General features: G+C 43.2%; 1 protein-coding gene across 1 annotated transcript; it reads right to left on the bottom strand.

Moving 5' to 3' along the window:
• Positions 1 to 56403: 56403 nt before the first annotated feature.
• Positions 56404 to 63714, bottom strand: KCNJ2 (potassium inwardly rectifying channel subfamily J member 2). Its single transcript, XM_009897859.2, has 2 exons — positions 63635 to 63714; positions 56404 to 58668 (listed from the first exon to the last, which is right to left on the bottom strand). The coding sequence occupies exon 2, from the start codon at positions 58450 to 58452 to the stop codon at positions 57169 to 57171; it is 1284 nt and encodes a 427-aa protein (XP_009896161.1). The 5' UTR covers positions 58453 to 58668; positions 63635 to 63714; the 3' UTR covers positions 56404 to 57168.
• Positions 63715 to 72089: the final 8375 nt, after the last annotated feature.

Genomic DNA, 72089 nt, shown 5'->3' with positions numbered 1-72089 from the left:
AGCAGGCCTCTAACATTGACCTCATACCCTATGAACAAATCAATTTCTATTGGTAAAGTACTTTGCAATGTTCTATTGATGGGCACTGAAGGAATGATGATATTGCTGTTATGGCTTCTCTAAAGTGCCACCTTTTTTTTTTTTTTTCCAATAAAGCCTAACACAGCCCAAGAAATAGAGTCGGGAAGCAATACTTACTCAGACACAGAGAGTCACGATTACTGATAGACTGGGTCCAGAGAAGGGCAATGAAGATAACAAGGAGTCTGCAAAAAGAACTTCTATAAGGAACAACTGAAACTGGGGTTGTTTAGTCTGGAGAAGAGGCTAAGGGGAAAGACCTCCTTGCTGCCTGAAAGGAGGTTGTAATGAGCTGGGTGCTCACCTCCTGGTCTCTTCTCCCTAGTAACAAGTGATAGAATCAGAGGAAATGGCTTCAACTTGCACTGGAGGATGTGTTCAATATTAAGAAAAATTTCTTTACTAAAGGGGTGGTCAGGCATTGGAGCAGGCTGCCCAGGGAGGTGGTGCAGTCACCATCCCTGAAGGTGTTCAAAAAACATGTAGCCATGGCACTTCAGGACATAGTTTAATGGCCATGGTGATGTTAGTTCAATGGCTGGGCCTAATGATCTTTTCCAACAGAAGTGATTCTATGATTCTATGATTCCATGATTCTATGATATTGTTGCTATGACTCTTCCTGTGTGCCTAATGGAGCCCAAGAGCCAGAGCTGGAGAGCAACATGAACCCAGATGCAGGGACTCATGATTATTGGCAGCTATGAGCTTGGAGACTATCTCAAAATTTTACTGATGTAAATTAGTATTTCAATTTCTTGGGGATTCATTCAGATCACCACAGACTAAAGAATTGAATCAGTATTTTGTACATAACCACTCAGCCAGCCATAGCTTTCCGCTCCTCCAGGTCTCTTTCTAGCAGTAGGAGGAGATGAGATTGTTGGGCAGCATCTCTCCCACCCTGAGTGCTCTCATCAGCTTCCATGTCTGAAAGACCAGGCTCCTCCTTTGCCCGTGCCACTGGAGTGCCTTGGCAATACTAAGCTTTCACACAGTCTTCTTCATTTTTAAATCTCTTTGATCTGACACCACCCTTGTAAGATCGCTTGGAGGCAGATGATTAGCTTGGTGCCAACCATGCATTTGGCACTGAGCAGTATGCAAAATACCACCTCTGCCCTTTTAGATTCCAATTACAGCTCCAGCCCTCCAGGACACTGAGTGCCCTGGGAGATTTTTGTTTTCTTTGTATTCCTTCAGCTAAAATGTTGGAAAAAAATATAGCATTTCTTATGCTGATGCCCCAAAAAAACTTTACCTAAAAGTGTATTTTAAAATACCCCAAATTCACAACAATAATTTTATTAAGGATGAAGGTTACCAATGATGAAACCATGAGAAAATGCAACAAGCTTGTCTTATACTTCCCAGATAAATTGAGATCAGAGTTGTTGGAAAGTTTTAGAGTATTCCCCAGGTCTTATGTGGTTCAGCATTCTGAATGGAATCTCCAACAACTATGTAATTCTGCCTACAGATATGACTTTAACTTTGGTAAAAGAAAACAAAAATCCTAGCCTAGGCTAGGGTGGGTATCAGGAGGATTGAGCCTGTTGTTTTTCAGGACAAGAGGTAATGGGCACACACTTGAACATAGGAAGTTCCATCTAAACATGGGTGGTAGAGAACTGGAAAAGGTTATCGCAAGAGGTAATGGAATCTCCATCTCTGGAGTCATTCAAAACCTGCATTGACATCACTCTGTGCAACATGCTGTAGGTGAACCTGCTCTGGAAAGGATTTTGGACTAGGTGATCTCCAGAGGTCCCTTCCAACCTCTACTATTATGTGATCCTGTGAAGATGCAAAGCACAAAAGTAGTGAGCATTATATGATTCTCTCTGGCTTTTTGTACTGTGTAATTTTTTCTGCTTTCTGTGGGGGAATCCATTCCAACAACTTAAGTCTGACCAGCATCAGTTGTAACCCCTTCTACATTCATGATGAATTTCCACTTGGAAATGTTACTGCTTTCAGGAAATGAAAATCCATGACTTGTGTAGAGGATGTGCCACTGGTCAGCTTCTGGATGTACAGCTCTCAGCATCTACTCTGTCTGGGCACAAGGACCAGACCTCTGTTTGGTTTTATCTTTTTGATTCTTACCCAGCTGTTGGAGAGAAACTCACCCTCAGTGTGACTCAGGAAATACATTGCAAATCTGTTCCATTCTGGCCATGCTCCAAAGTGAAACAGAGCTGCACTGACCAGCAGCAATGGGTAGAAATCCACACAGGGACATTCTTTGCATTCTGGGGCACGTGCTGCTTGCTGAAAAAATCCCAAAACCTTTCCACTGCAAACAGGCAGTGAAAGACTTTCCCTCTCTGACTGCCCCAATGGCACCAACCTAGCAGAAGAGCAAGCCCACATATAGAAGGGAGAAGATGGTATTCTTTCACCTAGCTTGAATATGTTGTCAGAGAACTTTTCATATACTTATTTTAAGTTCATGCTCCTAAACACTCCCCTGTGAGGTCAAACCAATAATGGGTGTCAGCACCAGTGTGGGACAAGTCAACACACTCATTGTCATCCTTTCTCTGCACACACTCCAGCCCCCAGCAATAGAATAGAATAGAATAGAATAGAATAGAATAGAATAGAATAGAATAGAATAGAATAGAATAGAATAGAATAGAACAGAACAGGCTGGAAGAGACCTTCAAGATCATGGCATCCAACCTATCATCCAACACCACCTAATCAACTAAACCATGGCACCAAGCACCCTATCAAGTCTCCTCCTGAACACCTCTAATGATGGTGACTCCACTACCTCCCCTGGCATCCCATTCCAATGAGCAATCACTGTCTCTGTATAGAACTTCTTCCTAACTTCCAGCTTAAATCTCCCCTGGCACAGCTTGTGACTGTGTCTTCTTGTTCTGGTGCTGGTTGCCTGGGAGAAGAGACCAGCTCCTGCCTGTTTACAACCAGCCCTGAGTCTCCTCCTCTCCAGGCTAAGCAACCCCAGCTCCCTCAGTCTCTCCTCATAGGGCTTGTGTTCCAAACCCTTCACCAACTTTGTTGCCCTTCTCTGGACACGTTCCAGCAAGTCAACATCATTCTTAAACTGAGGGGCCCAGAGCCGCTGGTAATAGCACTTTATTTTAAAATATTAATAAGTGCAGAGCTGCTTATCCACAGCTAGTGAAGAGGAGTGTGTAAGCAGCACAGGGGGACTGTAATTTGTGATGTGATAGAAGAGGAATATATGGCTGAAAGGCTGCTCAGGAAGAGCTTAGTGTTTTAATTGTTGAAGACAGCTTTAATTGCCATCTTCAACTGCTCAACAGGGGATGCAGAGAAGGCAGAGACAGACCCTCCACAGAGGTGCACAGTGAAGGACAAGCAGCAGCAGCAAGGGGAATTCTAGTTAGACATCAGGGAAATCATTTGCCCCTGAGAGTGGGCGGGTGCCCAGAGAGACGTGAAATGCCCACATGTAAAGATATTCAAAACTCCATTGGAGGAGACCCTGAGCTACATGGTCTAACTTTGATGTTCACTCTGCTTTAAGCAGAAAATTCCTTCCAAGCAGAATTATTCTTTGACTTTATGAATCTATACCCATGGATCTTTACAAAGCTGTATTAAAAACTATTTTCCTTGCCTCTGGAGATACCCTTCCTACATGCTGTCTGCATCCTCAGAAAGACCATTTTCTGAGCATCAGTCTGTAGCCCCCGAATGAATGCACTGCCCACCTTATTCCCATATATCTTATTTTAATCCCTGCTACCCTCCTTTTAATTCAGTCATATTTTTGTGGTTAGTTAGCTGTCACCAGAACATGCCACTGATGCTACTCTAGCATTTGTATAAATCATAGTTGCATAGTCCCACCACAGTACCTTCCTCCCCTCCCTGCTGACTACATCATGTATCACATGCCATGTTTCTTTCATCCACCATGTGTACCTGCAGATGCAGGAAGCATTGCCAAAACACTTCTTTTTTTTTTTTCAATTGTTATTTTAACCATTATTAAAGGAAAACAGAAGCAAGGTCAAATTCCCTCACGTGAGCACAAATTCATTCACTGCTTTTTTTTAGGGGACGGAAAGCAAAAGTCAAAGTAAAAACAGGTTTTGGTAATCTGTTCTAAAAAAGTTCCATATAATAATCTTTTCTGTTCTCTCTTGTCCTAAATGACTAAACAAACACTTCTATGTCTGAGTTTCATCAGCTTATCCAAGTCCCCTCTGTCACACTACAACCACTTGATGCCAGACAGCAAATGTGTACTGAAGAACTGTTGATGTCACAACTGAAAGTTTTGGTGCTCTGGTCACATATGGAAGTAAGCAAGTGATCAGGACAAGGCTTTAACAGTGCCTGTTGGTTTGACAGCCAGAAGTGGTGGCAGGCACAGCAGCCACGCTGGCAAATAGCACACAAAACACTGCTGAGATAAAAATCGAATTTGCCCACCCCCTCGCAGGTCCTGGAGTCTCAGGAGGCTGCTTCTGAGCTCCTGACATCACCCATGACTGCCCTTTGGTACAAACCAGGGGCAGAATGAGTCAAGTTTTTAAATGACTTGAAAATTGGGCTGCTGGAGGGATAACACACATGACTGCCAAAAACTCATACCCCCAGCACATTGAGTTCAAACTCAGACAATGTGCTCATGCCAGAAAGATTGTCCCTCTACCACCTCCCCTCCAGGGGCTGCTTGCAGCAGTAGGCTTACCAGTTGGGAAAGAAGCAACAACATTTCTCATATTTTCACCCACTGCTGGTCTAAAAGCCAAAGCAAAATCATTTTAACCTCTTCCCAACATTAATCATAGAATCAAACAGATTGGAAAAGATCATCAAGTCCAACCTGTGTTGGACTTAAGCCCCATTCTCAGCTTTGCTAGCACTTCCAGAATGCCTGCATGCTAGAGCAGTGGAACAGATTCTGCTTCACAGATGAAGAAGAGAGACACAAAGGGACAGATTTGCAGAAAATCTCAGCATGCACTAAGGGACCAAAAGAGGACAACTCTTAGCCAGCCAGCTTTCTTCATGTTGTTTTTGCCTTCTTTTCAATGCTCTGCACTCAGCAGTTCTCGGCAGCCACATCTTTTAAATGCTTAACTGGGCCTTGGACTTTTATTTTAAGGAAGAAAGCTGGCTGTTAAATGACTTGCCCGAGCTCACACAGGGCGACTGTGGCAGAGCCAGCAGTCAAACACAGATCTCCTAAATCTCAGGCCAGCCTTAACCACAAGACCATTCTTCTTCTCACAAAGATGATCCCCATCCCATAGGAAAAATATTCTAACAGGAGTAAAAAAAAAAACAAAACACAAACCAAAACCCTATAAAAATACTTAAACCTGAACAACTATGTAATAGTTGCTATTCAGGATCCATGCAGGGTGTAATTAAATCCATGTTCCATAACCTTAATTTAAAACAATCCCAATATTATTTTTAGGCTTTGGATGTGGATTTATTGCTTCTATCAGCAGCATGTTTGGCATCCAATGCCATACAAGACTCTGTGTCTTTCATCAAAGAGTTGGCAAGAACCTTTATTTTCTGGACAGCTGCTGTAGGTTTTGCAGCAAAGGAGAACTAGCAGCTTCATTTCCCTTACATGGTGGCTCAGATTAACAAAACATCATTATTGCTTGTGTTTATGTTCCTGTACCACTAGAAAACAGGGTGGTTGTGTTACTGATAATGTGAGCAAGTCCTTTCTGATTTGTGCTCCAAGCCTCAGTTTGGGATTAAGCTTTAATTCCGGAGATGCAAGTTATATAATAAAGCAGAATATGACTCCCCACCCCAATGCACTTGCTGACCTTCCAGCTAGTGAGCAGAGGGCCGTGGTGCTGAGCTCAGAAATCCAACCTGAGCCAATTCTGTCGTGTCCTTAGAAATCACTTAATTTTCCTTTGTGCTTTCTAATGTGAGATCTGTGCAATGTGCAAGACTTTGCAGAGGCCCCAGGAGCTGAGTCAAGGTGTAGGTGTTGTTTTCACATGCGAGAGAGACAGTAAGTGATGTTCTCTTCATAGCCATTGAAAATAAAAGCACATGGTGACATGTATCTTCTAGGGTTTGGGTTTGAGTTTTGGGTTGCTTTTTGTTGTTGGTTTTTTTTCCCCCTTTTATTCATTTTTTTATGCTTCTGTAATTCCAGGACTGGTTAGAGGAAGTAACCACAATAATACCATTTTTTGCTTAGTTTTGGTCAGGGACAAGAAACTGAAATATTTCTGCTAAACTAGAACAATGCAGCTTCTGTGAACTGAACTCAAAGGCTGTGCCCTGAAGAGTAGCAAAGCATCTGTTTGTCCTTGTTTCTTCAAACTTTTTCATCTTTGCTAATAGAAAAGGGTTAAAAACAACAGCAGAAAAAAAAACCACACAAAACCAACCCAAAAATAAGAAAAGTGAAGACTCAAAATAACTCAGGTAAACCTCATACATAGGACATTTCTCACCTTAAACTCTTCGTACCTGCTACAGCAGTGTCTCCTTTTTCATTAGCCCACAAATAACAAGCCCTCCACTTCAGCCCTCAATCACTGCTTTGGCCCTGAGCCTCCAGAGCAGATGTGGCAGGCCACAGTATAAAAATAGTAAGTAAACAGCAATGGCAAAGGCTAGGCTGGACAGGAGAAGAGCAGGACCCTGAGCTGGTCGTGCAACTGTCAGATGACCCTGACAACACTGATTCCTCTTTTGGGTTCTCTCTGTGTCCTTCAGACGACAGGCCTGTGCGTGCAAATTGTCTGAAGTCCCTGTATTGTTGCCAAATAACAGCACTCAGTGCTTAATTTGTCATACCTCCATTTGTACAACCTCAGAGTGCCTGAGCACTGCACTTTCTATACCTCACAGACTCAAGAATCCAGGCTGGGACAGAAAATCCTTTCGCTGCTGGGCTATTGCATGGTACAAATGTCTTATCCTGCCCCTTGTGGAGCTTTTCCCTGCCAGGTCAGTGGTGTGCTGTGACCTTGAAGAGACAATGTGCCTGAGAGAGTTTCAATGGGAAATAATCTCTGATTTATGAATGTTTGTGCTCAGGTTGGTGGGAGCCCACAAGCTGCCACTGAGGAAGGTATTTAGACCCTGACTGCAATCTGATACTAAGACAGATGACGATAGTTGAAGATGTTCTTTCAGGGTGCTCCAAAGTGGAGTTGACACAAGAATGTCTTCCAGAAATTGGGCACTAAGTGAGGTTTGTGTTTGCCACTAAGATGTAGTCATCTGGAGGAGGGAAAAAAAGTGCTGAGATCAGAAGCCACTGTCTGTCATTACCTCTTTATCTTGCTATGATATATACGGTCAGCCTTGCTTCACTTTGCAAACCACTGTAGCTGGAAGCATCCATCATCCTATCAGTTCAGTTGGATTAACTATGCTCAATCAAAATGTTTCAGAAGAGGACAGAAATGTCTGCAGCAGTTAATCCTGTCCATTCAGGTTGTCAGGACATTGGCATTTTACACTTCAGCACAATTACAAGACAAATCTGCTAATGGGACATAATCTTTCAGAGTAAACAAGGAAGCAAAGCACTAATATTCTGCCAATTGATTTATGCAGGGTAAATGGTGCAGAGTAAAAGCTCCAGGAAGCCACATCAAAACAGCCAGAAGCTTGTCTGATGATGCCTTCCCTCCCCTCTCCCACTGAAGTGAAAAAAAAAATCATTATGTGAAGTCTGTTTTGAGTTGATTTGCATCCAGGAGTTGACTCCTGGTCAAAAGGTCACAGTATGGAGTGGGGTCCTCTTCTCTACCTTCTCTCTCCACCCACCTCTTTTGCTTCTGTGGAAGGCAGCAGTGAAGTCACCAAAAGCATCCCTCTGCAGAGGGATGAGTTGTGAGCTCTGAGCATTTCCTTCTTTGACTTTAAAGGTTTAATTAAGAGTGATTTCAAGTGATGCAATTGCCTGCCCACGCAAACTAAAATTTCCCAGGGGAGCTGATGGAAGCAGTGCCGTGCAATGCCATGCACACACATGTTATCCATACACAATCACATGCCCTGCTAGCCCTGCCACAGTTTCAGGACAGATTGCAAGAGAAATAAATGAGAATCCTCTGTAGCTTCTGCCCATTGCAGGGTTACTTACAGCACGGCATCTTTGTAACTCTGCCTAGTCACTAATACCCTCCAACAGCCATTTGGACATCATGTTTTCATTAAGCATTTATAGCAAACCAACTGCAATTAAAGATTTATACATCCTATTGCATTGCAGCAGAACCCAGTGCAGGAACTGACCCTGAGGTCAGCTTTCCTTTCATTTTTTTCTCTAAGGACGATAACATATTGGGATCAAGTTATCAGTTGTCAGCACATGGGATGCTGCTTCATGGGTTTGCCTGAGTGATTTTGGTTTTGATGGAAAGATTTTGTTTGGAGCATAATATTTGTCAGAGGAGGAAGGGCCTGAAAATTAGAATCATAGAATACATTGGGTTGGAAGGGATCTTTAATGGTCATCTAGTCCAATACTCCTGTAGGAGGCAAGGACATCTTCAAATACATCAGGTTAGAAAACACCAGAAACTATAAGCCAGGTTGGAGCGACCTCCCAGACCCCCTTTCCCACCTGACTCAGATCTTTCAGCACAAGCAGGGATCCAGCACACTATTTTCCACCTGATAGATATAAACATTCTTCAGGCAATTCACCTGAGCTCTCAGAGAAAGGTTGGTGCAACAAATTGAACCCCGGTTTCCCAAGATCTGACCTCCTCCCAAAAATACTGAACCCATCCATGCATGGCACAGCCAAGTGCCAGAGAAACATGCTGCTGGATTATCTTCAACACTAATCTGAAGAGATTAAAGTGGAGGAACCTTATACTTCAGGCCAGCAGGGGTTGTTGAACTTGTTCATCCACCTCCATCTCTGATTAGCAAATTTCATTGGAAAGGATTCTGAAAGCAACAGAAATGATATTGGGAAACGATAACATTGTTGGGATGAAAAAGGACACTGATATAATTGGGTACATCCAGACTTAGAGAGTGCATTTGGAACTGTAGTCATGTATAAATACTCTTTCTCAGGGTACCCATGGGATTGTATTTTTTTCCCAAGAACTTCCAGACTTTACGAACTACTTTAGGGAAAACAGAGTTTGCCTCTTAGCAGTTGGACCACTCCATCCGGATTCAGTCCAGCCTGAGCTCTGCTCTTTCAGAATGAGGAGGAAGGGGTTTATCAATTTGTTTGCTAAGACTTTACCAACTGTCACACTTAAACTCACACCTCAAATTGCCTGCTTTGTGATCAAGGAAGTGAACAGACTTCAGAATACTTCAGGACTTTGCCACCCTCCATAAGGTCAATGTTTCAGCGTAACTCTGTTTTGGCTTGGAAAGAAGTCACTGTCAATTGGCAGACAGATTTTTTCCATATTTTTTAGGGAGTATTTTTGCACCTTCCTAGAAGAAATGTGCATGCCCAAGCTGTGCAGCACACCCACAAATCCTCTTGATTTTGAGGGTGGTTTAATTATTTCCGGAATGGTGACAGAAATATGTGGGTCGCAGCCTGATGTTTTCCACCCATTTGTCCACGTAGCAGATGAACTACTGCACAGTTGGCACAAAGCTCCAGCTCTCCCTCCAATGGGCTCAAGGGGGTTGTGGAGGGTGGGCTTTGCCAGGGCAGAGCTACCAGCAGGAGGGGCAGTGGGAGCTGGCGCAACAGGGCTGAAGAGGGACATGGCTCTTTGCTTCGTGAGAAAGCACTCCCGTGGAGTTTGTGCAGAGCAGCTGCCCTCTAGCCATCAATATTAAGTTCTCTGTCCGTGAATAAAACTCCTCCTTTTGCTCCAAATTTGGATTTTCAAGGGGTTTGTATCCTAGCCTAAGACTGGAAGGAGTGTGTGACTGTTTCAACCCACCACAGAGTGAAATGCTCAGACCCAGCTTAATAACACACTTTCCAGAGGGCAAAATCCACACTTTGTCTGTCAAAACTCAGCACCGAGTATTTCCCTTCTGTTTGTACCTCGTCTAAGTCTCCCCAGGGATCAGTGATAACATTTTGACTTGTGACAGATGCTTCCTTCATAAGGATATTTCCCAGGCTGATATTTCCCCAACCACCTCATAAAAATAGTCTCTTTTTATTTGTAATGAGTTATTCTAGCTGTCGGGGAAGGTGTGTGTGGGGGGGTGTGGGTGTGTGTGTGTGTGTTGGGGGTGGGGGATGGGAGGGGGGGCAGCATCCTTCAAAGTTTGTCTTTTGATTAAAAATGAAAAATATCATTCTAAAGTAATTAACATGTGTGTTATTGGATGTAGGCTGATGATTACATTATAGGACTGGTTATCAAAGGATTACAGCTAAGAGGTTTAATATTCTCCAGCTGATCCTGTAGCAAATTAATCTGGTCTGACCTTTACTGTTCTTTGTTATGTCACCATAGTATCATTTCAGCTGTATCATCCCTTACCCCCTTCAGTAAAGCTGAAAAAGAAAATAAGTAGGGAAAGTCAGAACATATCTTTTAGGGAAAAGGACTAACAGAGAAAATCTTACATTCTTCATCCCAATTGATCCCTTGAGAAAAGGAGTTCTGAATTACAAACTGTTGCATCTCTGCTAACTTCATGGTCTTGTTAGAACAGCGGCAAAGTGTGAAGAAATCTCTATACGGGTTAAGTTCAGTACTAGATAAAATGAGAGCTCGTGCTGTCATGTCTGGATTGTATGGTCTCATCCCCAGAAACAAAGCAAAATATGAGGCCAATAGCCTGCATCTAGCTGTCTCACCTCCAAATCCATCGTGTTTAATCCCCCCGGTGCCCACACGAAGCCTGTACAATGAAGTGTTTAAGTATGACAGCACAATCTCACAGCCGTGAGGTCACAGCATGCAGCGTGGATTAAAAACATGCTACCTCAGTAGAAGAGTTTCAGACTTCAGAGATAAGAAAAGCTGCATAATGACAGATTCTGAGCTTTCTGTCTGACTCAGCAGAGAACAAAAAGACTAAGCCAATTAAATAGCTGACATCTGCTTTTATATACTTTTGCTCCTCTCCATGTAAAGCAATTTGAAGAGGCATTTTTTTTTACTGCTATCAGAAGACAACATTTGTCACTGATCAGGTCTGCACAGATGAATTTTCCTGTTGGAAGTGTTTCACAGCAGTGCTAGCAGTCAAACACATGATCAAACACATGATTACAAGAACACATCCTCCAGGGCTCTGTAAAACCAGAAGAACATCCAGAGATCTCTCCTGGAACCAGAGCCTGAGCCAGTTCTGCACAGCACAAAAGCCTTGCTGAGAAGCCACACGTGCACAGAACCTAAGTGACTTAAAGGAGATGCAGAAAGAGTGAATTTTCTGCCCCTGCTCTATTTCGTCCATGGGATATTTTATTTCTCTCTATTCTTTTGGGGGCAATTAATCTCCTCCTTAGGAGTTTGGGTGATTTTTGCATTAACATTTTTTACACCTATAGTCGCTTCATGCCAGGTCAGTGCTATCCTTCTCCTTCCCTGGAGGAAGAGTCTTTCTTCACCCAACACCATTATTCACATTCCCATCCAGATGTTCTACCAGATAAGCTCCTACACTTCTCTGTGCAGAATGCTATTGCTTTTCTGCTTCAGTTTTCCATCTTGGTCTGAATTTGGTTTGCCCGTTTGATAGAAAGGACACAATTCTGCTATCTCAGAACAAATTCCTAGCCTAAATTTCTTGTTCCTAGGAAAGAAAATATTCACATTTCCTAGGAAACTTAAAGCATTGTTCAGTATAAACACTACCTTGGCATGTTTGAGGAATTAAGTCTCCTCTTCCATCACATTAAAAACAACTAGTGAGTAGTGGCATCTTCCTGGAAAGGGAATTAGACTTTCATCATTCCCTCCAATCTGCTAAGCTCCTGATTTGAAATTATTGTAGGGTTACCTGGATCAAAAAGCACTTTCCATATGACCCTGAGGAGCTGCAGCACCACCCAAGCCTCATGATGAATGATTGGTAAGAGGAAGGTACACAAAATTATGGTGTGAACAAGTAGCCTGATGAATAGTAATCTTATGAAAACATCATACTCTGATCTACCTTTCACCAAGCTTGGTGGAGTGCTCTAGAATACAGGCCAACGTTCTTCACCCTTTACTTTACAATCTAGAAGTTGGGTATCAGGTCTAAGCTCAGCCTCTTTGGTCATTTGAGAATTAAAAGGCATCTTCAGAGAGTGATTTGTACCACCAACATGAATCCTTTTCTCTCCTAGCTCATTCAGACACAGTGTCTGACACCTCAGACACAGTGTCCAACCCTCAGATGTTTAATATTATGTCACACAGATCACAGAATCATAGAATCATTTAGGTTGGAAAAGATCTTTAAGACCATCGAGTCCAACCATTCTCTAACTCTAGCAAGTCTAGTGCTAGATGATGTCCCTCAGCACATATCTGCCTCTTTTAAACACCTCCAGGGATGGGCATTCAACCACCTCCTGGGGGACCCTGTTCCAGTGTTTGAGAACTTTTTCAGTGAAGAAGTTTCTACATAGATGTCCTTGACAGGAAGCCACACTCAGGCCCTCAACTCTTACAGACTCATTTTTATAGTCCAGAAATCACATTAATTTACCTTTTTTTCCTTTGCTTTCCTTTCTCCTACCTCTGTTCTGTTCACATGGGAGTTGTCACCAGCCATTGACTTGAAGTATTTGCTTTGCAAGTGTTGAATTCCCAGCATCCAGCTCAACATGGTATGAAAACATGAAACCCGAAGGGTATGGCTGCGTGATATGTGAATCACAAGAGCTGGAAGGACACACCCAATGTAAGATCCTCCAGTTATGCAACAGCCTTGAAGAAACCAGGCCTTTCTTCAGCTTCTACTCTTCATTTGCCAGAAGGAGCTGATTGCCCAAGTCCACTAGTTGCCAGGAAATGTAGGATGTTCAGCTTTGCTTTCATATGGCAACCTGAAAACACTCATAAATAGGACTGAGTCTGCCTGGTGCCATTTCAAGAAGTATTTCTACACAACTGCAGGCATCTATAAATTGTGCACCTGCAAACTATTCACCAATTTCCCAGTCTGTCTCACAGCATTCCATTGGGTTGATAGTAAGGATAATAAATTCACCTTATAAATGCCCCGATAGTGCTATTGTTAGCATTGTCCTCATTTCCCTTGTAGGAATTCCTGGTCTGGCATACACAGAACACTGACCAAAAAAAAAATATTGAATTTTTGAACTGAGGTTGTATGTGGCAAGAGCAGAGGTTTCTCAAAATTTAACTTTTTGGGGTTTTTCCTCTTCAAGCTAAAACAGAATCACAGAATCACCAAGGTTGGAAGAGACCTCAAAGATCATCAAATCATTCAGCTGTTTAAGGGGAGGGGAAGGGGAAGAGGAAGGGGAAGGGGATCAATTTTAATATTGTGAGGCTTTAGAACAGAGGGTTGAGATCTGTGCTTTGTAGCATTTGTGTGGCAGCATGTTTTCACATGCACATGATGCACACATACATGCATACATATAAAATAGTATTGTCTTTCCTCTTTCTTGATGGAAATGTCATGGAATATTTTCTCCTACCCCTTTTTCTGCATCTTCCCTAAAGTGGGAGTCTGTGGGGTTGGATTTTGCAGAGCATGCTACACTGCTGAACACAGAGTGAACATTTTTAGGTTGCTGTTAGTTTACTTCTAATAGCTGAAAACAAGACCAGGCTGTCAACCATCCTCAGGAGTACTGCTTCTTGCCTTTACCAGGGCTGTGTTCATTCACACCAGCTGATGATTTAGTCTTTGGTCATTTGAGTGCTACCTACACTCAGAAAAGTTAATTAAGAATAACAGTGTCTCTCCTGCAAACAATGGTCCTTCTGTTTCTTCAGTTCTTTTAGTAAATACTTCATTTCTGAAAACAGAGCTCCTAAACTGATTTGTGTTACAAGAGCAACTTTCCCTTATAATTAATTGATTGATTACTTAGTTAATTACTTAGTGATGTGATCGCTCAGGTGTATTATGGCATCTGGTAGGGTTGATAATGATCTCTGGCTAAGTGTCTGGTTTGTATCTGTTGGAATCTCTGCTCTAAACATGGGGGTGTGCCTTTGTTTGGATTTAAAGGGAACCAGGGGCAGAGAGAGGAATTTTCTCCCCCTTAGCCTGATCATTCTCCTGGTAAATTCTGCATTTTGAAATATTTTTGCTAAGTTTTACTTACTATTAAAAAAAGAAGAAAAGAGTGTAAAGTAGAAAAGGTATAATATACACCTTGCTGGGGCTCTTGGTACAGGTTTTGCAGTGTTTTCCTTCCCTCTGACTCCATCAGGACTGCAGCTTGTTACAGGAAAGAACAGATACAGTCTCAGTGTTGTCCATGAGACACCAAGAAAGATCCTCAGAAAGTAATCATGAGTGACCCACACAGTTTGTGCACCTTCTCCTTCTCCCCATGCTCTACTTTCAGGTTTACTATGTTTCTGCAGCTAAAATTCCCACTAGCAGGACATATGCTTTCAGGATCTGATCTCATGTGCTGCTGACACTGCTGCAGGTGCTGCTCCACCACCAGGATTCAGGTTCTTTTGCTTTTTTACAATGTAGGACCAGCCTCAGTGTCATGCAGAAAGCTACTCATAACCCTCAGAGACCACACAATCCAATAGCTTCAAATGAGAAAGAAAGGGGGTGGGGGTGGGGAGGAAGAAGAAAAAAGAATAAAAAATAAGAAGAAAAAGGAAAACAAACAAACAAATAAAACAATCAGTTGTCTGTGGATGGTATTTTATCAGTAGTCTACAAATTCTGTAAGTGTATGGATTAATGCTTGAAACATCATTGGAGGTGTTTAGGAGGAGACTTAATGGGGTGCTTGGTGCCATGGTTTATTTGATCAGATGGTGTTGGATGATGGGTTGGACACGATAATCTTGAAGGTCTCTTCCAACCTGGTTTATTCTATACTGTATATTCCATGAACAGCTGTGTTCCAGTTAGGAGATATTTGTTTATACCACCTAGATAAAAAAAATCAGCCAGTGCAATGGTTTTTTGAGAAATTATAGGTGTTGTTATAGGTATTGTTCTCCTAAAGCAATTAGGGTTTATTTTGCTTTGAGCTAACATCTCCATAAGAAAACATAATTATCGCCAACACTTAGTTCATTAAAGTTTCAGTATGGATGTTTGAATAGGATTCATTCTCTCTGGCCAGCTCAGTTCTCGATGATTCATTTCAGATTATCATCAGGCCATGCCCAGCTTCAAGCAAGAATTTGCAAAAATAGTGTTTTGAGTTGAGCATTTAATCTTCTTACCCAAATAAAAGTTGTTGTTTTGTGTTTTGGTTTTGTTTTCCTGCAGTGAAGATCAACTACAGCATTTCTAAAATTCCATTAATATACCCAAATTGAAATACTTCAGGGGGAAAAAAAGAAATATATATATATATATATAATTTCCATTACAATCTGGACTGCACTCAGCTCCATTTCATTTCATAAAAGCCACCCTAATGGATTTAATTTTTTTTTTGTCCAAAAGTCTATATTTTGCTCTGTGCAATGAGTTTCAATTAAGCTTTGTCTTTGGTTTTTTCCCATGTCTGCCTCATGATTTTAAATAAAGAAAGAAATTCCTACTAGAACATAGCCCTGTTTCCAAAGACTTACTTTCCTGATTTTTCATGAATTATAGCACATCCTGGAAGCCTCAGGAATCTGAAGTCAATGTTGAGTTTTGCAGGGCAGGCTTTCCTCTAGTTTTTAATAGAAAGTTTTCCATTCACCTTTAACTAATCTCAACCCAGGATTATAAAACAGAACCACATGGGAAAAAAAGGAAAATATCTGGTGAAAAAGTACCAAGCAGGTTTGTTTCATGGTTGAGCAGCTCTCATTTTCATATCTAAAATGTAACACAAACTACTTGTATCTCCTTTCTTTCTAGCTGTAACTGACCTGCATTAACCTGGCTACTCAATACCTTTGGTTTTATCTTTCCAACACAATAGAAACAGAAGTCCTTTTTTTTTTCTTTCTCTCTCCCTTTTCTCTTTCTTCTCCTCCTATTCAACTTCAGCAGCATTTGGGAGAATGGAAAAATTAATTGATTTTCCCTAATGGTGTCTCAGTGAGCAGATCAGGTTAACTGTGGACAGCAGCTGCAGTTTAATTTGTGAGTGTGCAATTGAAAATTATACACTCATTGGATTACTGCACCTGACCGTGAGGCTGGCATGCTGCCTGCTGGGGCTGGACAAAGTGCGACTCACCAAAACATCCAGAAAAATTCTAGTGTCTGTGCAGAAGCACAGGAGGAAAAGAGAATGGAGAAGCATCCTTATTTGTTTGGGGGGGAAAAAAAAAAAATATATATATATATATATAAATGGAAATTAGTCATTTTCTTAAAGAAGTCAAGAAAAGCTGCAGTTGGGAGGTGCTTTCAATGCCATTATTGCATTTTGTGGTGTTAACCCAACCTTACTCTTCTGGAATCATCTCCAGAGCCAGAAAGTGAAACAGAAACATTGAAGGAAAAGCACAAATTGTAATCTGCTGCATACTGGTTAACAGCCAAAAAATGTCAGGAAAGTATCAAAGTGTTCTGATTCTGAGCCCTTTGAAACAGATTCTTAACTCAAACAAGATTTCAATCTGATGAGAACCTTAGAGTCTTTTTTTTTTTTTTTTTGCCTTAAAACTGACAGTGTGTTTGAATACAATTAAGGTTTGGTTTGTGTTTTGTTTGTTCTTCCTAATACTTGACATGTTGTAACTTGGGTCATTTCCCTTCCAGAACATGGTTAGTTTCTCTTAGAAAACAACAACAATCCCCCAAAAAAATGTAATTTAGGTGTCCCTAAAATAGAAAAGAGAAGTCAGTGTTTGGCCCATTAGATTTTTCCATTTGAAATCATTAAGATTTTGCAATCTGGATGTAACTCTGGATATTTGTAGTCTGAAATGTCAGCCAGCATCTTACAATTTCACATATTTGTCATCATTTTACAGACTTCAGGTTCAGATTACTAACTGGCAGGAATAATTTTCAGGTCATCTAAGTATGTTCTTTTTCCCTCTCCTTCACCCAAACTCCTCCATTTCAAAGAAAATCAAGAGGTAAGTCATAGTTCCATGTAAATATATCAGCTGAATGTTGGAAGGGCAGCTGCCCTGCAAACCCTAGGGCAGGCTGGGCTCTTGCACATCAGGTGCAGCTATGGGACACTGAGGGCAGTGGTAAAACTGGAGTTACAATTAAAAGGCAACTACAAACCAGCTAATTGAAAGGATTTAGGAGGTGGGTAGTGGTCTAACATACAGACTAGAAAATAAGCTAGTTCTGAAAAGGCTGGAGAAAACCCTGTATGCAGCTATCATAAGATAATCTACCCAAAGAAAAAAATTCCATCTCATCTCCCAGAACTGTACCTTGTAAATCCTTTGCGTTCATGAAAATGCATTTTCTTGCATGTCAGAGGGAATTCCTGGGCTACGTCACACCAGCTTCTAACCACACCAGCAGCTCACAGCAAGAGGCAAGCTCATACTTGAGCTCCCCTGACAAATGTGTGGAGCACAAATGGAAGAAGCCCAGCTGTGCTCCTACCCACTAAATGTTTCTAAAGGGTTTCTCTTCTAGAGAACGTGGCCATTTGTCAGATTCCTGCACTGCAAGTGCTTTAAATTGGACACTGCTACGAACTACAGCCCTGCAAACCACTAGTCCCACGTGCTCTTCTCTTCCTGCAGTCCATCTGGGAGGGTTGGAGGGAGAAAACTCACCACCTTCTACAGGAGGGAAGGCTGATGCAGTTCACATCTTCTGCTCTGCTGGCAGAGTAAGATTGATATGCTTTGCATATATATTGCCCAAGGCAATATAAAGGCTTTCTCTGACCAAACACCAATTCTTTTGCTGCTTTGATTTCTGAAACGGAGAGGATTTATCACTTGCAATTTTGCATTGTCCTGGATTAGAGAGATATAGTTGTACACTCGAGCCACTGTTGACATTCCTGGCATGTATGGATACCACAGGCAGCTTACATTTACAAGCCAAAATCCTACAGAACCACCTTTTGTAAGCATTTGCTTTTATTGTGACATCTCAGCTGTGCAGCTGTGCAGTAATCTCCATGCCAAGGAGATGAAATCATCAGCTTGTTTGAATTCTTGCTTTTATCAGAGCAGAGCTGCTATCACAATGGAAGGGCTAACTTCTCACTAGGTTAATTAGTTTTAATTTGTTCTTTGTAGGAATCTTCTGACTCGACTGTCAGATGGCATTTCTCTAATGTTGATCCTCTTCAAAGCACTCCAGCAAGGTCCATTTCCTTGGGCAGTGCTCTTCCAGACTCTGCATCACTGTTCTTCCCTTTGTAGCAGACAAAGAGGTTGGTGGCCTGATTTTTCAGATCTAGGAGTCACACCTGACAGTTCAGCAGATTTGACTCATTCCAGGCTAACAGAGGGAGAAGAATATTACTGAAGGGGTTAGGAAAAGCAGGAGTGAAAAGGTCCCCATCCATACCCACATGTGAAAGCTAATTCCCCAGCAGAGAATCATAGAATTGTTGAGATTGGAATAGACCTTGAAGATCATCAAGTCCAACCATAAGCCTAACACTGCCAGCTCAACCACTGATCCATGTCACCATGCAGTTCAGCCCTCACTCTGCCTTCCCCACTCTGTCTCTTTAGAGGAAAATAAGTCCATGGAATGAATATTTCCCAAGAGATCCTCAGGTTTGGGAATTCAGGATTGAACACAGAACTTTCCTGCATTTACCAAGCAATTCATCCAGTGCCAGACAAAGCACAAAAAAAGACAGGAACAAAAAGATGAGTTTTCACCAGAGAGGGAGAAACATAGAGCAATGTTAGGTTTAGACTAAAACTAGTTAGACTAAGATGATGATTTCTTTACAAGGATTTAGGATCATAGGCACCAAAGTCACTTCAGAACCTGGGACTTTGGTGGGTTTGGTAATGTGGAGACATCTGTTGCATTTCCACTGTCTGGATGAAAGTAAAAGATCCTCTAACATTCTCCACCTTCCCTGTTCATGTCCTCTTCAGCCTAAGTAACTCAGCAATAGAGACACAGCCACAAGGAGTAGTTTAAGAAAGGTAGAACAAGGCTGACAACAAAAAAAAATCAGTGAAAAGCATTTAGCTTCTTAACATCAGTGCAGCAAAGCAGGCTGCTCTACCTGACAGATCTCAGAAATTATCTTTTTATCCCAGCATATTTGCATACATCAAGGAGTAGAATCACAGAATCATTAAGGTTGAAAAAAATCATCAAGTACAACCATTAGCCCAACATCTCCATGCCCACTAAAGCACGCCCCAAAGTACCATGACTACATGGGGGTTTTGTTGGTGACCCCACCACCTCCCTGGGCAGCCTGTTTCAATGCCTGACTACTCTTTCAGGAGAGAATTTTTCCTAATATCCAGTCCAAGCCTCCCCTGGTGCATCCTGAGGACAAGGAAAAGTAGTTACCTTCATACTCAGAAAAATAGGAGCAGGAAGATCCAAACTTACACCAGGGTGCAATTTTGTCTCTACATCCTAAACTATTTCTAGGTTTCAAGAAAACCATTTGCCATCACCCACACATATTGTATGGAGATAGGAAGGTTAGCTCAGATGTTGTTATCAATATGAAATAAGGTAGAAAACAGGATTTTGTTCATACTAGAATCTTTTTGGTGGCATCAGAAACCCAGTGTAAGAGGAACTGTAATTCTAGAGCATATTGTGTCACCAAGGCAGTCAGTGAAATCCCTGGGGGATTAATATGTGTTTATATCTCTCCCCTAAGGCTGCAGATCTTCCCTCTAACAAGTAAAAGACAAATATTCCCAGAGAGGGAGAGGCGTGTGGCTTTGTATGGCTGAACAAACACTTTGCTGAGAAGGGCCAGAAGGCACTAAAGAAAGGAGCTTATGAAGGGAGACAACTCAGAGAAGAGGTTTGGAGGGAGGAAATATTCACAAACTTATGGAAACCTCACAAAAGCATGGAATTTAGCCTCTGAGAATTCTGTGCAAAATTTATTCTTCCTTGCACTACAAATATTCCTCTCTTTATAAAAATTAATGAATGGAAGTATTATGACTGCACTGGGACAGATAAACTCTTTGCAAAATGTGTTTAGTAACATTAGAGTAACTGTCCAAGTATTGCAAGAAAACTGGTGATGGAACCAGGAATGGATGTGCTGGACACAGAGCATCCCTTTGTTCCTACTCTCACACCAGTAGAAATGGTATCTACAAGCTTTCCTCTGTGTCATGACAGCTTAGACAGGGCCCCTTTGCACCAGCTGTCTTAGTTTTTGAGAGCCTCTGTCCTCCAGGCTCCAAACCATAACTTTCTGCATTGTATTTACTGCAGGCTATTCCCAGCCATTCCTAACTCAAGAGTGTTGAACTTGAGCAGACTGAGACTATTTCAGAAGAGTTTACAGACAACAAATAGCAGCATTTGCTAAATACAAGACTGCCAGATTCAATGTGAGAGAGTCATAAAATGCAAAGTACATAACTCAGCTCTGCATAGCATGGTCTGGCTGCTTGCCCTTTTGCCTCTGAATTGCTTTTTGAATCCCTGCCCTGCCCAATACAAGTGAAATTATTCTAATTATACAGTTTGAAGGAGTCCCTAGTGACATGCTGGATGCTGATCATTTCCTAGTTCACTGCAAAACAATTTCACATATAATACAGATTACACAAAGGGTCATGAGCTCATAGAAACTCTGAAACTGTCTTGAAAGCTTTGTGTTCTGTCTGAGTCTAGGTCACATTTGGGTATGGATTAAAGAAAGATAATGAATATTCTGTTATTTTTAAAGTAAGCTTCTAGATATTTTCTTCTTCATCATCTCTTCATCATCTTGTGCCTGGAGCACAAGCCCTATGAGGAGAGGCTGAGGGAGCTGGGATTGTTTAGCCTGGAGAAGAGAAGGCTCAGAAGTGACCCCATTGCCCTCTACAACTACCTGAAAGGTGGTTGTAGCCATGAAGGGGTTGGTCTCTTCTCCCAGGCAACCAGCACCAGAACAAGGGGACACAGTCCCAAGCTGCGCCAGGGGAAGTTTAGGCTCGAGGTGAGGAGAAAGTTCTTCACGGAGAGAGTCATTGGTCATTAGAATGGGCTGCCTGGGGAGGTGGTGGAGTCACCATCCCTCGAGGTCTTCAAGAGGAGATTGGACATGGCACTTGGCGCCATGGTCTAGTCATGAGGTTTGTGGTGACAGGTTGGACTCGATGATCCTCGTGGTCTCTTCCAACCTTGGCGATACTGTGATCTCAGGCTTGCATCCTCTGAAGAGACAGAAACAGAGCTGCTCTTTCCCTTGTTCTGTTTTCAGATGCATGACGAATTAAGCAGGCTGTGCTTGTCAGCTCTGTTTATGGACCAAACCTGAGCCCCAGAACCCAAACAACATGCTAACCAAAGGAAGTTCAAAGTTGGATCCAAAAATTTTACCTATTTCCCCTTTTGGATGACCCAAATACAAACTTCAAGGACATTTGCATCAGGATTTGATCTATTTCTATTCACTAGGAGGACCTGCAGAAAAGTCCCCGTTTCTAGCTCAGAAGAAGATAAAATACAGATATAAAGAGCTGGCTGCTCTTCAAGAATCTTTTTTCCAGAGTTGTGCAACAAAGGCTGTGTTTGTCACAAGTGTGATAGAAATTAGCCATTTAAACAGGCACAGGAAGATGGATATAAGACCCTCAGTCATAATTCTGTGTCTCTGCAGGTGACCCATCCCAGCAGACTCAGGCAATGACAGTCTTAGAGCAACATTGTCCTAACCTGGAAGAGCAGAAACAGTGGGAATGTTTCTTTTTCTCATTGACTGTCTTACCTTCTGAGATTTGTTTCATTCCTGAACATGTGCTTGTAACTACAATTCAGTATAATTGAGGTCAGAAAATCACCCAGCCAATTATCTAAAATGACTGTTGTTAGCCATAATGAACTCTTCTAAGATAAAATGGGGACAAAACGTGACCTTTGCAAAACTTGCATCAATATATATTTTTTTTCCAGAGCTGTTTATTATTTGTTGAAATTTGAATTTTCATCAAAACCTCAAAGAAAAAAAAAAAAAAAAACAACAAAGGGAAATTGTCAGCAGCAATGGACTTCCCATCACAAAAAGGTCTCCACTCTGGGTCACTACCCTAGTGTCAAGATCTATACTACTGAGCTGACAGGATCTGACTTCACTCTGAACATCAGCAGCATCAAAAAGACGAAGTGAGAAAGAACTTTCCTTATTCCAAGCTTGATGTATGTCCAAGAGTCAAAAACAAAAGATGTGTTCTGCTGCTTTAATGACTTCACCTGCAAAACACTATTCAGAGTCATGCCAGCACAGATTTTTCATCCACATGTAACATGCAGTTACCCAGCACTGCTTTTCAGATTATTTGGGGATGTTTCTGTTGCCTTTCTGATCCCAGGAAAATACCTCCTCTGCTCACTGTTTTCCCAGCTGCAAGTGGAGTTTGGAGGGGAAGAACACCTCTGCCACAAGGATAGGCTGAGGAAGCTGGGGTCATTCAGCCTAGAGAAGACTCTGGGAGGGACTTTATATCTGCCTTTCAATACCTGAAAGGATCCTACACAAAGCTGCAGAGGGACTTCGCAGAAGGGGGTCTAGAGACAGGAAAAGGGGGAATGGTTTTAAGCAGAGGAAAAGCAGGTTTGGACTGGATCTTAGGAAGAAGTTCTTCAGTACAAGAGTGGTGAGACTCTGGAATAGACTGTCCAGGGAGGTTGTGGATGCCCCCTCCCTGGGGGTGTTTGAAACCAGGTTGGATGAACTCTTGGGGAACCAAATCTAGTTCAGAGGTGTCCCTGCCCATGGTGGGGTGGCTGGAGCAGATGATCTCTAAGGTCCCTTCCAACCTAAGCCATTCTATGATTCTATGATATATTGTACACAGAGAGATCCCATGCTCAGAATTAGCCTTTTGGGGCTTCTGGAGAAGTAAAGACAAAAATAGCTTTTGGGCACAAAACTGGTGATTGCAGCTCTTAAACAGACAGCTTCAATCTTTCCAAAGCCCTTGAATCCACTGAGCTCCAGCTTACAACCATTGAGCAGGGCACTGACAAATTTGTTTCTAAATTAAACTGGGCCTGGCTGTTTTGGTGAACTTGTCTCTTTTCTAATAAATATTTTCCCCCTAAAATTATGGAATTGTCTGTTTCATTTCAAACTGTTTCTTCACCCCAGGATTCAGAAAGAGCAATGCTTCTTTAATGTGGAAATTTCTCACACAGGTCCTCCCGTCCTTTGAGCCAAATCCCATTTTATGCTCCTTAAAGATTTATTTATTGATACTTTTTTGGCCCACCTGACGAGTTACACAACTACATATCGCAGAGGGGATGTAACCACCAGTATAAAAAACCTTTATGAAAAGTTTTCAGAGCAGCCAAAGAAGCTTTATCAGCATCACACTGATTTATTTAGCACATACAATGATTTACTGCAACATTTGGTTTATGCTTGCAGACTTTTTCTCTTTCTATTCATCTTTCTTGGTCTGTTCTGAAAAGTTAGACACACGTAACCACTATTGTTTGCTATTTCTAATCTTTTCACATTTTTAAGGTTTAAATCATCTCTAATAAAGACAAACTTTCAGTTGAAACATGAGAAAGGGAACTATTTTCCCCCCCCTTTCCAACTACTCCTGACCATATGGCAGATTAAATGTTGAAGTTTTCCTTGTCTGTTTTCTGCTTCTGTTTGTTCTGTAATTAAGAAACTACGTCAATGAGTGAATACTAATTTATTTATTTATTGTATCTATCTTGCCAATCTTGGACCTTTTTTTCCTTATAGAGCCAAACTTCTTTGAAGTTTCTGACAAATCCTCTTTTTTTTTTTCTTATTACAAACTAAGGTTTCAGTTCTTAGCTCTAGCTGGAAGTGCTGAAAGAGCAGAAGTTGTCAGTATTGTGACTCCCATCAGATTTCAAGTAGCATTTCTGGCAGCCTGGAAGCTTAAGATCTGAATATTTTAGTAAGGTATCTAAACTAATTGCTTCATACCTCTGTCATTCATCAGTGTGGACAGACTAGCTATTAAGCTTTATCACTCCAGAAGGCTTTGCCCAGAGCATTTACTGTGCTGCAGCATTCCTTCGTTATTGCTGGGGCTGGTCCCATCACTCCTGTAAAGACATTGGACAAGGAGATGCTCCTTTGCCTGGAAGAACTTACTATTTAAACTCATTCTTTAGTACAGGTCCTCTTGTTTTCAACCCTCTGTAAGTGAGAGCAGTGGAGTCCATCCTGATTTAAAAACTGGAAATCAAAGCACAAAAATGTTAATAACAATGGCAAAGTAAAAATGAAAAGACCTCTTGACATTTCCTCTAGTGCCAAAGCCACTAGAGCATCTTCTTTTTCCCTTTGCAAGGAAAAAAATGCTGGTTCATGTCTCCTGGAGCAGATTTTCAAAGGCAGCAACTATTGGAATTTCAAAAACCAAGCAGATGTAAGGAGGAGTTTGGTACCTTTCCCAAAGTGGTACCACACACTTTCCCAAACAAGTCCTTCTGCACCTTGAAAACTTGACTTTTTCCCCAGGCATGGAGCATCTCACTATCAGCACTGAAAGAGTGGTCAGGCATTGGAACAGGCTACCCAGTTAGATGGTGGAATCACCATCCCAGGATATGGCTCAGTGGTGTTGGGTGGATGGTTGGACTTGATGCTCTTAGAGGTCTTTTCCAAAAAACCTTAATGATTCTGTGATTCTACTGTGAAGATTTTAGTGCCATCTCAGAGATCCACTTGTCATTTTATCCTGTGGATAAAACATTTCCAAGGCCAGGCTGGGATTCAGCAGCTTGCAGGCCCTTTCCAAGCCTTTCCAGTGCAGTTCTAGACACTTTCCCAATTGATAAATATACCACAGATCCTTCCTGTCCCTTCCAATACCAAAGACATAAACAAGCTGCAGAGCAGTCCGGGTTTGAATCACCAAGCAGAGTAGCAAAGTCCTGAAATCCAGCATATTATCTCATGTTAAATACACTCCTGTTCTATATGATTAATATGCCTTCTGCTTAATTGAAGTGTGACACACAAAGCAAAAAATGTTAATTGAATTTTATAACTCATGGAAGTTGCCATGTTCCTAGGAACTAATATTGCTGAGGGGATAGCTTATCTTTTCAAGCTTTATTTCTTGCTGGAAGCACTGAAGGAGCATTAGCTTGAAGAGACAATACATTTATTTATTGGCTCTGGTTTCTTGCAGCTAATGGCTATTTTATTTTTTTTTGCAGAAAACATGCCTAACCTTTCTTTTAGCCACAGTTTGTGTAAAAATCTCATCAAAGGGGGGAAAGCAAAACCTGTTCGCCAAACCTCTGAGTGTGAGGGTTATCTCAGTTTGAAATGAGGTCTGATTCCCAACCTGTTTCAGTTCAGCATCCCATCACCTGCCAGACTTTTCTTCTGAGTAACAATTTGAATGTTTCCTTGTAACTTAAACTGCATCTGAGAGTTGTCCCTTCTGGGAGAGCCTGCTTTAAGCTTCTGCTTCACTATAGATGACCAATTAAGACAAGAAAAGAGCTGATTAGAGTGATCCTGATTGTAGTGACTGTTATAAACCATTATGCATTGATTTGGGTTGTTTAGAAGGATTTTTTTACACACTGGGTATTGATCCTCAGATACCAATGAAGATAATTGCTGCATGGGCAAGTCCATGCAATATATTTAAAATGCAGTAGCACTAAAACTATGATTCTCAGTAAACACATTATGCTACTGCAGAGATAGAAGTTCTGCTCCAGAAATCTGTGCAATATTATAGACACTTATTTGGCAAAATCTTTGCCACTGACGCCTGGAAGATCAGATCTTGCAGGTCTCTGCCTAACATTGTCTGTGTCACCATCCTGCATCTCAGCTGTGAGAAAAAGAACTTTGTCAATATCCCCAAAATTGATTTTGATGCTCTGAAAAGAATCAACTTTATTTCTCCCATACCATGGGTGTGAATAATCTGTGCCCCAGCCTATTCTGTGCCTTGTGGAGATAAATCTGAAATATATGTATGTAATAATAATTCCTCACAAGATCCTGAGAAGAAGAATTTCATGATTTCTAGTAGATGTTTAGGTTTGGATCCACCACTAAGGAAAAAAGAATCCAAACAAACATGGTACTGATAATAGAGTCCATTACTTCTCATCTAGTGAATACCTGTTTCTGTGTGCAGGAAAAGACAGAAGTCCACTGAAAACCCACATATTGGTTCATTGGCAGGTTTATTAGAGGAGCTATTAAGCATTCTTATTAATGATAGATTTTCCTGTTAGTGGGGTTACTAGACCTGCAGCAACCCAACATCTATTTTGCTTCTTGTTAAGCTTTTAGCCTTAGTGTTCATCACAGGCATAATTCAGGGTCTATTTAATTAAATAAAGCCAGTAGTCACCTTGGAAGAGATTTTCAGCTGCAGAATATGGGAAGGGGAAGGGGAAAAAAGAGAATTGCAAAGAAAAGGACAAAAAGCACAATAAAATACTTCCAGCATTCTGTGAAATCTCTCCAGTTTCTCCACACTCCACCAACACTCAGCAGGCTCTGTGCTGGAGTTAAATCCTGAACCTTTTTGCTTAAGGCACCTACCAATGCCTGAAATTGTGTTTGTCAACAAAGCAATAATCACAAGTCCTGGCACCACCACTACCAAAAGAAGTGCATTAATGACCCATAAAATCTCTGGTACTGACCCAACTGCTTCTCATGCTTGCCTTCTTAAGCTGCCTTTGTGATAAAGCAACCAGCTGGCAGATGACTGCATGTCAAAGCATAGCAAAGTACAGTCTGTGGTTTTAAACTACATTATCCTCATCCCCATTACACTGCTGCATAATTGTGAACAATCTGCTGGAGTCTCTAGAGAGAAACCCTTGAAGCTCAGACTGCTAACTAGTGTTTTAAAAGCATTGCACATCCACCCCCTGTGTTGCATGCAGAAATCACACTGTGATGATTAAACAAGAAATCCACTCGTTTTCAACACAAAACATTTGTCTATAGACTGGAAGTTTATTTGGGTTTTTTGTTTGACCAGTTTGGGTTTTGGTTGGTTGATTGGTTGGGGTTTATTGGTTGGTTGGTTGGTTGGTTGGTTGGTTGAGTTTTATTTGTTTGCTTGCTTGCTTTGGGTTTTTTGCTATGCATTTGCTGATATCTTCCACAGGAGAAAGAGGAACAAGCAAAGGAACGTTGGTTGGATGGTTGGTTGGTTGGTTGGTTGGTTGGTTGGTTGGTTGGTTGGTTGGTGGGGGTTTCAGTTGGTTGGTTTTGTTTAGTTGTTTGTTTGGGGTTTTTTGCTATGTATGTGCTGATACCTCCCACAGGAGAAAGAGGAACAAGCAAAGGAACAAGAACACACAGTGGAGAATTGCTGATTTTGATTGGGAATGGGAACAGAGCGAGTGGTGAACAAAAGCTTATGTAGAAGCATGACCTACAGCACAACTCCAGATTTCTTCCAGATTGTTAATCAGGAAACCTCTGCATATGATTTCATTAAAAAATGATGATTTGATAAGAAATCCCACAGTGCTGGATACAAATTTCAGAGTGCTGGTGTAGGGCCCTTGTATACGACTCCTAGTTTTGAACTGATGAATAATGTTGACTGTGTGCTTGGTAACCTGCCTCCACTGACCAATTTCCAGCTGTAACATGCAAGTACAGAATGTACAATACCAATTAGCTGCTTTGCCCAACTACTTAAAATGTTTTGCACATGCCAGAAAATGTAAATACACAATTAGGGCATATTTAGTTAAAAGGCAAAGCAAGATAAAGTACAACTGTTATTGGCCAGAACAAAAATCTTCACCATCTTCATCCACACTCAGGGCTAATTAAGTTTGAAAAATGTGCAAATCAGCTCAGCTGATTATTCAAGGTTTGGTTCTAGGTTAGAAAACATGACACTGGGCATTTTGATGATGTGGGTGACTGCTTTTATGACAACTGTTACTGTTAGCTGTTGTCTGCACACATACTAAAAAAAAATCATAAGCCAAGTGTGAAAGTAATTAGCATTGGGAAGTTGTGTTAACAGGAATTAGAAAAGTAGTCACAGGAGAGCTTCTTTGCAGAAGAGCAGTACTAAATGTCATTTGTATCTGGTGGGATGTGTTGTCCCATGTCCTTCTGCTTAAATGTAGGAAGTAAATAAAATTCAGCTCATTGTCAGCTCAGTTTAATGACAAGGAAATGAGTTTGGGGGAGGACAAAAAGGAGAAAGCATTTTCTCTCTCTGTCTCATTGAGCATTTACTGATTTCATGTCTAGAATCTCTGCACTTCTCAGTGCCTGAGAGTTAGTGACAAAAGTAGATTTCTTCCTAGGAATCTGAAGCGTTCTTCACTGTGATAAATGCTTTATTCTCAGGTTAGAGTTAATTCCCCTCTAGCTGAAACACAAGGTCTAACCCTGACACAAAGTGCTCAGACTTGTGGAATGGTTTGGGTTGGAAGGGACCTTAAAGATCATCTGTTTCCAACCCCCCTGATAACATCCACTAGAGCCTGACAACTTATTTTCTTGCAAAATTACAGAGATAACTAATTATAAGCAAGTCGCTTAATATCTGTTTCAGAGGGTTTCAAATTATATATGAACTGAAAGATCATGTTGCATTAATCACCACTCTAGCCCCCAGTTAGACCAATTGTTACCAGGAATGGAAAATGCATCCCAAAATTCCTCCGCTAAGGATGCCCTGGGTACATCTGGGAGGGTTTGTCAAAGTGGAAATGATACCCCAGCCACAGCATTGCCAGCATTTTGGTGCAAGTCCACCTGATGCTCCATGCAGCAGGTTCATACAGTTTAATATCCATTTGAGATCTGCAATCCTTGTGAGTGACATCAAGGGTTGGGCTTCCTTGAGGAAAAACCAGGTATGTGGATACCTAAATAAAGTTGGACATGTGGAGGTAAAACTGAGTCTGTCACTTCCCCTCTCAGTTAGAGTATTGCTGATTAACTTTAAGCCAAAGTCATACTTACAAAAATAGCACTATCAATAATTTCATTTAAATAAAATTTAGCTTTATGAGTATTTAATCTATTGCCCTTTCTTCACTTCTCCTATTTTTTACATAGCAAAGTGATTTCTTTCCCACACCCCTCCAAGTCTGGGTAGGCTTCAGCAAAACAAGACAGAGAGAAGCAATTGAGAGCTAATGATTGGTGCAGTCTGATTATCAGACCCCAGCTAGGCAGAGCTTCTGCTTGTTAAATGTGTCTGCAAGCTCTAGAAAGCTAATTAAAGTAAGCATATTCTTCTCATCTTACAGATCCTCTGTGTCTGCAGGCCACAAGATACCATAAAAGATTTCTGTTTCCCTGATCCTTTAACTGTGTGTCAAAGCAATGAGCCCTAAATGAAGTTTCATCTTTCTCAAGGTGTTGCTAGGTGCTAATTAGCTTCAGGACCTTATCAAAAGGGGAGAAAGTACAGCAAAAGGTTTGTATGGAGCTTGGTTCCTTTCCTGCTCTTCAGAAATCAGCCCTGAAGGAGCCTGTGATTAGAGCTGGCTGTGACATTTATTTGTGTGCTGTGGTTGTTCCAGGGATGGACTCTACACTTATTAATCCCAGTATATTTTGCTGCTTTGGTGGCTATTTTAGCAAATTGATTTTCCTCACTCTCTAGCTAGGGCTGTCTCTAACATCTTCAAAGCAGAGAGGGAGACAAAGCAATTATTTCTACTTCCCAGGTCTTTGTCAGTCCAGTTCAACTAACACAAACTTCCATCCTGGACCAGGGGCTTTCTGGGAACCGATTTATTCTATCACTATAAGCCAAGGATAAAGCAGAGCAAACAACCCAGTCTCAGGTGAAAGTGGGCAGAACTGAACCAAGCCACAGGTCCAAAAGTCCCAGCCTCGATTAAATTCCCAGTGTCCTAATGGGTGGAGCACTGGGAAGTGCCCTCAGTTCCCTGATAGCCTCAGCATTACGTGCTCAAACACTCAAGCACTTTCTAATAATGGGCTTTGAGAAACTGGATGTGGGTTTGGCCTACCCAGATACCCACTTTTTAATTTATTTTATTATTTTATTTTTTTTTTACTGTTCCATTTACTGTGAAGGAAGGAAGTGGTGAGAAAGCCGAGTTCCGTGCCCAGCCACAGAGTCCCAGCAGTTTACAATATTCCCATGCTCCTAAGGACAGTCATGTTCTTGGCAGGCTGAAGTGAGCAGCAGGATCACCTAAAAGTCCTTATGGCTGCTGTCAAATCTTCCATAGCATGGCACAGGACATCTTGTTTGTGGAAAACCCAGGCATTTTCAACTCAATTTCCGACGGCTAAATTACCCCCTGTGCTCTCCTAATGACGTTATCATGGTCAAGTCCAGCGGTGTTTGGGGTGACTGAATCCAAACCCTCAGGGCTTATTTGGGTCATGTGTGCCAGACCTCAAAGTGACCTTAACTAACAATCCCTTGTTTCTCTTCCTCTTTCATGTACTTACTTTCCAGGATCAATCTCTTTCCAAAAATAATATTAGTTTTGGCCCCAGACCCTGCTCCATTTCATTCTCCCTATGTCTGGAGCAGTAAGGATAAGAACAAAGCTCTCTGTCTTTAAAACACTTCTCTGTCAACCACAGTTGTGTCCTTTTCTTTACTTTCCTTTTCTTTCAAACGGGAAAGTGGAGCATTTTGCACTAAGGCAGGTCTGTGTCCAGTACTAGTAACTTGTACAGCATCCATCATGACTGCTTTTTCATGTTCAGTTCTGGGGCTCCCAACTCAAGAAGGTCATCAGACTGTTGGAGTGGATCCAGAGGACGGCCACAAAGATGATCTGAGGGCTGGAGTACCTCCCCTGTGGGGACAGGCTGCAAGAGTTGGATCTATTCAGCCTACAGAAGAGAAAGATCTAGGGAGATCTTCTAGCGTTCTTCCAGTACCTGAAGGGGCCTGCAAGAAAGCTGGGGAAGGACTTGTTAAGAGGGATTGTAGGGATAGGTTGAGGGAGAATGGATTGAACACTGGAACAGGTTGCCCAGGGAGGTGTTTGAGGCCCCAACCTTGGAGATATTCAAGGTCAGTCTCAAAGGGGCTCTGGGCAACCTGATCTAGTGAAGGATGTCCCTGCTGACTGCAGGGAGGTTGGACTGGGTGACCTTTGGAGGTGCCTTCCAACTCAAACCATTCTATGATTCTATTATTCTATTACTGGACTTGTTCCCATCCCATTTTGATATCCTTCAAATCTGAAGGAGAATTCATAAGTAGACGCACTGATGCACAGTCATTTTGTTCCCACTTAAAACATTTGTCCAGAGCATTAAAAATAACCACACAAAGTGAAGAATAATGTGCAGATATTGGAGGATACAGGGGCAGGAAGAGCAGGAGAGGGTGGCCCTGGAATGCTCTGCTCCATTTTGTTGGCTGCAGTGAGAATCAGCAGCTGGAAGCTACTGATTATAAAATTACAACAAGAAACTGTTAACACGTTTAACAGCAGAGTGACATCATCCTTGGAAAGAAGTCACTGCAGGAGTCAGTGGACCTTTTTATCACTTCACAGCAAGGCTGGAAGCCTTTCTAGAAGATACACCAGACTAAAAGTCTGGGCTCCAGCAGGCTGTGAACTGGAGGAAGGAGGCTAGACAGAGGCCAAAATGACACTTCCCCTCTCACCTTAAACTTTCTTGAATCAGTGAAAAATTAGCTTACTCCTTTAGAATGCAAAGCTTCAAGCCATGGCAGACTTTTACAGACCTGTGAAGAATGCAGAGCAGACATAATGCAGTGACAATATCTGCTTGCAGTTAAGGGACACAAGAACTCACTGAGCAGTGTGAGCACTCAGGAGAACAGCTCTCCTCTACCTGCAGAGGAGAAGGTGCTGCTTTGTATTTCACTCAGCAGCTCTTGGAAAGTCATACCTTCATCTTTGTCCACATGAAATCAAGTAGGAAAGGACTTGGGCTATACACCCTGATGAGAAAGTGGGAGAAGTTCTGGCAACCAGCTCCTTTGACCCACCACCAAGCTCTTAAAAACTTCCAGAGGGCAGTCTCTGCTCCCCAAGGAGGACAGATCACCGTCACAGCATCAGCAGCCCAAGATAGAGAAAACTGCTGTCACTTGTCAACATTATCATTTGTTGATTTAATAACAGGAACTGATAGGTATGCTGTGATGTGATCCCAGCAGATAAATGTGGAAGAGGATGGGCAGCTTAGCAGAGCAAAGGGATGCAGAGGCTCCGGTTCCATTTGCAAATCACAGGGCAGGGCAGGAAGGGTGAAATGGAGAAGTGTTAATGATCCATTATCTTATCTGCTGGGTGGAATGAGGGCCAGTGGTTTTGAGAGTTGGGTTGTTTTTTCATGTTTCCTATTGACAAACACCACTTTTCTTGCTCTTCCTCTCATGGGGAAGAGTTAATTGCCTTCCCTCCCTCTCCACCCAAGAACTGGACAGTGCAGATGGTCCAGCTGCTGATGCTTTTCAGGGGCTGGTGTGGGCACCTGCTCCAGCATTTCCCAGGTTTCTCAAGCACACAACATTCCAGTGTTGCATCCTGAGGTTTGGAGAGAAATTGCACTTTTTTTGTCCCCATTTTCAGGCTTGGAGTGAAGCTTATTATCCACATGACCTCAGCAGTCCTCAGCTGTTTTCACTGCCTGTGGTTCTCTGCTTCCTGGGAGCAATGACATGGGCACACAGTAAAGGAAGAGCCTTTCTGAGCCAAGTGCTGTTTCTTTAGAAAAAATATTTTTAAGAGAAAACAGATTCTAAAGGCAGTGAAACACTCTATCTCTCTCTACCTACAGCTTACTTATCCCCTGATGTTAGCTCTGAGGTTTTCTAAACCTCACTAGAGTCTGCCTTTCTCTGGGCAGTCCTGCACTGCTGACTGCCCTTCCAATTTGAAGTGGACTGGTTCTCTGATGCCTTACACCCAGCTGTGGCTCAGCAGCTGTTTCAGTTTAGCTAGGACCTCAAAATTAGGCCACACTTATGTAATTGAGTTGTCAACATTTGCTGAGAGATCATTTATTGTGTTGCCCTGCTCGCTCCCTTCCCATTTAGACAGGAAGGTCTTATACAATAACTTCACCTTGTGGAAAAGGTCACAGAGAGAGTTCACAGAACACTGTCTCTCTATTCCTTTGTTTATTGCTTAGTATCCCTATGCCCATCCCATATACCACGAAACAGGGGGAGGTATTTAAAAATACTCTCTGTTTTGGCACCTTCCCCATAATTAGGCAATATTTGGGTTGAGGTTTTGGTTTACATTTATCCAAGTTTCAGAAAAATCAGGACAAAGCTCAGCAGGAGTTCCACAGTTTCACGGAGCTTCACAGAGAACCCCCACACAGAATCACTGCAGGTTTTATAGATCTCCATCCAGCCCACAAATCAATTGAGGTTGACTTGAAACCCAGCCCAGGTGTGCCCTGACACCCCAGCAGCCCCAGAACTGATCCAGACAGCTGCACAGAGCCTTGCAGAGCCTTCAGTTTGCTGTCTTTCAGTATGTCCTATCCCTTTAGTGGTCCATTGCCGCCAAGCAAATGGTGCCATTACACAGCCCATGTGTTAACACCGACATCTTCACGTCACCAATGGCCCGTGGTAGCAACAGGCAGAGCTGTTATCACTTGCTGCAAACTGTTCTTTCCTCTCCTCTTTTTTTTTTTTTTTTCTTGGTGAGTGTCAGATGTGGAAAACTGAAACAGGATGATCACTCAGCTTGTACCTTGTCTCTGCTGCCTGCTGGAAAGTCACAGCAAAAATGAAAAATGAGAGAGGGAGGAATTCAGAAAACACTGAATTGTTCAAAAGGCAACAGGGCAAATGAAGTCCAACTCCACTGTGGTTTTTCTGGTCTTGATAGAGTTGCACCAAGAGACAAATACTCAGATGTTCCACTGACTTGTCAGCAGGCAATTGGTAAAAATCTTTTAGCACTTTTACTTAAGGAGGGATCTTGTTGTTTTTTTTTTTTTCCACAGAACTCCTGTGGATATGATGAGGCATTCCCCAAAGAGAACTAATGATCTCATCCTAGCTGACCCTACAAAGAAACCTCTAGCCCAAGCCTGAGTGCTGATCAGCAAGCGCTCACTTACCATGCCCCAGCTGCTGGCTGACGCTGCCTTTGGTCTTGCATTGCTTTTACCCACAAGGGTTTCCGTGGAAATTAATACACAGCACCATACCTGTTATATCATGCCCAATCTGCTCTTTTTCCAAGGGGTGTACTGCATGCCAGCCCTCTAAATCCTTGAAAAGCCTTGGATCTATAGGGTAGTAATTACCCACTGTCTGTGGAGCAAGTCCAAAACACACTCTGGGGCTGTGGAGCTGTAGTTAGGCTGTAGCCTGCATGACTAACTGACTGCTGCCAGTTCTCCCAGTCACAAGGTGTAACGTAACCCTTGCAGCCACGGGATGTTTTTCTATGTCTAAAAAGCCTTTGCAAGGATTTCAGGGGTTGAATGGGATTTGCCTGCTGCGAAACTAGATTCGGATTTTAAAGCAGGTTTATTGGTAGCAGGCCTCTCCACACTCAACATTCCCACCACATGAGACCTCCCTACCTTTGGTGACGCCAACAGGACGTGTCCACAGAGCGTGCCTGCAGATAGGGTTGATCAGTTTTTGCATGCCTAAGTCTGGGTCATGTAACAGGAGACTGCCCTGTGACCTGAGTCTCTTTCTCCTGCTATGTGACCCTGTTCATGGAATGTGGGCTGGCCTGTGGATTAGGGACCAGCAAACTATCTGTGTCCAGTGTGAGGCTTCATGGGAGGGAGAGGGGAGCAGGGAGAGTCAGAAACTCAGCTCCTGGAGAAGACAGCAAGGTCTTTCTTCAGGTCTTTCCTCATGCTCTGCTCAAAATAGCTTTTCAGTCCTAACATGCAGCAATGTCTAACATCTATTATCATGTATCAAAGGGGATCCACCTCGAGAAATTGACTCAATGATCTTAGAGATCTTTTCTAACTGAAACAATTCTGTGATTCTATGATTCTAAGTGATGTGAGACACCAGAACTATGCCCACCATGTATGAGCACATGTGCAAAATGTCCTTAGCAAAGCTGAGAGCCCTCTGATAATTTGCTTGATTGTCGATTCAACCATCATCACAGTTTTCCAATTTAGATGGTCCACAAAAAACATAAAGGGGAAGATCCAGACTTCAAAATGATCAAGAGAAAATAGAACAGTATAGAGGTGTGAGAGAAAGAGAGTAATATTAAAGGAAAATCTAGGGTTCAGGGGTGGGATACTGGCCCAGCAGAAGGACAAAAGGGCGTAAATGCATGGCCACACCCAATGCTTTAATTTTCACCTCATCTCCTTTTTTGAGCCTCCACCCATCAGAAACACTACTGAATTAGCTGTGCTGTGTGGAGAGCAGGGTATTTTCAGTAGCACACACACTTTCCTCTGATATCAAGTCCTCCAAGAACTGCTTTGGAGAGCGAGTCTGATCACATTCAGGGGAGGACACATGATGTATTCCTTTGTCCACTCCTGTTGGTCAGACCTGCAGGTCCTGCCATTATGCCAATTAATTGTCTTCTAGTGTTTACACACATTTGTGCTGCAGGGATTTGAAGGTTATACAACACATGCTTGGGACAACATAATTTCGTGTCCTTCTGAAACCTGGGAAGGTACAGCAAGATCCCTAGAGCACAGAAAGGTCTGTGAAGTACTTGTGAGAATAATGATAATTCATTTGCTTTACCCAATGGCTGCAGTTTGCATTCCAAGCACGATTTTATGTGGGACCCTGGAATTTCTCATTAGCTTGGGTACAATCATTTCTAAGAGTGCTTGAGGCATTTTACAGATGTTTACTGCTGGGCCACGTGGATAAAAAGGGGTGGAAGGTAGGTATAATTGAACTGAAACTGGCTTAATACCACTAATTCATGAGATGATTGTGTTAGTTAAAACTTTACCCATAAGACACACCTGTACCACAAACAGAGGCAGTCAGCAGTGACTGGTAACCTGACAGCTGTCTAAGAAATGCACAGTCACAGTCAAGATCTGTTAATGAAACCCCAAATAGGTAGATGGAGTCCTATACATGGGGATATTGCCATACAGCATCTACCTGCATATCTTTTGATGGTGGCTTTGTAGGCTGTACCACCAAGAAAAGTAAAGAGATGGGAAGTCATGCTAGTGAGGTGATTGAATTCTGTAATATATATCTTTTTTCCTAAAATTACCTCCTGCAAACTGTCCAGGTTCTTACTCTCTTGCTCTCTCTTAATATTGTTGACTGAGAGACGTTCCCAAATCTGCTAGCAGTCCTCATGGTTTTGCATGACACTTTGTGGAAGGTTGTGTGCAGATTATGATTGTATACACAGAAACGCACACATCTGTATCTGAAACAGCTGTTCTTCACCTTCTGTGCTTCAGATTCTGAGGGTGAACTGGAAGAAACTTTACAGAAAGCTCATTTACATCCTTTAATTTTTAAGGACTTTAAGGGCAAGTAAAGTTGTTTTCTCCCTGAGAGATTGATAAAGTGAAACTTATACCTTGCAGCAGCCCTAGTCACTCTCCTGAAGGCATGTTCACCTCGCTCTCCCAGCAGGAGAAGAGACCCAGGGCTCCCCTCCTGCCACTGAGCGTTGGGTATGGGCCCATACTGGGCTCCTGTTATGGAGGGGATCAGTGCTTTAGCTGCAAAGAAAAGAAACTGAATCACAATAGAGGTTGCTGGAGAGAAGCCTTTGGAAAACATTCTCTGTTTCTAATTTTGGTAAGGAAATAGGCAATTACTGTCTTAAAAAATTAAATGTCATGAAATTTCAAACTCTGTTTCTGATAAATAACTCGCAACTTGTGACAGAGGTTGCTGGAAATGTCCCCTAATAGCAGTGTGGTGTTGGCCAAGAAATGTTTAATCTGTGCTCTAGCCTTTTCTTCATGTGGTTTGACTGGCCTATAGTCACATTAAAAAATCATCTGGTTAGTTTTGTTCTTAAAAATAAATTTGAGCCAGTCAGCCTCCACTTCATCGCAGCTATACAAAGTCTGTTCAGAGAAGCTGGTAAAACTAGGAGTCAGCAAGCACTAAAACACCATTTGCCAGCTTAGTTGAACTTCAGAGAGGGAGTCTGAAATCTTGATATATGTCTTCAAGCTTTGGCTGAGCTCCAGCTCTACCTACTACCCAAGAAAGCTCGATTGGACAGCGTGTGCTCTGTTGGATGTGCATCCAGGAGGCAGAACAGTGATGTTTACACACACTAGCTTCTGAGTCAGCTCCATGCTTCACTACATTGTAATTTCTGGTGCAGAACATGTTCAGTAGGTTTAGTTTAAATGACCATGCAGATATCTGGGCCTCAGACTATCTTCAAAGTTTTTCTTAGGAGGTTTACTTGGCTCTAACCCAGACTTCTATCAACTTTCTACCACTTAATGTAGTCTGCACTTCCAGTACTCAGTTGAGACAGGGGACTACCCTGGCACTCATTGAACACATGAGCATCAAACCCTGTAGCCCATATATTTAGTTGAAGACCTTACCAATTCCACTAATCCTTTTCAAAAGGACTTTTAGGTCTAAATCCCAGTTGTCTGAATGAACTCACTGGCTTCAAAGCCAACCAGAAACTCCATCACTTCTACCTGCACTGGTGGCCCAAACACTTATCAACAATCTCTTCCTTACAAAATTGAAGTCTCATTAAAAGAATTCTTCAGTGATTGCCCTGAATGTCTGGAAATAGTCTTTCAAGCCATAGTGTTCAGATTTGGAGACTCTTTATTCCGGGAAATGTACAAGGCTTGAAGACACGACAAGAAAAGGTGAATGGGTCTCCCCTGACATGCCACACTACTATGGACTGGAGTTTCCTTAGTCATTAACACTCACTGATAGACATATCACCATGTGTTGCTTTTATACTGCCCTGGCTGTATCAGAGACAGCAGAAGCAGTCACCAACCTTGGTGGGATAGGACACCCAGCTGAACACAGTGGCTTGAGCTTTAGCTTGTATTTGATGGTGCACAGTTCATCTGCCGCCACTACTACAGCCTGCCTGAGGCAGTGGGAATTAATTACAAAGCTTGAGAAGAAAAGTCAATAACAGAACTGAAATATTCCCATTAGTGTCTCTGCAATGAGATCTCCCAGATAAAGTCTACAGATCATGAAGAATGATGCTAGGTGAGATAATGTTGCTAATTAGAAGGACATAGCACCCAGCCTTCAGCCAGCTCTTGTGAAGCTCCATGAGGTCATGCATGAATAGGCTCCAAAGAAAAGTGTCAGTAAGGATGACTTTCTTCAGTAGATTCATCTGTGATAAGCACATTTCAGTGTCTCAGGGCAGGATGAGTAGGTGCTGGAATTTCCATATCCATGTAAAAATAACATAGTATAGAAAAATCCTGTAAATGCCTTTCTCTTTTTTTCCCTTTCCCGCAGGTTCTATTTAAAATTAGAGATAAGCAATAGGAAATCTGTAGCAGAAAACAGATATCCATTATCTGTGGATATTTACTGTCATCCAGGGATGATCTGCTCATGAGTTATTACATCCTAGTATAGTGAGGAAAAAATCCCAACATGCATGAAATTACTTCCACTCGATTCTGAGGTAGGTCCCAAGTGACCAAAATCTCTGTCCTTTGAAACAAATCCAGATCACATTCATTGTGCAGGCTGTGTTCTGATGCAGTCTGGAATTTGTTTTTCCCATCATGTGAGAGAGGCAACATCCAGTCCAAAAAGGGAGATGTCAGGCAGTACACAAATTCACTCATTGGAGAGAAATGATGCTGCAAAGGCACAGAGCAAAGTGGGTTAGCAATGCAGCAACCCTCTCTATTGCCTTCAGTAGCTCTCTCTATTGCCTTCAGTAGCTCTATTGCCTTCAGTATCCCTCTCTATTGCCTTGTGGACAGAACCATCTTCGAAGGATTAATAACAAACGGAAAGCTTCACTGGAAGATCTCCCTTGTTTGTTTTGGCTTCCAGAGCATTTCAAAGTGCAATTACTAGCAGTTGAGAAAGGGAGAGGATGAAAAAAAACTCTTGTGGTTAGCACACAGGGCGGTGGCTCAGGAGACCTGGGTTGATTTCTAACCTCTGTCACGGTCCAGTGTCACACAAGAAAAAGAGCCTTTAATTCATGTGCTGCTTGCATCCTTTCTTAGGGCAGGGCTGAAGCTGATCTTTGCCTGCCCAGTGCTTGAATGCCAGCAGCAGAAGCTGCAACTCCAGACACAAACAGTGCCAGACCTTTAGGGCCTGCTGATGCCAAAGCCATTCAGACAGTGACAATGATGTGTGTCCCCTTCAAGGCTCCCCAGCACTTACATATAAGCCTTTACTAACTGAAACATACTGCTTCTGATGGGGAAAATCCACAGTTCCTGTGTACAGCCATGCACCCCTTAAACCAGTGGACAGGGATGGATTTGTGCTCCATGAGAATGAACATCTTCATTAAGATCCATGTTTGCTCAGCAGTGACAAATCTTTCCTTCAGAACACAGCGATTAAGGTTTAATTTTATTCTGGATTATAGGCAGTTCTGTTTGCAAAGCAGCCCTCATCCAAGGCTGCACACATATTGCCTGGAAATGAACATTACTCTCCAACTGCTCTAAGCAGCTTTGGATAAGAAATGATGGTTTCAGGAAGATTAGGAGCATAAGAAAGATCTCCAGGCTAAGAGGAAGTTAAGAGAATGTGCCACCACGAGCTCAGAAGGAAATGATGCCACCTGCAAATGTCTGAGTCAAATTACTTGGGAGAATTGGAGATTCCAATTGGACTCCAGAAGAAAAGTTTTCACAATAAGAATAGTTTAGACATCAGAATCATCTGCCAAGGGAAGTAGTGGACATTGGACAGTTTGAGGCTCAGCTTGACAGGGTGCTGGGCTCATTTGAGCTTCACTATTACCTGAAAAGGTTAGACCAGATGATGCTTGGGAACCCTTTCAACCTGGCATTCTGTGATTCTGTGAGAAAGGTGCTGGAAACAGGAGAAAGTTGATAGGGAAAGGGTGGATAAGTGCTGATATTAGAGATGGTAAGCATGAGGACAGATTATGTGTGTGTGTGTGTGTGTGTGTGTGTGTGTGTGTGTGTGTGTGTGTGTATCTATCTCACTAGGAAGATTTAAAAGCTTCAGTCTGCTTAAAGAAACAAACCAGTGGCACTGGTTCTGGAAGTTTTATTATATGGCAGCCCTCGGGAGCATCACCAGAGTTGAAGTTAAAGGTGTCATTTTAAAGACAGAGGGGAACAAAATCTGTCTTGTGCAGTTCAAGGGCTGCATAAAGATGGACAGAGGGATGGAAGAGAAGCAGAGCACAGGAAAAGGAAGTGATGCTCAAAGGGCTACTGCAATGAAATGTTTTCTTTGTTATCCAGCACCCTGTTGATGCAGATTGTACCTCCTGTGGGGTTTTCATCTTAGGCATGTGCCTATTCTGCTAGAGAAAGTTATTTAAATGCAACATATTATTATTTGTTCTTAAATACATGTGTTCATCCCCCTCCTGGGAGCAGCAGGAGGACGACAGTGTGGCTATCTGATGAATATTTCACCCTCACTGCAGTGACAGCTTTGATTTGTGAATCAGTTTGGAATAAAATGCTGGTAATTTTTCATGGAAAAAAAATAGTGGACATCATTTTCTTCTGTCTAAAAGAGAACAGCAGAGAACTGAACTGCCTGGACAAGCCATTATCTGAGTGCCAAAATCCTGGATGGATATTAAGTTAACATTTTTAACCTGGAGAAGCAACATTACAATCACACCTAATAAAGCAGATTCTGCTTGTATATTGTTTTCAAGTATCTGCAACTCTGCTCATCAATTTTTTACATTATTCCTGGGCTGTTTTCTCACAATCAGACTCTTTGATGGTTTGATGTTTTGTTCTCTGGAGATTCCTTTCATGAATTTTTACTTCTTCCTCAGAGATATCTTTTTTTTTCCTGGCTATTTATTTTTAATTCCAGAAGAACGTTGTCGCTGTGCTATGGTGTAGCAAGAGGAGAAAGCAAGGCAGTGGAAACTCCTTTAACTGAGTGACATGGAAAAACCCCTCTGGCTCCCTCTCAGCCAAAGAAGGTCAACTGCAGTCAGACCTACAACTCTGTAAATGGATCCTATATCCAGTATGTTACATTGATCCCCAGCTTCATAAACATCACATTGACGATGGTGACATCAGTCCTAACATCAGGGTGATGAAATACTACCAGGACATATAAAAATGACTTCATACTGCCAGATTTGACCACAACAACCACTGGAACAAAACCAGAAAGTATCTTTTGTAAGTTTAGTTAGCAATAGTGTTTTGTTCAAGGAACTTTCTAGGCTGGAGGAACATTGCTTGCTATCCAACTCTCTGTGCTAGGGTATCCAGGCAGGATGTTGAGGTGAGATTGAGAAGAGGAAAACTGGATTGCCTCAGTGGTTAGAGCAAGGGGATGTGTGAAACTGGTGCTGCTGGACTTTAAAGAAGAGCTCCTGGCTCCCTGGCTGTGAGGAAGAGGTTTGCTGGGCATGCTCTATACCACCCATGGCTCAGCCACTGGACCAGAGCTGATGTTCAGCTGACCTTCAGATTCATAGCTTTGCTTTTTTTTTCTTTTTTTTAGATTTCCCTTCATCTGTTTTAGCCCAACACTAAGCACAGGTTAGCAGTAAGGTTCCCAAACAGCACTGTTGGTACCTTGCTGCTGGACGCACATAGAAAGTTAGACTAGGACATGTCCAAGGTGCTGGGCACATTTCTCTGCAGAATTAAAGACATGGGGTCTGCTGTCATCACTGTCTCTGCCAGTGCTAAGCCTGAGGACATCCTTTCTGAATTCAATAAAAGTCTAGAAGCTGCTCTATTAAATCATACAAAGACCAACCTGACCATGTTGCAGGAGAGTTCTGAGTGGTCATGGTGGTATTTAGGGACGTGGTTATAAGCTGACAAAAATTCACATGGTAACAATTTTTTAATAACATGAAGGGGGTGGAAAAAGAGAACATTTCAGATTTTTCCCTTGAAAATGTTACAAAATTACTTTCCACATACCTCAGTTATCTCTACCTGTATTTTCTATATGAAAATCTGTGCCTCCAAAATGAGTGAATAAAGCCAATAAAATGAGAACAGTATGAGACAGATCTTTGGATTGTGGAAATAAAGCGTGGCTGAGGTGACATCATTGGGGCAACAGTGATTTATACCAGCTGAGGATCTGGCCCATAAACTGGGAATAACTCTTCCTGTCCTGTGATTTATGTTCTCCAGTTATTGACTGCTTAGGAATAAACCCTCTGTTATAAACAATCTGGGAAGCGAAGAAGGCAATTGTGTCTTAATGAGACCATGGTTCAGAGCACTGCCCTGTTACAGTGACCCTTCTATAGATCAGAAAGTCTCCTTGATTTAATTACCTTACAGAACTGCAGACTAGACAGCTCCAAAACTCTTTTATGCCCCAATTTATTATTATTATTTTTTTTTTTTCTTGGTGCACTTTAGAGTGATTTACAATTCAGCCAAGGGACTCATCAGGCAACCACTGAGAATTGTTTGGAGGGGGTTGCAGTTTGTATGCAATCACATTTTTCTTAAGAAAAAAAAAATAAAAGAATAAAATTCAAAACATAAGCACATTTTGAGACTATAAAGGTCTTGTCTCCTTTACCAAGCACAAAGAATAAGGAGTTCTGCCTTTTAAGTCTAAAGGACCAAAAACTTCAAGGGTAGAATTAAGGGAATTTAAATTAGAGGCAAGACACTGCACATGTCGGAAATGTTCCCATTTGAAAGTTCACAATTCAGTCTTTGCAGGCACTCCTCAGCAGATATTACAGGATTGTTCCACCAGGATTATCTGATCTTCGAGGATAGGGTTGTTTTCTCCTTTCAAATCTGTGGCATAAACCAGTGGAAATAACAGGATGTTCCCTTCAATTCACAAACGAGTATTTTCTCCTGTCTCAGGATGTCTCAGTCTCTTATTAGATAAGGTTCAAAACACCCCAAAAATTAAAGAAACACCCAAGTCTGTCATTTTCATTTCTCCTGGACCACTACTGCACTGCAACCACTGCAGCAAGCAGCCTTGGCTCCTCTGATGCTTCCTCAGTGCCAGTCCATGGGATTCTGCCTCACTGCTGGCAAAGAGGGATGCTTAGAGACACCCCAGCCCAAACTGAGTGTGACCTGTCCTGAGGACCACAGCCATCAACTATAAAGCCACACAGCCTAGAGGTGGCTGCTGGCCATGGAGCCAGCATGGAATCTGTCTTTGTGATATCAAAAGTCTTGGTAAATATTCAATAAACACCAGTGTCTGTGCTGAGCCTTTGAGAAAGTCTCCTTAAGCATTTCCCTCATCTGTGTGGATTCACAGACTTTGGTGTCAGACTTTGGAGTTGTCGAAGTCCCTGCATGATGGAGCTGAAATCCCATTGCATTTTCATAATTTACAGCTGCTTTCCAGAGGCTTTGACTGACAGACACAATTCCCACTTGCCTTTCTTCTGAACTCCTTTCTGTGCACCACCAACCCTGACTTAGGATCGGCTCTTCCCCTCTACTAAATCTTTCTATCCTGGTATCTACTTGGCATTTTGCATCTCTCTCTTTCTCTAGACATGGACAGGTGGAGCTTCCTCTTTAATATCATGGTCTAGCCACCAGTGTCTGTTTCACTCTCAGGGTGCTGGAAAGCAAGAGCCTGACCCAAGAATGAGTCAGGTCCTTTTCTCCTGGACACAAGCACACTACCTGTGCTCAGCAAAGTACTTTGCTGGGTGGCATATTTACATACTATCATTAATGAGCTCATGCTATTAATTATAACCAATGCTGAAAATGCAGTGGAACTTTGAACTGAAAGCATCCCATTTATTGGCATATTTATACCACACGAATATACTTCTTTCCAAGTCCCTTAAGCAGAAACGCAGAATCCCGCAGGAATGAAGTCTCCTGGGGAAGGTTATAGTAGAGAGAGAGAGGAACTTTAACCCATGCTGTAAACCATACATTCATATTTAATAAGCCCCTGCCTTCTTTCAACACAAATAAAATATTATTGCTCTCTGAGCCAAAATATGTTTAAATGGAACAATGATTTATATTTTTCCAAAACAAACAGTCTTCAAGTAAAGTTCCTTGGAAATTATTTGGGAGATATTTTTGTGAATTGGATGGGTGCCTGAAAATAATGTTGTAGATGGCAAGATCTGACAATGGCAATAATTACACTGCTATAATTCAGCTTAAGAATTTTACCTTCCTCTGGGTACCAGGACTCCCTTTTTCTCCTTGACATCCAGGGCATTTTGATGTATTCTGGTTGAACATTTAAATCTCCAATCACAAGCTCCTCAGGAAAATATAGCCTTGTATTTTTAGGACTGGAAAAGGACATGGGGAACTTGTTTCTCCCTATTAAAAGTATAATAAGTGTCTCTACTAATAAGAAAGGCGGGGGGGGGGGGGGGGGGGGAGGGCAGGCGGGGAGAGAGGGGGAAAAAAGAGAATAATGTGACAATTGTAATGATCCTGCTCTGTCATAAAACAAATATGTTAATAGTGAAATACAACCATCAAACTGCAGAGCAGCTCTGACATCTGGACTGTGTTAGAGGCACTTGAAGGGGAGCCTGTGCAGTACTCTGCTGCTGCTGCAACCCAGAGCTGTGGCAGGTGGGATCTGCAACACTCCTCCAACCTGGTCCCCTCTTAAACTTAGGATGCTGCTGAATCAGCCCTTAGAGAGATCCATAGCCAGCAGTTATGCCATCTGCAGTAGAACACGATTCCCTGAGGAGGTTTTCAGCCTGCAGCTAAAAGCAGGGTTTGACTCCTGGGTGCCCCTGGGCATCTGTGGCTCTGCTGAATCGCAGGCTGGATCTGATCATTGATGCAATAAAACATTTCCTGCATTCTCGATGGTTTTGCTTTGCTTAACTCAGTGCAAGAAAAAGGGAGAAGGCAAAACGGTGTCAAGCAGCTCAGCTCTGGTACAAGTAAGAACAACCTTTAGGCTGCTGATATCCTCCCAGCCACCTGGTTTCATCTCAACCAGCAGCTCAGCCCCATACAGCCCCTTGCTCCCTTGCCTTGATGGGATAGGGGGGAAGAATCAGAAGGATGGAAGTGAGAAAATTTGTGGATTGGGATGAAAACAGTTTAACAAGGAATGTAAAAGCTGTGTGTGCAAGCAAAGCAAAACAAGGAATTTGTTCCCCACGTCTCATCAGCAGGCAGGTGCCCAACCATCTCCTGGAAATCAGGGCTCCAGCACACATAGAGGTGACTTAGGAAGACAAATTCCATCACTTCATTCTTTTCGCCCCAGCATTATATGCTAAGAATAACTTCACATGGTGCAGGGTACCCCTCTGGTCAGCTGGGGTCAGCTGTCCTGGCTGTGTCTCCTGCCAAATTTTTGTGCACCCCTAGCCTGCTCACTGACGGGGTGGTGTGAGGAACAGTCAAGAACTCTGTGTAAGCACTGCTCAGTGGTAACTAAAACATCCCTGTGATATCAACACTGTTCTCAGCACAAATCCAAAACATAGCTCCACAGCTGCTACCATGAAGAGAATTAACTCTGTCCCAACCAGCATCAGCACACCGGGTTTCTGAATAGCTTTTGATAACCAAGAAACAGATTTCAGGAACAGTCTCCAGCACTATGTGCTGCAAAGTTCTCCCAGGTCTATGTCCAAAACCTGGGGCTGGATTAATGCTACCTCACATGTAACCACCAGTGTCTGCTGAAGTCACTGAGGGTTTAGGAACCAAGTGCCAAACACTAAGCCCTACTGCATAAAACCAGAGATATTAAGGGGAGAAAGCACTTCTTGCAGGACACCTTTCCCCTCAAGATTTTGCTCCCTCTTGGAAGTGCTCTCCTTAGCCCAGTTTCCAGTGCTCCCAAGCGATGGGGACTCCAGTCCAGGCAGCAGCCACGCAGTCCTGTTTATTTATACGAATCAACCAGAGCCACACAAAAGGTTATGGCTACAGGCCAAATGTCTTTGACATCATAGCCTGTCATTAATGGCATAAATCCTCCGTGATTTCATTTCCCAGTCAGCTAACCAGCAGCTATCACAGATTATTTTAAAGAGGGGAAAAAGAAAAAATGTCTAAACATTTACCTTCAAACCCCAAACAGATCATATCATTCTATTTTGCCTTCCCAATATTAAATATATTCTCTGGCATATGGCATTTTTATTACAGGTTGTGACCAGTCAGGGAGCTTGTTTCAGAAAGAGATATGCACAAAGAGCAGCTTTCTTATTGTTCCCCAAGGAGAGGAACAAAAATGGCATTTCATTTAACAAAACCTTTACTAACCACAATATTTTGCTACTCTAATGTAGTTTTGTTGCCCTGCTTGTGCACTAGACATCTATTGGGTCATTTATTTCAAGGGAGAGAAAAATTAAAAGGTTGCTGTCTGTGCTGTAGCTTCCTCAGCTTGAGAATATTTAATGTAGTCAGGTCAGAACAGTGTTTCTTCAGACCATGCCTGTCTTGCGTTTTGCATCAGACTATTGTGGTTATGTGCAAAATATTAGTAAATGACTCAGAGCATAAAAGGACCCAAAGATACACACAATGCCTGAGCATTTCAATCTCAGCCACCTTGCTATTTAAAGTCTTACTGATCTTGGCCAGTATGCTGCTTCATAATAAGCTTTGATATTTAAACAGCCATAGCTGGTTAAATTAAATCAGGCCTATAAAGCACAAGTTTTCCAAAGGGCTGGTACTAAAACTGCAGGTTTAAACTGGGATTTTTTCTATGTTTATATGTAAAAGCATCAAGGTTGGGTTTGATCTCACTTTGGTTTTGGAGGTTTTTTTGCATATAAATCTGAAATCACTGAAATTAACCCAGATTATTGTTTGAGAGCAAAAGAACCCAATGGGCTTGCCTCCAGAAGGAAACATCATCTTTAACAAGGGTAATGTACAGCACTGCTCTCATCTGGAAAGTGTCCTGTAAGGAGAAGATAATTACAAGGAATTAGAGATGAATTCTGATAGCAAAATGAATTCAAAGGAAGAAAACTCAGGATTAGATCAAGTCTGTGCCACATCTGCTGCAGAAAGGGTAGAATGACACAGGCAGTTTGGTACCTGGTGGCAGCAGTGGCTGGGCAGAGGCAGTGAGCCTGATCTTCCTAATGCCAGAGCAAACTCCTGGGGGCTGTATTTTTTCAGTTCCTCCCTGGGAGGTCACAGGGGATGGAGCACCACAAGGAGCATCAGGCAGTGAGCAGGGTGCCAAGGGACCAGGGCAATGCAGCTGAGAAGATGCCCCAGCCTGGGAAGGTAGACATGAATTTTTCCAGCACAGAAAATAACAACCCAGGGGCACACAAATAAGTCCAGCTGAGCAAATGCAATCTCCCCACTCTCTCTGGCCACCCTGCAGTTGTTCAGAAGAGAAAGGGCAGAGCTGGAGCTGGATATTACAGCACGAATCCAAAGTTCCCATTTGAGCCATCACTAATGCCTTCATCCCATGTCAACCCTGTGCCCGAAAGCCCTCACCACCACCAAAGAATAACAAAAGGACCTCCTGCATACCTCAGCAAATATAAAGTAGATGCTTCCTTTTTTTCTTTTTTTTTTTTTTTTCTTTTTTTTTTTTTTCCAGTTTTGTTTTGAGCTGTCTGGAATCTCAGGAGGCACCCTCAAGGAAACGCTACCCAGACGTGCAGACAGCACGGATGTGTCAGAGCACTCATGTGAGAGCCAAAGCTAAAATATGCCTGCAAAGCACCAGTAGCTCCATTCTTATGAGTAACACATCCCAAAGGTGCCATAACATGCACGGATGCAATGAATTCTGGGGTGCTGGAAGGAGTACAGCAAGAGGAGGAGCTGCAGAGGAGAGTTTCTTAAGAAAGCCAACAAGTTCTTTTTCCACAATTTATCATACTACTCTTACACTGTGAGTTTGCCTTTCCCTCCAACTGCAGAGATGAAAAGTCACACAACTCTAGCATGGCTTGAGCCAGCCAAGAAAAAGAAATGCAGCTTTTTTCTGCTCCCCAGGGCATATATTATGGCTATTTGCTAACTTAATTTTTTTTTTTTCTTTTTGTCTTTAATATGTGGAGGAGACAAACTTCAAGGAGGGAATGTGGTCATCTCTTATCTGAAACAAAATCTACCATGTTGGAACAGGCTGAACCTGTTTTGTTAGGAAGATGTGTGAGGGGCAGAAATATATTGGAGTGGTGATGCTTGGATTTTTCAGCACAGATAACGCAGCACAGTTCTGCCCTGGTGAATACCAGGCATACGGTGGAGTCTTGCAGTGCTGGTGGAAATAATAAACAGCACATCTGCAACCTGGCAGAACAAAATGTGTGCCAGGGCAGAGCAGGATGAAGGTCAGCAGCAAAGCAGACCCCAACTGCCGTGGTTGCAGAAGTTCCCAGTGTCTGTGTGCTCCTGTGGATGATGAGCTGAGTGTCAGCAAAACTTCATGAACCTTCAGGTCCAATCAAGTTGCCTGCAAACATATCACAGGATCACAGAGTCACTACAGTTGGAACAGACCTTCAAGATCATCAAGACCAGGACCACTACTACACCATATCCTTGAGCACCATATCTAGATGGCTTTAAAATACATCCAGTGATGGTGATTCAACCACTTCCCTGGGCAGTCTGTTCACACCTTTGAGAACCCTTTCAGTATAGAATCTTTTCCTCAGGTCTAACCTAAACCTCCCCTGCTCTAACTTGATGCCATTTCCTCTTGTCCTATCAGTTGGAACATTTTGGGTATCTTTCTTCTGAAGAGCCAACAACAACCATCCGAAGGAAACCTGTAAGATTTGAAGTGTGTGTCTTGAGGCTTTCAAGCAGTACATAATTAATTACACCTCAAATGCATGCACATCATTTCTATGTGTAACAAAATCTCCTGAAGTCTGAAAACTCAGAGTGTGAAAGACTGGGGACTGTTTAATCACTCATTCTAACAGCAGAATTGTCATTTTAAAAGGCTCCATGAAGTGATTCCTGCAGCAGATGAAAAGGAGGGGCAATACATGCAAATGCTCCTCACATTTTCTTTTCCAGTTCTCCCAGTGGTTTAATTTATATCTGATGAGTCTACAGTTTTAAGAAGGAGAATGGCACATTAGTCTCTCTGGCAATACTGCTCAGGATGAAAGCACTCTCATTATTCGCACAGAAAGATTCAGATTTGCTTAAGCAAGAACTGTCACAACACGCTGAGGTCCAGGGATTCCTGCGGGAGGTAGTCTGACATCCTTGAAGCTGATTTGCATTAATTTATGACTATTACATTGTCTGTTTGTCCAATGGTTCTAAAGATGTTTAGTCAATGCATACTTTGAGTTAATTCAATAGAAAAAAAATGTCAGATAATACACCAAGGGATGGGCACAGCAATTCGGGCAGCCCCTCCTCTTTCAACACTGAGCCTACAGATCTGCAGAAGGATTTCTTCACAGGAGTTAATGAGTTATAAATGTTGAAAATACCAATATTGCAGCTATAAAGGTAAATACCAACTACACAAGGGTTCTTGAGATCAAAGCCTGGCAAAGAGAGAGAAAAGAAGGGGGAAAGGATGAGAAGGGTAGAAATAAACTTCTAAGCCTGCTGGGAGATAGCTTTGGAAAATTCGAGATAACTACTCCAGTACAGCTCCAGCACTGGCTCTAATTAGGATAAGTCAGGGTTCTCCTAATTGCTTTTAATTCCCTTGGCTTCTTTGGAAGCAGGATTGACCTCACACAAGGTGTGCAGTCCTGTGTTGGATCATGTGGATGTGGAGGAGAGCACCACATCCAAGGTCCATATCCTTCTCACCCTGCTGGTAAGGATGCAACACTCAGAAGCAATGTCCCATATGGGATCAGATTTGCAGGCTGGCCAGATAAAGAGGGAGAAGGGAGGCCAAGGCCATCATGGCCTACAAGACTACCTATCTCTATCAGCACAGCCTTTGCAAGGCAAGATGCAGGTGACATCATGCCTCCCTCAGCTGAACGAATTCTTTCCTTTTTGCAGATGTTGCTGTTACAATCACCCCAAACCATGCAGTCAGATGCCCTTCAGGTGGAGCTACTGACCTGCTATAAAGAGCAGATGGAGCATTTTTTGCCCTCCATGTGTTTTGAAATGCACCACATGCATTTGAGCTGCTCCATACCTTTATTCACTTTCTTTTCCTTTAAAGCTTTTATTTTCTTTCTTCAATGAGCTGCCGGGCTTCTTCTTAGAGGGCAGACATCTCTTGCCAAGCTCTCTTACAGAAGGAAGAATGGAATTCCCTCTGTTTCCATCTGGAGATCACAGAGGTATCCTGAATCAGCTCACACAGCCAAAGCTTTCTTGCCTAAGGTGTAAACAGAGAAAATACCAACTTGTGATTTGCCTCTACCTTTCCAGCAAAAGTGAAGTCAGCACAAGTATCAACATGGGAGAAAGGAAAGAATGATCTTCTGTTCTGTCTGGCATTCTCTGTGTGCATGAAGAAGGACTCAGCCAGATGAAAGGGTAAGGGTGGAAATTCTTTGGCTAAAGGTAGACATTCATCCTTCCTGGGAGCTGACAACCATTGCACCAGTGAAGGATGCTAAAAGACTTCAAAAACAGATCTTAAAGCCATATTATTTCTCTGGGTAATCTCTCTGCCCCAGGGTGAGAGGTATCCCTCTTCATGAAGATCCTGTGCTAATAACTATAGAAATCCATCTTTTCCCCTTAACAGCCTATTATACATCAATTAAATGAAACTCTGATAATGATTTCAGTGGAGGCAGTATCTTGGAGTTTATTAGTCTTGGGCAGCAGCAGCAGCAGTCAGATCTTTCTCAAAGCCTAATAATCCAGACATTTCTCAGGTGGTGACCTCAGAGTGCTCTGGTTTGGTTTGTTCTTTCTTTACAGGAGAGCTGTGAGTGTTTGCAGAAGGGAGCAGTATGCTCCCGAGGCAGCAGAAGGCAGCTCAGGTAGCCCAACCATGAGGCACCACTCCTGCCATGTAATGCAAAACAATTAAGGAGTGAATTTGCATACCAAGTCTTGTTTATGCACAGCAAGGTATTTTCATAGAATTGTTTCAGCTGGGAAAAGATCTCCAAGGTCCTGCTGAAGAGCTCCATCACACCAGGGCAGATGAGCTATCCCAGACAAATCAGGTTTTGAATCCCAGAGCACATCTCATCCCAAACCTTCCTTGCATGCTGATTTCCACCTGCCAAGAATCCAGAACCATGAAACAGGCTCCTTTAAAGTTTAGTTTAAACATTTTGAAAGAATGACAATTTCTTTAAACATTATTATACATTTTTGCACACCAGGGAAAACTGCAGCCAGGCTGAACTTGGCATTTCAAGAGAGTCAGCATGCACTGCTGGTTTGAGGAAAATAGGAAGCAGTTGGTTCATGCATCTTTCTCTGATGCACCTGCTGTGCTCCGGTATGTGTTGGGCTTTTGTTGACTTGCCAACACCAATGTGAGCAGGGGAAGGAGAAAAGTTTAGCTCTCTAGCCACCAAAATACACCATTTCCCAACAAGAGAAGGGAAAGACACTGACAGAAGAGGGTGCTAATGACTTGGGCAAAAGGAGCAAACCAGGTAGAATACACAGAGAGTGGCCCCCAACCTGCGTCCATGCAGCAAACATCAAAGCCAGGGTCATGCCAGTGAGCAGCTCGGTCAGAGAATAAGCAGATCCAGGCAGTGGCAGCTAATCTGTATCTCTAAATCCAGCCTTATAATTATTATCACAAGCTTTCCGAGAGACCATTAGATTTGAAAAGTAAATTTGAGTTTATAAATGGAATCTTCCGAGATAGGGTCAGGGCTCTGTCCGAGGCATCAGTTAATAACATTATAGACTGATAAGAGGTTTGAAAAACCAGGAGAGGGGCCAGACCTGCACTGAAAAGCTTCATAGCCGTCCTCAGCTGCTGCAGCCTGTTTGATTCCAGTTAGATCAGCAGTTTCCAGCTGAGTCACAGTTGTGCAGCCTCAGTATGTGCCCTGGAGGCCACACACAAACAGGGGGAAAGGAGCTTCCCAACCCGGACAAATAAGGGCACTGAGTCTCTTTGGTTACTCGAGACATGTCCCTGTTACTCTTCCCCATCCCATTGCACAAACCCCAGCTCTACACTTGTGCCATCAGGCTCAGGAGACAAATGAGGTCTGTATGAAGCTTAGTCTGGCACTGAGCTGAGGAGCATCATTTCAGTAAGGGGATGGGTCCAAGCAAACAGGAAACATGGGGATTTGAAGATGAGTTTCCTGCTTAATTATTTAATCCCTTTCCAAATCTTTCCATGTGCTTGCTTATGTCCCGTGTTTCCCCCTCCACCCCATCCCTTGCTTTGTAGTTTTTGCAGACTTTGAGCATTTTTTCCCTTCTTACAGCTCACAGCTAATGATCTGGAGCTCTGCAGTGCCAGGTATGACCTTAAGAAAGTCCCTCAGTGTCTCTCTGGGGAAGACCCTCCTGTGATCCAAGCTGCTTCAGTGTTTGTGTTCTCATCTGGGAAATAATGATGGTGTAACCTTTCCTCCTGCCTTTTGTCCAGGCAGAGAACGAGCTGTCTCATCCTAAAGTGTTTCAGACAAGGACTGTGCTCACCAGCCAGCCATAAACACAGCCATACAATAACCTCCAGCCCCATCTCCTCAGTTGATTTACAGACATGCTGCACTCACCAGCTCATTCTCAGGGTTTGTCATTGTTTGGTTGTTGTTGGTTTTTTTATTATTTATTTAGAAATAATAAAATAAGACATAATATATAAAAATCTGTACAATCCACAATTTGTGCAGTACATTAGGAAGACTTTGATACAAAAAGGCTGCAAACAGGAAAATAGTAATGGACAACTGTCAGATGCCTAGATTGTTCACCTTACAATAGCTGCAGGCCAAAAGTCATTACAAAAATCAGTTTCTGGTTGGCTGTGGGATGGCAACTATGCAGCACCCTTCTACTCTGCAATGGTCATGAGCAGCCATAATTTAAAGACATTACAGTACTTCTCAGTTTTACCTTGTACTCCATTATGAAAGAAAAAGACCCAAGAGAACAAATAAAATATCTGGACCCTTTGTCTTTTCCAAGAAGGGTGAGTGCTAAACTAACACCACAGAAGTTTTGTCATGGCTGGGAGAGAGCATCATTAAACACAGCTAATCAGCAATGCTTCCTACCCGCGCTACTTAACCGAGGACAACTCGCACAGAAGAGACAGAGGAAAGAGAAGATCCATCCCCACCTGCCTCAGAAATGCTCTTTTGTCACTGTACACAATATTATGTTTTAGACAATGTGTCTCATTCAAGTATTTTCAGGGAAGGGCAGAAATAACATATTCCCCCCCAGACCCTAAGCAAAATACAGTATAACCCTTCTGTGCGAGCCACTTTATCCTGGATGAAGAGGCTGAACCAACGCCTGCTGGACTCTGTGGGTAGAGCTCTGGCAGTTTATAGGGCCCCTGATCAAACATCACTTTGGCCCAGGACCACCAGGAACTGCAGAATTGCTGTCAGTCACTGTGTGGTCCATCTTCAAAAACCGACTAACCCAATCTGCTGCTGTAGAAGTGTGCTACAATAGTCTGTCCTACGTTGGCGTTAACCACGGCGTGCTGAGAAACAGAAAACGATGGACAAAGAGGGGAAGGGTACCATGGAGGCTACATTGCAGGTGTCATTCTAGCAGCTTCCCCAGAGCCAGAGGCTGAGTGCAATTCTGCAATGTAAGAGTCAATCGGCAAAGACAAAGGGTTATCAGAGAAAAAAAATAAAAGAAAAAAAAAAGAGAAAGAAAAAGAAAAAAGAGAGTGAAAAAAGAAAAAGCTTGTGGCAGAGAGCATAAGGGATTAGCTCAATGCACACCCTCAATGAGAGTAACACTCAGAAAGCTGGCAACTTTAAAAAATGCCAGTAACTAGAACAGGTTTTCAAATTAAAAGCCCATGCTTACAAATAAATAAAGAGAAGTTGAGAGCAATTAGGAATCCTATAAGGCTTGCAAGTATTTGCTAAAAACAAAAAATCATGCTAACCGGTAGCATCTAGGTTCTAGCTACTGAGACTGCCGAGCAGAAGTTATACTTTTTGTGGCCTTTTCTTCTTCGTCGTTTTTCTCCTCGCCTTCCTTTACAGACTTCTATTTACATTTGGCTTTAAATATGAAAATACTTGATAAACTTTATAAAATGTACATTTTAAAAATAGTTCTGAAAAAACTGACTTCAAAACGAAATGGAACAAAACAAAGAAAACCCCCAAACCTCTGCACCAGAAATGTTAAGGGGGAGGGGATTTTATTTATTTATTTATTTATTTTCCCTCTGAATTTCTTTTGCTTTAAAGAACCAAGCTGAATTCTGCATTTCTCAACCCTTCCCCAATCTCTCATCCCTCTTTCAAATAGCTCAAGTATAATTTAGTGGGAGCACTGGGCACCTGGGGGATGCTGACAGGGTCCCCTTTCTTCTGGTCAGCCTCCCTTTTCCATCCCTTCTCCATCGTGTTTCATGCACCCTCTGTTTCACTGAATACTCTTTGGTTTAGTGTTTGGTTTTTGTTTTTTTCTTTCACAAGAATATCACAATAGCAGCACTAGCAGCACTCAGTTGTCTTCACCACTGTTGACCCAGAAACTGCAATCAAATCGCCTTTACATGTTCAGCCTTTCCTTTCTTTTACATCCCCCCACCCCAGTAACAGCCTTAGTACTTGCACTTAATCATCTGCCCTCTCTAGGAGCCAAATCTATGTTTACAATGTCGAATTTCCACAGCTTTGAACCCACCCACTGTAGATACCATCTTATCAGAAACCATTTCATTGCAGGCATTTCTTTCAGGCAGGGCTGGAAGGGGCCAGAGGCCTTCACAGATATCCATTTGCAGAAGACATTAGACCTAGAACAAGCTGTTTTTTAATGGCATACAGTGATCCAATACTGTGAGAGTTGACTAGGGTTATCGTCCCCACCACCACCCCTCTCCACCTGCTCCTTGAGAAGCAGGCGTGAAGCACACGTTCACTGTCTCCTTGAGCTTTAGAGGCACAGAGAATTTAAAGCCTTCTGGGTGAAGGAGCCAAAATACCTCCAGAGCCAGAGCTTCCCCAAAGGTCAAAATCTGCTCAGGGCTCAGTGACATATCTCATCCACTGACCACTCAGCTGGTGTTTTAAGGGGACTAGAGGCAAGGGATGGACCTCACTGCAGCCTCATCCTCCCCTCATCTAAAATCAGATGGAAAATTCGCTTCTCCTCTCAAAATCAGGTGAAAAATACACTTTTCCTGACACTTCTGCTCTGCTGAAGAGCAGCACTTTGTACAAAGCGCCACAATCCCTGTGCCACTCCCAAGTGCTGTGCTGTGAAAGTTGTTTTCTCTTTTCTTCTCCGTCACTCTCTACCTTCCTCTTCCAAAACCTCCTCTCCCCAGGGATTTATCTATCGCTCAGCTCATCTGTGCCTGCACACCAGCTCCAGCAGCTTCAGCATGTCCCTGGCATAGTTTCACTGGTAAGCAGCCGAGGGGCTGGGGTCAGGCGCCTGCAGCACACAGAGGATGGCTCAGTTTTCAGATGAGGTCCAGCGTTGGGTTGGGAATGTGTGAGCTAAGACTTGACCTTCTGCTGCCACCCAGCTCCTCCAGCGACCAGAGAGGACAGATTATTTGCTGGTTTGCTTTCCCCCAACTGCATTTCTCTCCTTACAAGAAGGAAGGGAATTTACTTCCCCATAGAATAGCAGCAAGGGGCAAAGGGAGGAGTCCTAGCTCACTTTAGATCCCAGTCTTAAGCTTTTAGAATAAGGTGCAAAATAAAGGTCATGAAAAGGAAAAATTAAAATTTAAAAAAAAAAAAAAAAAAAAAGAAACCAAAAGAACTGTCTTGAGGTTTGAAAATTTTTTTTGTTTGTTTAAAGCAGCCTGTTCCTTTCTATTTTTTTTTCCCTCTCCTTTTTTTTTTCCTCTTTTTTTTTTTCTTTATCTATTTAAATAAACTCCACTGTGCAAAACTGTGCATTTTCTTTGGTATCCACTTAGGTAGTTTTAACTTAGGTTGGTTGGTTGGTTGTTTTCCCCTACGTGTGTGTATCTATATTATTTATTTTTTTTCCTTTTAGACAGAGAATTAAATTCTCCCCCCCAAAAACCATAACTTTGCTGGCGGCTACTGATTGGCCTTATGTTACATAATGCCCCTTTATGTAATTGGAAAGAGAGAAATTGATTCTAGCTATCAAACTACTGGCCTCAAAAGGAGTTTAGACGTTCTGGCAACATTGGCCTCTCTGAAGTGATCACAAACTTTTCAACCCAAAAGGTTCAACACTGACTTTTTATCCCTTTTTTTTTTTTTTTTCTCTCTTTTCTTCTTTTTTTTTTTAATTACACAACAGAAAATAAAAACTACACTGCAACAAAAATAACCATTTGTGTTCATGTAGTTAGCAGCAGCTTCTTAAAAAAAAAAATAATAATAAAATAAGGCAAATCCTTGCCTTTGTTATGCCATTAAAAACATTCTTGTTCCCTAGAGAGAAGCATTCTGGAAAAAAGATGAAAAACAAAAAATAAAGAAATAAAATAATAATAACCCAACCAAAGCTTGCCTGCAAGTTCAAGTTTTGTAAAAAAATATATACATAATTTATTCTACAACATATGTGCCTTCTGTTCATACTTAGACATGTTTAGTGCTTTGTGTTTAGAGTTCATTTTCTGTCGTCCCACCTCTGAGGACAGCCCTAAAACCAGCCTGGGTTTCTCAGGTCTGCTTGCCTTCACACCACTCTTCGACAGTACCGTTGTCTGAAAACTGTTCTGGGCCAACTTCTCAGGTCAACATGCCTTTGACCAATCGATGCATTTTGTTTTTCCTTTCAACCAAAAGAGAGAGGAAGAGTTTTGTCAGTCATATTTCCGACTCCCGCCGTAGCGGCCGCGGCTCTAGAGGCACCCCTGCTTGGTTGTGGTGGTCCATGTCTGGGTGGGTGTCTGTGCTCATGCTCTCAGGCACCCCCGTGTCAATCTCGTCCTCCTCTTTGCTGGTGAGGGCCACTTCATTCTCGTAGCAAAAGGAGTTTGCATTAGAGAGAATGTATTTCTTTTCTGCTAAGTCTCTGGCACTGCAGATGGGTGTGTTGGGCACTTCGTATGTTTTGTGGAACCTCGAGTAGTCCACTTTGTAGTAGTTTTTCTCTTCAAAGAGCACAGGCTCGTAGCGATGGCCCCAGAGGATTTCGTTTGCCAGATATGAGCTACGGCACTGGGTGGTCATGGCGGTAGCTTCCACCATGCCCTCTAATATTACTACAATTTCAAAGTCAGCATTGTCCATGTCTTGTTTGCTCAAGTCATACAAAGGACTGTCTTCATCTATTTCATGGACTATTGTAATTGGGGAGACCAGGAATATGCGGTCTATCCCGCTGTCAAACCCTACATTGATGTCTATTTGATCCAAGGGAATGTACTCCCCTTCCGACGTGATCCTGGATTTGAGGAGCTGTGCTCGCACGTGCGCCTCCACCAAGTGGCTTTTCCTCAGGTTTCCAACACGCCACATCAGGCACAGTTTTCCATCTCTCATGGCCACCACAGCATTGTGGCTGAAGACTAGAGTTTCATTTCTCTTTTTTGGCTTCGCCATCTTTGCCATGACAGCACCAATGATGAAGGCATCAATGATGCAGCCTACTATAGACTGGAAAACCACCATGAAAACTGCAATGGGGCACTCATCTGTGACGCACCTGAAGCCATAGCCGATAGTGGTCTGGGTCTCAATGGAGAACAGAAAGGCTGCGGTGAAGCTGCTCACTTGAGAGACACAAGGTTTGCTGTTCTCCTGATTCTCCAGATCCCCGTGCAACAGCGCAATCAACCAAAATACACAGCCAAAGAAAAGCCAGGAGAGGATGAATGTCAGGCAGAAGATAACTAGCATCCACCTCCAGCGGATGTCCACACAAGTGGTGAAGATGTCTGCCAGGTATCGCTGTCCCTTCTCCCCCACGTTAATAAACTGGACATTGCAGTGGCCATCTTTCTTGACAAAGCGGCTCCTGCACTGCTGTCTGGTGTGTACCTTGCTCTTTCCATTCCCAAAGCCGTTGGCAACGGCCATGGTCGACAGCTTCATGCCGTCCTCTTCCGAAGACACGATGCTGTAGCGGTTGGTTCGCACGCTGCCCATCACTACTGCTGTGGACTGAGGTGCTTCTGCTTTAGAAAACAGTCTAAGTTTCTGCAAAACCCTTTGGAGAAACAGTTTTGAAAGTTCTAGAGGAACACACACACACAGAAAAACAGGGGAGAGGCTGAAGTCCCCAAAAGTCCTTGGCTCAACCAAGGACAGTCTTCTGGCATGCAGCGTTAGCTTAACAAGTAACCGTCATAGAGAGGGCATGGTCTGCAAAAGAAAGAGAAATGTCATATTAGAGCTTGGAGGAAAAGGATGAGGAATCAAACCTGAAAGAATCCAATAAAATTACTCCTGTGGACCTGCAGGAACTTTACATATTCTTAACAGTGTAGTCTGGATTGCACAACGTGCTCAGTTGTATATTGACATTAGGACTGCAAAGAAAGTATTGCTCTCACTGAGAAGAGCACTGGAGTGATCATGTCGCACAAGCCTCTAAGCAATATTGACTTCAAAGCTGGACGTGCAAAGGAAGCAGTTTTGTACTTATTTTGAAACAAACAATCCATGCTCACACCCATCTGGTCAAAGATAAACAGCGAGACAGCTTCTAGTGACATACAAGGTGTCTCCTGGACTCTTTTACCTACCACAAATGCAAAAGGGAAGGTGATGTGTGCTGAGAAAAGCAATAAACCTGGAGAATGCAAAATGTTACTGATTTCCATGAATTACATCAGAGAACTTTTCTCTTTAATTAAGCTAAAAATAGGAGTTGCTTATCCTCTGCAACAGAACGAGTAAGGGCTGCTCATCTCTCACTCCATGAACTCTCGGATCTGTGCTGTTTTTACACTCACATTATGTTTAAATTGTATGAACCCAACTAAATCTTGTAACAACCCTCATCTGCTCTTGCTAACACCACTAGCAAAAGGCTGCAATGGTGTAGGACCAGACAAGTGTCTTTGTAACACCTTTGGTAGGAAGCAAGCTGCTGCACCTTTCCCTCTGGAGCCTGAGGCAGCCAGTTCCACCTCCGATGGATAACGGTTCTGACTGTCCCTGCGGGTCTTAAACATCAGCAATTAAGACTCAAGAGAGAGGCTACAAAACCTTCTTCCTGAGGGTAGAAGCCACCAAACTTGTTTCAGGGAGGTCTGGCTTAGACCCAGGTCTAGCTTTTAACAAGTGCGTCATCCATTAAGTCATGCACTTTATATCAGGAAATGTAATTGAAATGCTGCAGAGGAGAAGAGATGTGTTAATGCAACTGCTTCATCCACACATGCACCCCATGGAGGAAATAAAACTAAAATCAAGGGATGAGGAATGTCTGCTGCCCTTTTGTCATAGGAGAGGAGACTTCAGTACTATTTACAGTAGTGGTGGATAAATTGTGATGCTTCTTCATAAATCAATATTGTCAAAACTCATCCGAGTTTGTCCAAAACCCAACAAAACTGCAGCCACCAAGAAACACAACTTCTGCCCACAAAGTGACCTCAGTGGCTCTTCCTCTGATTTGTATCCTTTCCCCAAAAAAGCTCTTAAAGCCCTGCAGAGGTGTCCCAAAAACTTTAAGAATTGCAAACAGTTTCTCAGCCCTCCCACATCCTTCAACCACATTACAAGGGCCTGAGGTCAGCAAACACTTGTTAGGAAAAGAGCAGGTGACAAACAGAAAACACCAGCATGCTCACAGTTGCCTGCAGGCTGCTTTTTCCCTCTTGAATCCTTCTGGGTTTACTTCTACCTTCTCTTTTTTTCCCTCACTTCTGTTTGTTGTGCAAGAATGCGTCCCAACGCCTACTTGCTGAGATTAGTCATCTGTGACTTCAGCGCCGTACAAGACGTTTTGGCAGCTCCTAATAGATTTGGTAATGCCAGGTTTGGAGTATGGCTCTCAGCAATGTAGGCTTAGGTATAGCTGCCTTCGTACTTCTGTCTTCCCTACACCATGTAAGGATTCACTTTCCCCCCACACACACCTTCTTGTTCATGAGGTTTCTCAATCATGTCAGGCTATTATTCTCAAAAATACAAAGGAATTCTTTTAATGTTCACTTAATTTAAGAAAAAAAAAATCTATTAGAAACCTGAACACAGAGGGAAAGGGAAATTACTCATAATAGGTTCCACACAACTTCTTGAAAAGCCATTGCACTGGTCTGCAAATCGATCGCTCTTATAAACCACATCCTACAATCCCAGTTGTGTTTGACTTCTACACTGAGTCTGTTTTGTTCCAAGCTGATGGAAACACAGCCCAGGAGACAGCTGATTTTGAAGCTTTTTTTTCTCTCTCTCTCTCTTTTTTTCTTCCTGCATTGTCTCATAGATTTTAGAGGAAAACTTGCGGAGCAGAAAAAGATAAACTGTAAAGCTGCAAGTGTCTGAATATGCAACTCCCTCCACAAAAGACCAGAGGACATTTGTTTGAATTCCATGAATCAGTGAAATCTGAACACCAGCTTCCTGCAGCAAGCTGGTTGCATTTAGAATTTTGGGACCTGAATTAAGTATCATACCTTGTCCTATCCCTGCTCTGAAGAGCTGAGAACCTTCTACATACTACAGACACAACGGTTCTCCTTCCTTGCTGCAGGCTGCTCTTGGGAGTGGAGCTGCACCAGCTGGGCTCTAATGATCCCTAAACTCTGGGGTGTGCCTGGGGACACCCTGTGCTACCTTTACAGCCTGCTTTAGCTGCATACAACAAAGCTGTGCCATGCTCCACTGCAGCAGAGCTGTCTTCTTTTCTTTACAGCACAACTTGCCTCTCTTCTTTACAAGTGCTTGGAGTGGGGAGGATGCCAGGATGGGAGCACAACCAGCACCGTGCGCAGGGACCCGCCACTGCAAGGCAGCAGAGGTCTGATCTTGTTCCCACTGGCCCTGTCAAACACCTTGTAGATGCACCAGCTGCCTAGTCACACACATCATCAGTGCTCTGCCCAAAACTTCACAACTAGTTTCAATAGAGGACCCTCCCCAAATCCCAAAAGCAATCAAACCAGCATAAAAATCTAACAGTGCTTCTTATTTTGCTAATCCACCTGCTGCTCAAAGGCAAAACAAGTTGCTGTCACCCAAGCCACCTCATTATTGTTGTTAGTAGCACCAAAGATGCCAAGATAGTGTGAGATCAGTTCTGCAAGCCTCACCAGACAAAAGAAGCCAACCCAGTACCCACCACCCAACCCAAACCTTTGCCTAATTGGGCCCAACATATTGCTGCCAGACATAGACATGCATGCAGCTGTAAATTCAGTCATCACTAGGTGTGTTGCTATTATAAATTCGGGCTCCTTTTCCTCCTGGAAGGGACACCACAAGATCAGATCAGTGCAGCCTGGAATTTCCAGCACTGGTTCCGACGCAGCATTACTGGGAAGGGCTGCCCTGGGCTTGCTCTACTGCGAGGGGATGCTCAAAGGAGCAGAGCAAAACGGAGCTGTGCTGTATTTGCAGCATTTCTGAACCAACACTTGTGGAAATGCCACGATGTGAAGCCCAATCCTTCACTTTTCCCGTAGCAAGCATTCTCCCCTCCCCCCTTAAGACTTGCCCCCGGGGAAGACGTTCTTGTTGCGTGTCTGAACTCCACAACGAACAGCTCGAGGGGAATTTGTGCAGAGGTTTCGTACTGAGGAAAAACTCTGAAGTGCAAAAAGAGCCGGGAGGGTGTAGAGAGGCGCACTAATGAGCGCCTGGAGCACTTATTCCCAGGCTGACGCCAGGCAGCTCTGCAGAGCAAGCCGGGCACATGTTGCTAAGCGAGCCCCAGCACCACCTTCGCCTAGCGCCTTCCCTCTGCCCTCGGTAAACAGAACAAAGGAGCGACTCGCTCCAGCGAAACCTCTTCCCACAGTCCCTGCTCCCTCTCTGCTAGGTACAGCCACCCCCATAACTATCTTCCTGACCCCCTACATGGCTTAAGAGTCATTCCCCAGGGCTTCTCCAGCAGGTTGCGTAGGACTTAAGTTACACAAAGTGTTGAGCTGCCTTCAGAGGGATCTGTCCTTTATGATCAGGAGGTGGGAGAAGGGGAAAGGCAACCACCAAATGAGAAGGGAAAAATTAAAAAAAAAAAAAAAAAAAGGCAGATGATATTGGGAAATGGGTTAAAAAAAAAAAAAAAAAAAAAGACAAAGGAAAGGACAAGTGGCATTTACATCTGCTGTCCTGCAAAGGAGAGGGGTTCAGGGTATTTCTAGCTGATGACACAATAACTACAAGTGAAGAGCCAGCACCAGGGGGTGTACTTGATGCACCGGCTCCGAGGATGGAAAAGCAAACAAGTGTAAAGGTAAGGCTGAGCCACAGGAACAAGTGCGGCCGCTGCGGGCTGGAACACTGGCAGCGGGCACGGAGAGGACTGAGACGCGGATCCTGGCTTAGCCCGGGCACCTGCAGCTCCCTGATGCCTGGCCCTGGGAGACGGCAAAGCAGGCATTGAACAGGCAGATCCGTCTACAAATCTGCCATTTCTGATCAGTATTTTTTACTGTAACTGTCATAGAATGGCTTGGTTTGGAAGGCATCTTTAAAGCTAATCATGAACCAAGTTGAAACAATAGTCTCTTAACAGCCTCCACAGCTGCATAACCATCCAGTTGGGGTTTTTTCCTTTCTATTATAATGTTTTTCTTCTTAGCAGGATGGTTAAGACAACCCCTTCTTTTCAGAAGGCCACTGAATGAGGTATAGGTTGGTCCCCTAAAACATTTCGGACGCTCCTTTTCAAACCATGCATCTTATCTCCCAGACTTATTACTTTTGACCTCTCTCTTGTACAGGAAACAACAAGCAAGAAGAACAGAGAGGGATGGAGCAGTGCTGGAGTTGTCATGCGAACTTCCAGCCCTTCCCCAGAATAAAATATCTCAGGAGCAAGGCGGGGTGGTGGGGGGGAAGCAGCTGGTGCATGGAAAGTTATGAACATAAACAGATGCTGCAAAGCAGATGCTCGAGTGTTCCCAGCATACCTATCTAATTATTTTAGGCACTGAGAATAGCTCGTGGATGGTGCAAGAGAAATGCAGGAGTTCCCCCTCCAAAGGGCTATACCTACCCATGCAGCTCCTTCGCCGACAAGGAAAACTTCCCCCCGGCAATTCAGCTCCCACCGCATCGCCCGTACCCCTGCAAATCAGTGTCACACTAGGAGGGGAGGAGGGGCTGGAGGGTGAACTGGATGGCTAGATGTAGAAAGAAGTTGGCTCCTTACCTGCCGCTGGCTCAGAGGAGGTGCTTATGGAGCTAAAGGGGGTAAAAGATCCAGCAGCGGGGGGGACGCAGCAAAGCCAATCCGGGGTGCCCGCCCGCCGCCGCACCGCTTGCAACTGAGCCTCTGAATGAGCCGCTGCCCCTTTCTGCCGCTGCCATGTGATGTTTAATAGCGGCCCCACCGGCTCCGCCCTCCGCGCTACCCCGCGCCAATGGCAGCCGGGAGGCCGGGCCGGGCCGAGCCGAGCCGGGCCAGCGGCGGGGCCGGGGCGAGCGTAGCGGAGCTGCTGCGAGGCCGGGCGGAGCGCGGGGGTGTCCAGCTGGAGCTGGAGTGGAGCGGGGTGCCCGGTGCGAGGGATCCCGGGGGAAGCCGCGGTGCAGCCGCCCGGCCAGATTTACTCCGGTTGTGCCCGCGGGCACCCGGCACCTGCCGCCGGTATCCCCCTCGCATCGTCGAAAAAACGCTTTTGCAAGAGTTTACTGGGAGCTAGTGGAAGTCTCATGTGGGGTCTGTGTGGCTGCTCGCTTCTGCCTCGGGCTAATCTGCGAGGCACATGTGCTAAAGAAAAATACAAGAGAAAGACAAATTTTGTGCCTTTTGTTCCTTATTTTATTTCAGCCAAGAGAAATGCTCAGATGCAGGCTATCACCTCACAAACGCCCGACTCCCAACACTAGAAGCAAGTCAAGCACAGCTACGCAACATCCTTCTCTTTCACTGAAACCCCTCCCAAAGCAAGAACTTTGATCCCTGGGCTGAGATCTTTTGGAGCAAGGCTGGGAGCAAGAACCTGGATGCAGAATGGAGGGTCTAAGTCTTTGTTCCATAGATCACCTGTGGCACCTGGTCACTGTTGAAATACACAGATATCAAAATGATTTTTAGTAGCTTGTCCTTCCTACAGTGGATGTGGCCTAAGACAAAGAAAACAAGGATGAAATGCCTGGCTGGGAGCCTTGCAGGAACAAAAACAGCCTTGTAAGCACACTCTGAAGTTTGCCAAACCCCAGCTCTGATGGACAGTGCAAGGGTGTTAGTTTCCAAGGCAGGTGTCCGCTCTGTGACACTCTCCTTCTGCCCCCAGAAAGCTGAGTGCCAACAGCTGAAAGGCTTCACTGAGCCCTGGGTGCTGTGCTGGAGAACTGGAGGTGAAGGTGACTGCTAAACTGCAGGGGCTGCGAACTGCACAGGACTTTAGAAATCAGCATGAGCACCTTGGATTGCAACCTAGGGCTGCAGCAGCAGCCCCTCCAGCACATGGGGAATGGGTCCTGGGAAGGCTTCTGGGTCAAGACAGTGTTAATCAACAGTCTAGGAGCTTCTGAGGGATAGTCTGATCCAAGTGGGTTGTCCACTCTCCTCCCTGGAGCTTCCTTACAATGTCCAGACCAGGTTCTCAATATGATTTCCTACTTTGCACAGCAAAGCCAGTGCCTGCAGTCACTCATAGTTACTTAAACTGTCCTCCTCCTCGTTTGTTTCCTAAGTTTACAACTCTGGCATTAGCTCTTTAAATACTCAGCGAAAATGCTTTGCCCAAATGCTTTCTCACAGAGTTTAGACTTTAGGAACACACTCATATTGCTGCTGAACAATTCCCTCCAACTGCCATTACTGTCACTTACAGTATTTGCCCAGTTCCCCGTACTCCGAATAAGGAAGCACCACATCGTTGCAGCAATGAATGCAATGGCCAAATGCAGCCTGTTTTAAGAGCCTCCAGAATGATGTGTGCAGGAGAAGCAAAATTTACATGATGGGGAGAGGGGAAGAAAAGACAAGTGCTTGTCTTTCTTGAGCAGTCTGTCATGTTGGGCAATCATGTTGTTTATAACTTATTTTGGGGTGATTCTGTTCCTTTTTAAGTTGAAGAAAAGTCTTACAGCACAAAGAAGTTTGTTATGAATTGTAAACCTGAAACAAACAAACAAAAAGCTGCAAGAGGGAATTACTGCAATATTGTATGCATTCAGTAAGATGAAGGTCATTAAATCCTCAAGGTTTGAAAGCCATAGACACAAATCCTACAGAGTTCATATACCTGTAACATTAAGAAAAATAACCCTTGTTCTTCTGAGCGCCTGAATACTACTATGAACTGCTAAAATAGCAACAAACTGACCCACCTTGAAGAAGTCTCTGCTCATCTAGATGTAAGTGAAAGAAAGAAGAACCTTGGTCTGCTATTACTAGGAGATGCTTTGCTGAGAATGCAGGCAGTTTGCTGGGGGTGTCTTCGACAAATCTCTGCACAATATCCACACAATGTTACAGACCACAGACTGACCATGTAGGCACTTACTCAGCCTTTACTCATGCAAACTGACTGATGAAGGCTACAGACTTACCAGACCCAGAGATCCCAGATCTGCCCATATGAGTAAGGATTATTCACAGCAGTGTGGACTTGCAGGTCAAGCCATTTAGCGCTTCGTGCTGGGGAAGGGTAGAGCATAGACATCACAACTGTTTTGCAGCTTTCGTGAAGTCAGAGCAGCTCTGCCCAGAAAGCTCTTCTTAGAATGAAATATTGATTCTAATCTGTTCTAGAGATAATGAGAACTGTAACAAAGTCACCTCTCATCTGCAGGGACTTCAGTAGAAATAATTCCAAACCCTGCAAATGGGGAAGTTGAAGTTGCAAGCAAAGTTTCTTTCCTGTTGCAGCAAACCAGGACAAAGAGTGTGAGAGACAGCTGGAAACTTAACCCTCGAGAGTGAGCGAGGGTTGCTTTCCTCCTCTCAATGGATGGTTTTCTAATTTGATGTAGTCTAGCTCCAGAAATCTCTGAGCGCCTCACTGCAGAACCTCTGGATGAAAATACTAGAAGGGCTCTGTGAAATGGTCATAGGCTGAGGAGTTTTCAAGACAAAAATCTGCTATCTGCAGAATAAACAGTATCGAGGGATACAAAGAGCTTTGTGAAGGCAGAACATTGATATTTCATGCCAGTGTAGGAGGTGTAAGAGCAGGAGCCAGCCCCAAAGCAGTGTGCTTTGCTTAGGCAGATTTCAGCCAGGCCCTGTTGGTGAAAGGAGGGCGCCTTCTCCCCTCATTTTCTGTTTTCTGGCATCATTCTCTCCTTTGCCCATCATAGCCACTCTGTCCCCAAGTCTTGCAGAGATCTGCAGATTCCCCATGGAAGCAAATTTAAGAGTTGTATTGCAGACAAAGTCCTTGCCAGCTGGGACCAGTGGCTTTAGCCCCTGCCTTACTGCACGGGAGATGTTATTAAATTGCTTTTTCTGTCTTGGCGGTGAAATGACCTAATTATCAGATTGCATTAGTCTTCATCTCTTAAAGTGGCCAAATCTGCTTTGGTTCTCAAGGATTTTATTGCCAGCTGAAAATAGCTTAATTGTATTGTACTAGCAAAGCAAACATGGTCTGGTAGAATCAAAGCAGTTGGTTTCCACAAGAGGAGAAGAAATGCCATAAATAACGCGCCAGGCTTGTTTTTTTCTTTTGGTCTCACCATTTCCACACATGTAAACTGCCATAAGTCAGCCTTTCTTCTCTCACCATTAAGTCAACTGGAAAATATTCATCAGGAAAAGGTGGTTTCCCCCTTTCTCAGCAAACCTCTGGGGTTTAGGCATTAACAGGATCTTTATAGGTCTGATGCTGGCATCATCCGAGGACAAATGAAGCCCCTTCAGTAACAGAAGGAGTGGGTAAATCCAATGAGAATTGCTCAGGGAGATGGTTACATGTTTGATAAGACTTGAGAGAGCAAAGAAATAGGTTTTGTACTTTGCAAGCAAATAGGATCTACAGATGTCAGTGGCACAGTTATATTGGATGATAATAACACACTTGTTTATAGAAGGGGTGAAATATGACAAAGGAAACTGAATTTATATAACTGAGAATAGTGGAACTTACACACCATTCCATTTTTTTTCCTTCTCTCTCTTCTCCTTCCCCATATACTCTGTGTCCAAAATCTTTGCTTAAGATTTCAGAGTGTCTTGTTTCATTTAATTCTAAAGACAAAACACCAGGCAGTGACTTTGTTTTCTAAAAAAAAGATAACCCCTAATTAAGTGTGGACTCTCAGCATTTGCTGCTGTAGATGGCAGATCTTGGAAGGAAGGTGAAGAATCTTGACAGAATGAATTGCACACAGTGATCCCCAGCTAACAGTAACCGGGTATAACCTGCAAGGCAACAGCATCCCCAGAATTTCTGCCAAAGGAAACTTATTTCCAACACTGTATTCCACATGGCTCCATTCTCCATAGATTAAGATACCTCATTTAATGGATCTTTAATTTCCAGCTAAATATTCAGACCCAACAAAATATGTTAAGTGCCTGTTGGTAAAAAGTGAGCTCTTTCAGCTCGCAACATGTGTCAGATTTAAAGCCTTAACATTATCAGGACATGTTAGTGTTATCCAATCCACATCTTGCACACTCTTTGTTTTCTAGAAGCATTGCTGCAGCAAGGCAGTTGTGTTACCATTTAGTGATCTGGTTTTGCAAGTTAGGGTTGTGGATAATCTGCCAGAAATGCAATCATCTTAAGGGACATCCAGCATTGCTTGTGACATGGCAATTGTCCATATTTTAACTTGTCCAGCCATCAGTCAGCTTTGTCCTCAAAGGTGGCACTGGGGAACATGTGTTCAGATTAAGGAGAAGGACATTAGTGTGATAGAAGTGACCAAGAAATTACATATTAATAGAGATAATATTATTCTCAGAGTTATCTAATGATATTTCATGGTTCCCATTCTTTAGCTATCTCAAGGGAAAGGGAGTTAATGGTTAATAAAACTTGCCAGAGTGGTGAGAACATGCCCATGGAGCTGACATAGGGAACTTGACAATTCCTGGAAGGAAAAGGGTTAAGAGCCAGCAACTTGCGCACACAAAACTATGTGACTACACTTTCATTCTCTTCCTTACAGCTCCAGTTGCTAGTGTTGCTGCCTGCCAGGTTTTCTAAAGTCAAGATAGGCTCATGCTCAGCTGAACAGAACAGGGTAAGAATCTCTTTGTATTTCTCTGGCTTGTAAACTTTTGGTTGTGTAAAAATCATATGTACGCAGGAGGGCTCTGAAGGGATATTCACAGGATTGTCAGTGAGTACTCTGCCATGGGCTGTCACTAGTCAAGTCCACTACTTGCTGAAAAGCCCACGTGGTGCTCAGCCAACTTTCAAACTCACCTGCAGAGTCCAGCGTGCTCAGAGACCGAGGCTGAGTCCTTCTGCTGCAGGCAGGAACCAAACCTCAACCTTCTTCCTCATGGTTTATCAGTTTGATGAGTTGATCCTTCTAGGTGGTTGTTAGCTGAGGTGTGAGGGTGGGGTGAGCTGCCATGGGTAAAGATGTGCTCCTGTGCTGCTTTGCTCCTGCACCAGCCTTCCTGGCACAACAGCATTCTGGTCAGCAAAAGAACCATGGGGCAACCTACTTTCTGGTGTCCTGACCAAGGTGAGGCAGGGATGATGATTACAGACTTGTGTTTCTCTAATGTCATCATGACTGTAAGAGGAGGGATGAAACAGAGATCTGCTTTGACCTCTCACCATGTGTGTGCTGCCATAGACAGAAATGTGGAAGATTTCCAATGGGAAAGGAAATGGCAAGAAGAATAAAGAGCCAGTTGCAATAGAAAGAGCTGGAAGCCTTTAATCTTTTCTAAACAAAAATAATGCAAACACGTGTCTTTTCTGCAAGTCTCCATCTGACACCTTGCTGTTACACAGCTTGGTTCACCAAAGGGATCCAGGTTGTGCAGTTTCCCTTTCTCAGGTGACATTTGGTAGTTCCCGAGAGAGAGATGATGGGAAATCATAGAATCATAGAATTGTTAGGGTTGGAAGGGACCTCAAGGATCATCTAGTTCCAATCCCCCTGCCATGGGCACGGACACCTCACACTAGATCAGGTTTCCCAGAGCTACATCCATCCTGGCCTTAAAAATCCCCAGGGATGAGGCTTCCACCACCTCCCTGGGCAACCTGTTCCAGTGTCTCATCACCCTTATGGTGATGTATGTGGGTATGTGATGAAACCTGCTTCCAGCAGCAGAACATCATACCCAGAAGTGCCTCAGAGAACCTCTACATGGTTTTCCTGCATTGCAATGTGCAGATTGCATTTCTGCTGCTGGTCATTTGTTATCACTGCACTTTATTACCTATCAGTGTATCCGCTCCAGTGGAAGCTGCATTTATCAACTCAGCAGCATCTGATTTGTGTTAACAGCACACAAACCTCTGCTCTCTACTTTCTCACACTTTCTATTTTGGTTTGTTGGCTTAGATACAAATGTCCTCAGTGTTTTCATAGAATCAATAAGGTTGGAAAAGACCTCAGAGATCATTAAGTCCAACCTGTCACCCATTTTCTATCAGTTTGTACCAGAACTCAAGAATTTGCCTGGAGTCCATGGCCACAACATAAATGACAACATCAGAATTTATTTTCTCTCCTGGAAAACAAATAAACTTGGCTAAAACCAGAGAATTAGATCATTGTCCATTGTGGAAGAAAAAAAGCATGGTAGAAAGCAAGCTCAGGTTTACTGAGGGGCCAGCACTGTACCATGGGAACTTCCATCCTGATGGCCTGATAGGAGACCAAGTGATTGTGTGTGCTTGTGCTGGTGCTTTCAAAGTGCTGTCAACAATGACTGAACAGAGCAATTCCTGTACTGCATCTGCAGGTGCACCAAAGAGGGTCCTTGAGCTGCTTCTTAAGCAGCCCTGCCTTGTCTTAAAGGGTTTTGACACCTTTGACAGCCATGAGAGCATCTCTCCCCCATGCCTGCTTTTCCCAGTCAGGAAGCCAAGCTGAGTAAAGAGAACCTGGCCTGGAGACATGTTGCCCAGGCAATCAGAGGAGTAGTCCACTGGCACAAAATGGCAGTCCAGCCCTGCTCGGAATTCCTGTGTGGCTCGGAAGGAGGTACACAAATCAAATTAGCTGGCACCTTCCTAAATTTCCCTCAAAACTCAAATTAAACAGACGAGTAAAACCAAACCTGGTTAAACTTCCTGAGATTGTTTTTGACTGATTATTTGGACCAGCCCTCTAAGGCTCACACACTAAACACCTCTGTCATGTGAAAAATCTGTCATCAGAGAGGAAATAATCTTCAGCAAGTAAATGCCACCGCTTCCTTTCTTCTGCTATCATGATCTTATGTTGCTTTTTTGCTCCTCTGATGCCATTTTGTGCCTCCAGGCTAAATTTTGCCTTTCATTTACACAGCTGCACAGGGGCAGAAGGATTCCTCACCCAGCCTTGGGCATCCTGCATTAAAATTGAAGCCAGGCTGCATGTCCTGGGCTCTAGTTTGGCCTGATCAAGATGCATAGACAGAGGGAAAGGATGGGCACAGGAGGAGGCTCTCTGTTTTTCTGGACTAGGAAATGTTGTGGCTCAGAAGGCAGAAGCTGTGCATTTCTTTGTAATCTCCCTAATACTTCAAAAGTTGGCTTTGATCCTCTGGTATTATTTGAGCTAAAGCCCAAGCCTTATTAAGCAACCTTGTGACAGAGGCTGGAGGGTAAAGGTGCCATTTCCCACCAAGTATTAAAAAATCAGTAGGGAAATCTGTAAAATGTTGAAGCTGCTGCAGCTCACAGTGACTGTGAGACATGGTGACATCATGGGCTGAAGGTGGCATCATAGGTCCCAAGACACCGGTGCTTTCCCAGGGCTGTGATTGCTCTTCACACACACAGATGGATGCTGCAGAGAGAAGATTGCTTGGGAGAGTGCAGGGTTTGCTGCTGGTCCCTTCCCTGCCTGCAGACAGGGTTGGCATGTGTATGTGTTTTCTGCAGTTGGTTGTTGGCACAAAGCAATTTCAGGAACATTTCAGGAACTGATGGTCTATACCTCACAGAGAAGACAGGCTGGTTACAAGAAATCCACATTCCTCCTTGGAGACCACAGGCCAGAATACCTCTGTTCAGAGCAGCATTTTTGGTACATATTTCACTTAAATCTAAGCATCAACTTAACCTGGGGCCCAAAAGCCTATTAAGCCTCTTGGTAAAAGGCTGGGGCAGAGGCAACATTCAGCATCCAGGTTCTGACTATCTTCATGTGACAAAGGGCAGAGATCACATGTAGAGACAATCAGTGGCAAAGAGTAAAGAGTGAGAAAGCAGGAGAGAGAGACAAAGAGCTACAGAGAATGAGCAGAGGCTGTCATGTCACTTGTTACAGTACTGGAAGGTGCTTGTGCTGCCTGACAGCAAAGGTGACATAAAAAACCCCTTTGCAGAACAGACCAGAGCAGAGCACAACGAGCTGGCTTTGTTCATCCTTCATGATGGGGTGACTCCAGTGCTTCAGATCTAGTGTCACCAATGCCAATCCTTTCTGGGTCTGTTGTTAAAAACAAACCAAAACAAAAAGAAATTAGAAATCCCTAATCAGGTCTCCTTTGCCTAGTCATCAGCTGTGGTGCAGGTCCCAGAATCTCC

The sequence above is a fragment of the Dryobates pubescens genome, chromosome 20 (assembly GCF_014839835.1).
Source record: "Dryobates pubescens isolate bDryPub1 chromosome 20, bDryPub1.pri, whole genome shotgun sequence".
NCBI lineage: Eukaryota > Metazoa > Chordata > Aves > Piciformes > Picidae > Dryobates > Dryobates pubescens.
Note: the sequence above shows the minus strand (reverse complement) of the source record. Positions and strands in the feature narration are given on the sequence as shown.

Excerpts from the sequence above, each read along its gene's own strand:
- KCNJ2 (XM_009897859.2), bottom strand. The coding sequence starts at position 58,452 with ATGGGCAGCGTGCGAACCAACCGCTACAGCATCGTGTCTTCGGAAGAG.